The sequence below is a fragment of the Lissotriton helveticus genome, chromosome 6 (genome assembly GCF_964261635.1).
Source record: "Lissotriton helveticus chromosome 6, aLisHel1.1, whole genome shotgun sequence".
Classification (NCBI taxonomy): domain Eukaryota; kingdom Metazoa; phylum Chordata; class Amphibia; order Caudata; family Salamandridae; genus Lissotriton; species Lissotriton helveticus.
This window is the reverse complement of record NC_136067.1, coordinates 1073466724-1073538812: the sequence shown is the minus strand read 5'-3', so window position 1 is coordinate 1073538812 and position 72089 is coordinate 1073466724.

Below are 72089 nucleotides of genomic sequence, written 5' to 3'. Positions count from 1 at the left end.
CGTTCCCCCGCAGACCCCTGCCCCCCGAGATTTTTCCAAATGGCCCTTCCTGGTTTGGAAAGACAGATCATCACCATGCTTAACCACTCCCTGGAGTCCGGGTATATGCCATCTAGCCTAAAGGAAGCTAGAGTCATACCCCTTCTGAAGAAGTCAGGGGCGGACGCGGCCAACCTCAAAAACTATAGGCCTGTTTCCCAGTTACCCTTCCTCGCAAAAGTCCTGGAACAACATGTCCTTAAAACACTTTCATCCTTCCTGGAGGACCACCAACTTCTCCATGGTCGCAGAGCAGGCTTTAGGTCAGACCACAGTACTGAGCTGGTCATGTTGCCAGTACTTGACAAGCTCAGAACCATGGCTGACAGTAAGAGATCCAGTGCCCTGATCTTATTGGATTTATCAGTGGCATTTGATACTGGCAGCCATGCTCAATTACTGGACAGACTCACAACCATGGGCATCCGTGGTCTGGCTCACCAATGGCTCGAATCCTTTCTATCGGGTCGGTCCCAAAGAATTCAGTTGGGTGAGCAGATATCAGATAAGCATTTGCTTAGTTGTGCAGTCCCTCAGGGCTCTGCCCTGTCCCCACTCCTTTTCAATGTCTATTTGCAACCACTGATAGCAGCCCTAGCCAACATGGACTGTAGAATCTTCAACTACGCGGATGACACCCAACTCCTCCTCAGCATCGATAACACCCCCCATGCCCAGGTCCATGCACAAAGTGTCCTCAGATTCACAGTGAGTTGGATGACAGCAAACTCACTGAAAATCAATTCGGACAAGACAGAGGTCCTGGTCAACCCCACAATAAACTTCCCCTAGAATGACCATTTGTGACCCCAAGAGCTAGGCCCCCCCGCCCCATGCCGGTCGTGAAAAGTCTTGGTATGTAAATTGACTCCGAGCTCTCCATGGCCAATCAAGTTTCTTCAGTGGTCGGTACCTGCACCGGCCTGATCAGGCAGTTGCGAAAACTTGCCCCCCTTCTGTCTACCACCGCACTTCAAATGATAGTGTCGGCCACTATCGTCTCAAGGCTAGACTACGGCAACGCCTTATACATTGGCCTCTTACAGAAACTGGCTAACAGACTACAGGTGGTCCTGAATGATGCAGCTAGGCTGGTCTTCAGGCTCCCGAGAAGGTCTCATGCCACCCCCTTGTTGTGTAAACTACATTGTCTCCCTATTAGGCAAAGAGCAAAGTTCAAGGGCCTCTGTATCGCCCATAAATCAATCTACGGCCTAGCCCCAACTTACATAAAAGAACGCCTTGAGGCCTATGTTCCGTACCGCACACTGCGGTCTTCCGAGGCCTGTCGTCTATCCTGCCCTCGGTATAAGACTGCATCAAAAGTAGGTAGAGCTTTCTCTGTCCTAACCCCCCAGCTCTGGAACCAGCTACCTGAGCATCTCCGAAGGGAATCCTCCCTGCTCCGGTTCAGGAAACCGCTCAAAACTATCCTGTTCAGGGACGCACTAAGCACAGTTTAATTCTGTTTCACGCTCGACTCCGGTGGTCGTCTAGCAGCCTCGCCCACTCCCTCCCAAGCGCCAGGAGACCTGACTGTGATTTTGCACTATATACATATCAATTAACATAATATAACATTCTTTAGGGGAGATCTGTTGAGGGGGTCCGGTAAGGGCAAGCATGTTCTATGAAAAAGGTATGAATAGTGTAATCAGGACTATTTGATTAGAATAGAGGGTGTATATCTCCATGCTCTATGGGACATGTTACTAACCATACTTATTTCTTCAATAGGAATCTATGACATAATATCGACAGACAGAATATCTACATACAAAAATATCGACACAAAAATATCGAAATCAAAAATATCGGAGTCCTATCTTCATAAAGGTAAGTACAAAAATATCGAAAAATTAATATCGTAGTACAAAAATATCGAAAATAAAAATATCGTTTTTTTAAATATATTAATAATAATGTAAAAATAATTTTAAAATACATATACATTTACAAATATTAAATAAAAACATTAAAACATAATTTAAAAATTAAAACTAATACATATACATTTAAAATAAATTAAAAACTCTACATATAAATTAACGCAAAAACTATTAAAACGCATGTTTTTACAACGCAGGTACCTTTACAACGCATACCATTACAACGTAAGTATTCGGGTGTGTATATTACTTTTTTTAATTTTAAAAAATTGAAAATAATATAATTTAATTTAATATAATTTAATGTAATTTAATTTTTTTTAATTTCATTTAATTGATTTAATTTAAATGTAATTTAATTTTATTTTTACCCTGTACCGCTGTACCCCAAAAACCCAAAACTGACCCTGAACCCTAAAAATACCCCTGTACCCCAAAAACCCAAAACTGACCCTGAACCCTAAAAATACCCCTTTACCCAAAAACCCAAAACTGACCCTGAACCCTAAAAATACCCTTTTACCCAAAAACCCAAAACTGACCCTGAACCCTAAAAATACCCCTTTACCCAAAAACCCCAAACTGACCCTGAACCCTAAAAATACCCCTTTACCCAAAAACCCAAAACTGACCCTGAACCCTAAAAATTTACCTTTTCCCAAAAACTGAAAACTGACCCTGAACCCTAAAAATACCCATTTACCCAAAAACCCAAAACTGACCCTGAACCCTAAAAATACCCCTTTTCCCAAAAACTGAAAACTGACCCTGAACCCTAAAAATACCAAAAACCCAAAACTGACCCTGAACCCTAAAAATACCCCTTTACCCAAAAACTGAAAACTGACCCTGAACCCTAAAAATACCCCTTTACCCAAAAACTGAAAACTGACCCTGAACCCTAAAAATACCCCTTTACCCAAAAACTGAAAATTGACCCTGAACCCTAAAAATACCCTTTACCCAAAAACTGAAAACTGACCCTGAACACTAAAAATACCCCTTTACCCAAAAACTGAAAACTGACCCTGAACCCTAAAAATACCCCTTTACCCAAAAACTGAAAACTGACCCTGAACACTAAAAATACCCCTTTACCCAAAAACTGAAAACTGACCCTGAACACTAAAAATACCCTTTTACCCAAAAACTGAAAACTGACCCTGAACCCTAACAAAAAATTAAATATATTAGCACATTAACTCTAAATAATTTAATTACATAATTAATATTATTTAATTACCAATTAATTATTAATTAACAATAACAATAAAGTAAATATATTAGCACATTAACTCTAAATAATTTAATTACATAATTAATATTATTTAATTACCAATTAATTATTAATTAACAATAACAATAAAGTAAATATATTAGCACATTAGCTGTAATTAATTTAATTTACTAATTAATATTATTTTTCCCCAATTAATTAATTAACAATAACAAAAAAAAATATATATAAAAAAATTACTCTAATTAATGTAACTAACTAATTCATATTAATTAATTACCAATTAATTATTAATAAAAAATATGTACAAAATTATATTAATTAATTAACTAATTAATATTAATTAATAAAATATTTACAAACATATATTAATTAATTAATAATTATTAAATTACTTCCCACCCTATTCCCCTATAAACCCACAACCCGCTCTGATACTAAAACGCAAAATGTAAACAAATTTACAAATTTTCAAACATACATTACAAAACATGTTTAACAAACATATAAACAACATAATAAAATACATAACACTAAACAAAATTTCGATATTAGTAAAATTCGATATTAGTAAGATACATACCTTAAAAAAACGATATTCTGTCTGTCGATATTTTGGACATCGATATTCTATACTATCGAAATTAAAACATCGATATTATTGTATATCGATATTTTAATTTAGATATTTTGTCTCATTACCCTTCAATAGAATATGAATGTGCTGTTACCTTGTACTTACCCTCAGATCTCGTCCGGCAGAAAGCCATTCTTATTTCTTTACAAGTGAGTTCCCATTGCATAACACCCTTTAGTAACAAACAGTTAAAGCATTGATCTGTATGGTGTTATTGTTTTTTCTCTCTTTATCTGTTCTCAGGTCTCCCTCCCCGCTGTTCCTACCCTTTCCTTCCCTCGCTTGACCATCCCACTAGTCCGAGGGGATTAATTGTATCCAGACTTGGAGCTGTCAAGAGGTGTACCCTTTTAAGCCTTGATCCAATCCAGAGGATAACCTGGTGACCGTGACAATCCCTCAACTAAACCATTGCATTGTGGGTGATAGGGTGTGGTGAATGTGTAATTCACTCTACACTCCTTCCACATAGCAGTCAAGTAACTAGACATGAAGTTGGCATCTCTGTCTGATACTACGTCCTTAGGAAAGCCCACTCTTAAAAATTCTACCAGGAGGGCCTTTGCCACTACAGGAGCTATGGTGGTCCTAAGTGGAATTGTTTCTGGGTACCTAGTGGCATGGTCCACCACCACCAGGATACACCTGTGTCCAGAGGCTGTCTGAGGATCCATGGGACCAACTATATCAATCACTACCCTTTCAAAGGGAACCCTCACCACAGGTAGTGGTATCAGGGGGACCTGTGTGTACCACCTGCCTTACCACTGGCTTGACAGGTGACGCAGGAGCGACAAAACTCCTTGGTGTCTTCAGACATATGGGGCCAATGAAAGTGAGGGACAATCCTGTCCCAAGTTTTGTTTTGGCCCAGGTGACCTGCTAGGGTCTATCATGGGCTAGTGCTAATAGGAAGCCCCTGAACGTCAGAGGTATGACGAACCTCCTGGAGGCACCAGGCTTGGGGTCTCTACTCCCTGAATACAGGAGTCCTTCATACCAATATATCTTATGGGTTCCACTAGCATTCCCAGCAGCCTCAGCAGTAGCCTGCTGCCTGAGGGGTTCAAGAGAGGGGCAGCTCAGCTGCTTCTGGATCAGATCTGCCCTGGAAGAGCCCCCTGTCCCCAGGAACTCAACCTGATTAAGCTCAAGCTCATCTGGGACAGTACCTTCTTCAGGGCTAAAATCATCTCTCTCAAGAGATTGATCTGTACTCTGAGTCAGGGTGGAAGGCACTGCCTTAACCCTACTCCTCCTCCTCCTCTCGGGAGGCACCTGGTCCATTCTTCCAGAATCCAGGGCCTGTTCTGTTTTTGACATTTTGGCCTGTGACCTACTCACAGCAAACACATGTGCAGGAATTCCTAACATTTCTGCATGGGTCCTGAGCTCTACTTCAGCCCAAGCTGAAGTCTTCAAATCATTGCCAAGCAAGCATTCAACAGGGAGGTCTGCACTTACCACAACCCTCTTAAGACCAGTTACCCCTCCCCAGGAGAAATTAAGAACTGTCAGGGCATGGTCAGTCTTGACATTGCTAGAATTGGTCACTTGGTACATTTCTTTAAGTATGATCTGCTCAGGAGCTACAAGGTCTTGTGTCACCATTGTTATACTTGCCCCTGTGTCCCTGAATGCCAAAGCCTCTTTTCCATTAATCAAAGGCTGCTGTCTGTATTTGACCAGATTACTGGGACTCACAAAGGAGGACATATCCATGCCCCTATCACAGATCAGTACAGCCTGAGTTGGAACTCTGACTAGGCCGGAGTCCACCTCAGAACCCAGGGTTAACCCAGCTACACCCTTATTCTGAGTACCACCACCTGGAGCTGAACTAGGAGGGAACAGTTACCTTAGGGGCAATGGTGGCTGGAGTTGAGTCTTTGGTCTTTGTACAATCACTAGTCCAATGGGTTTTCTGTTTACAGATTTTACGTCATGGTTTCTATTGGCCTTTTCCTTTGTTGGATTGGGACTCCCCACCGGATGCAGATTCATGGGGACCTTGAGAAGACTTCTGGTCTTTACCCTTTTCCCCACCCTTGTCAGAGTTCTTAGAATCTTGCTTCTTCCGGTCATCACTTTGGTTCTGAACCTTCTGTTTCACCCTGGTTCTGACCCATTTGTCTGCCTTCTTTCCTAATTCGTGGGAAGAGGTCAGATCAGAGTCCACCAGGTACTTATGCAACAGGTGATTTTGACAATTATTAAGGATCTGCTCCCTCATAATTAAGTTGTACAATCCTTTGAAATCACACACCTTACTGCCACGTAACCAGCCCTCCACAATCAACAAAGTCAACCCAGTCCTGAGTATGTGCCTTTTGGGTATCTCTGAACTTTAACCTGTATTGTTCAGCGGTTAGGCCAAACCCTTTAATCAGAGCACTCTTCAGGACTTTGCAATTATCAGCATCCTCTTCTCTTACAGTGAGGAGCTTGCCTCTACCTTTGTCTGCTAAGGAGAGCCACAAGATTGCTGTCCACTGCTCCCCAGGGACCCTCTGTACTTTACAGGCCCTCTCAAGTACAGTTATCCATTTGTGGATGTCATCCCAACTATGGTAGGGAGGGACAATCTTGTTCAAGTTCCTATGGTCATGAGTATGTTCTCTAACTCTAGAGACACTGATGCTGCCACCAAGGGACTCTAGTCCCATCTTTTTAGAAGCTAACTGGAGCTCCAGGGCTTCCCTGTCTAGGACTAAGAATGCTCCTCTGATCCTGAGTTTCTCATTCTCAAAGGCAAACAGTCTGCCTTCTCTCTCAGAGGAGGACTCTCTCCTGTTGGAGGCTGAGGTCCTATGCGATACAGAGGTCCCTACAGATGAACCAGAATGGTGAGTTCCACTGAGGAAGTTCTTGACCTTCTAGGTACACTGTGAGTTCCACCTGACAGGGGGAATTGGGGACCCCTAGGTGTCCCTTCATTATCCACAGGAAGAACTTGGTTATCCAGGTTAGAATCATCATGAGCCCCATGGTCAGCTTCAGAGTCTAGCTCCTGGAGGTTTTCACCTCCTAGCCTTTCCTCTTCTGCTGCCCCACCCAACCTGCCTGATTAATCAGACCTAGGAATCTTTCTGAGATCATCTAATAGCAATACCTCTATGAGGCATTGTGTGTCTACATGTCTCCGTGTCTTCAATTTCCTAGATGTACATATGGTCCTCAATTCCGTAAATGGGACATTGTCCTACTTAGTTACTCTGAGGCCACTTGCCTCAGCCCGTGAAGAAATAATAGTGAGGTGTGTTGTCTGCACCTACCTACTCTAGTGGGACTACTAAACTCTCTCTTGAGTTGTAGAAAGGGTGTGCTAGACCCTTGACACACAACTCTAAGTTCAGTAGAACTTACTTAATTCTAAACTTGATTTATATGTACCTATGTACTTATAGTGGTTTTCAGTTAGTCACTCAAAGAGATTATCTGGTAAAGCAATAGCAAGCTTGAATCCAACCGCTGCAAACCAATGTGAGAAGTTGGCCTGACAGAAGCTGTCCACTATTCTAGTGGGCACCTTGCAGCAGTCCAAACGACCCTTATTGATGAAAGGTTTAAAGCTATCTAAGTGGTAGCTTTGGAGAGCAGCCTTCAGGCTAAGTCTTGAAGAAGTGTAAGTGGTTTACCAGATTATAACCTCTTGAATGTCTAGATGAAAAGAGGACCACACAAGGTATATATATAAAATAGATGTATTTATTTCTAAACATTCTCTAGTAATTCTTTATGAGACTACAGAGCAAAGTACACAATTTCAATGCAATAGAATTTCAGTAAATAGCACAATATACGTTGAGCTCTAGGGGCATACCAAACCATATGTTATAAAAGTGGTATAAGAACCACAACTTGACTAGACACAAGTCCTAGAGCCTGTAGAAGGGCTGGGGCCACAAGGAACAACCCAACGTAGTGACACAGGGGACCCACGGGGGACGCGTGCAGTGTGAGAACACAGCCTCGAATCACCGTTAACTTCAATGGGGAAAGTCACAGTTGGAAATTAAAAGATTAAGGACACTTAGGAGAGGACTTTGAGCAAACCCCTTTAAACTTAAGGATTTCTAGGGCCAACACCCACAGGAGCACTGGAGTACTCGAGTTACCTCACCCAGGGAAGCCAGGTGCAAAGTGCTGCTGCCATCAAAGTGGAAAGTGTCCAGTGTGATCCAAGCCTGTATTGAAGATGAGAAGAACCTGAAAGCAGATGGGACAGAGTCTGGGTCATTAGCCAGTGACCAGGGGCACAATAGACAAATGCCCACCGATGTTGGGTGATTCAAGTGTGAAGAGGTGAAGCTTGACTCTGCAGCCACGAGGACTAGGAGGCATCAATGACAACCAGGAGCTGGATTCAAGCTGTCCCACAAAGCATGTTGAGTGCTGCGATGTCGGTGCCTGGATGGGACCCAACAAGCCTTGGCAAAAGCAACCCATGCAGGAAGTGAAGAAATGCTTTGGTGCAGACCAGCAAGGTCCGGGGTACTCACCAAGTGGTGGAGAGTCAGGACACATCTGGAGCAACTAGGTAAGCCCTAGGAAAGTCAGAGTTGCCTTCTCCTGGATCCAACAGTCAGCAGACTAGGGATCACAACGGTACGTCAAGAGAAATCACAAGAAGTCGGCTGACGGAAAACTTGTGTAGTGTAGGCCAACAGTCTTCAGAGGAAATGCTGCTCTGCATCTGGGATACAAGTAACCCAAAGCACAGTCTCAAGGATCACCAAGAAGCATATGCACTTGCAGTCGGACTCTCTAGAACCCGAGCTGGAGTGGGGGCAAGATGGCCGCTGCATCGTTGTGCTGAGAGGTCGCACATTTCCTCTCCCCCACAATGAGCTAATATATTGAGAGAAACACCGTGCTACCCGTGAAGGAGGCTTCTTTTAATGGAGATTGGACTCAGTTGGATTAAAGGAGTATCCCCTAAGAAGCAGGCTTTGCGGTTTGGGCAGGCTTGGGTCCGAATAAGGGAAGCAGTATTAAAACTTGTATCCAAGCATCTCCATATGGCTCCTAAACCACCCACCCGCATGGTTAACCTGGAGAAAGGTAGCGAGAGGGGTAAGAAACTACCTGACACCCCTGCGACATTGAAGATAGGAGCGGCTGGGAACTCAAAGGTGGATACCTTTGCAGGAAAGAATACTGGCGCAATAAGAAAGACAATCCCCCCCCGGCGGAGAAAGCGAAGAAGGGAGAAGCGCGGAAGCCGAGTGTGATCGCCAAGCCAAACAATGCAGGTGAAAGCCGATCTGCGAACAAAAGCAGCTCAGCAAAAGGAGACGAGCAAAGGTCTCGTGAAACGGGGCTGCGCCAGCCTACCATGACGGAGATCCTGTCAGTGAAACTCCCCGAAGCAGCAGCAGCAGTGATGTTGGATTCCCCCCGCGAAACAGACGCTGTCACTCTGGTTGCTGGAAACGTCCTCGAGGACGCTGACGGAGAAGACGCTGCGAGGGCGGTTGCCGGGCAACGGACTGAGCCGGCGCGGAGAGCAAGTCAGTGTACTGCAGTAGCGCAGACTGACGGAGCGCACGCTGGAGCAGAGCAGCTGGCCAGAGATGGAGGTAAAGGGGAGAGCGAGTGGGAGCACGGCATTGGTGAGGGGAACACAGGCATAATTGGAGACACTACAGCGGATATGCTTGGCGCTCTAATGCAAGTAGAAAAGGAGATAAATGATTCAAAAAAAAAGACTGGCTCATGGGGCAGCCGAATAAGCTTAGTAGGGCAAAACCTTCTGAGTGAAGCAGAAAGCACCAAACATCCCCAGGGGGGGGGAGACTGCACTTCCATAGAGGGGGAAGGCGAGTTTTATTCAGTGAATGAAGATTCAGACTCAATATCATCGCCAGAATCCAACACAGAGGAGGATGAGGGCACTGAATCAGGTACAAGTACGTCTGGCAAAGAGTCTACAATGAGGAAGAAGCATGCCAAAGTAGAGAAACAACTCTTATGGGACTACTCAGCGACTTCACAAGTATACCCGGAGGAGGACGCACAGGCAAGCATGGCAGAGGGAGCAACGGCGGGCAATACCCCCTCCCAGCGAGACCCTTTCCATACTTTATTTGTGACTCTCAAACAGATGCAAAGCGAAGCGAGAGTAGAGAGTCGCAGAGCGAGGCAGGCGTCAAAGAAAATCCAGAACAGCCTAAGGAAGGTCAATAAATTATATGATGGGCTGGTGGACCGGGTAACAGAGGTTGAGGAGCGCACTGGCAAGCTGGAAGATGATGTTGGGAGATGGCAGTCATTTAAGTCGGAGCAGGAGAAAATGGCGGAGGACATGCGTTGGAAGTTGGAGGACTTCAAAAATAGACAGAGGAGAAACAATGTCCGTTTGTTGGGTGTGGCGGAAGGGTCAGAAGGGCAGGATGTCAGGCAGTTCGTGATAAATCTGCTGAGGGGGGCATTTCCAGATTCCCAGTGGCAGTGGGAAACGGAAATTCAGAGGGCCCATAGGTTCCCATTCACAGTAAGGAAAATGGGGGGTACAGGAGGAGTAGGAAGAGACGGGCAGAAAAATCACCCGAGGGCAATACTAGTGTACATTGGAAATTTCTTGCTCAGAGAGGAGATTTTGAGCAAAGCAAGGCCAGAGAGTAGGAGGACCTATGAGGGCAACACCTTTTTTGCCAGGCCCGACTTCTGTCACTTCACTGTAGAGAGGAGGTGGAAGCTGAGGCAAATGATTGCACCCTTTCAGACTCTCGGTATGGAGGCGTATCTACTCTATCCTGCCAGACTTAAAGTAATTGTGAGAGGGAAAACCTGGATGTTCACCTCTGAGATCAAAGCAGAGCTCTTTCTAGAAGAGATGAGGAAGCAGAAAGGGGGGTAAGAAGTACTGGCATGTATAGCGAATCCGGTTAGGAGACAGAGGGATCTATGGGTGGCACGGCAAGGAAACCGATTGGGAGAGGGAAGCGACTTGCACAACACAAGGCGGGCACACATAGGTCTGCTGACCTATTTGCCTGTAAAGGGGAGGGGTAGAGCAGGGGAGGAGAGGGAGGGAGGAGGGGAGGGTAGGGGGGGCTGGAATGGCAATAGTTTCTTTATGATTATGATTATGCACATTGTTATGTTTTTGAGTGACACTGAAAGTACACAGCTTGGTTTGTTGACGATAAATAAGGTTCATCATGTATGGAACTCACCAATGCTAATACAATGGCATGTAGGATAGCATCAATTAATGTATGTGGGTTAAATGACCCAAATAAGAGGATGAGAGTGGCTGCGTATTTAAAAACTATACGGTTGGACTTGATATGTTTGCAAGAAACCCATATAGAGCTAAGTAGGATACATCTTTTGGAGCAACTGGGGTTCAGGCTAATGGCTAGCTCCAAACAAGAAACTAGGACTAGAGGCGTAGCAATTTTGGGTAGACAGAGGGATGTGGTAGTGGGGAAAAAGAAGGAAGATAAATGGGGAAGGTGGGCTATCGCAGAAATATGCTTCAGGGGTCAGAAATTCACATTAGTTACAATTTATGGATCTACCGAAGATGACCCAGAGGTATTTCAGTTTCTTGATGCGGAGCTGCCCCAGTGGCCTGAACCCATAGTCTGTTGTGGAGATTTTATTATTCATGACCTCGAAAGCTCATTCACACGAACAGATGCAGTTTATAGAGGGAGGAAAAGGAAAGTGTTTAGGGCTCTGGCAGATATGGTTCAGCATAATGCCCTGATTGACCCATGGGTAAAGCAACATCCTCACCTTGATGGAAGCACCTTCTTCTCTGCCCCACATAAAATACTGGTTAGGCTTGACTACTTCCTGATAACTAGTTCCTTATTATCTGTGACACAAGTCGAGAAGCTTCCCAGGGTGATCTCAGATCACAGTCCAGTGATTCTTACCATTAAAAGTAATCAAACACCAAGAACACCTACACAGTGGACTTTTGAGAGAGGCCTTCTAAAGGATCCTATATATAAGGAACACATGACGGAGTGGATTAAATGGTTTTTGGATATTAATAGGGGGACAGCAGCCTCAGGAATAGTATGGGACACATTTAAGGCGGGAATAAGGGGAGAAACAACTAGTTTTGTCCTGGGAAGACAGAAAAGAGAAAAGGAAAGGAGAGAGATGGTAGAGCATAGACTAGTAAGAGAGGAAGGGAATTTAAGTAGGGCTATAAGACATAATCTACCTTTAGAGGAGTGTCTGCTCAGAATTATAGCTCTAAAAGCTGAAGCAGTTGAAGGACTGGCTAGGCAGGCGGCAGATAATTTTCTGACCAAAAAGGAAAAAACATACGAGCTTAGCGAGCAGGTGGGGCGCGTATTGGCAATTAGAACTAGGCAGAGAGCAGCTGAAGCAGGAGTGAAAGAAATACGGGACGCACATGGAGATTTGGTCACAGAGTCTAACTTAATAAGAGATGTCTTTAGGAAATTTTATGCAGACTTATACACTCCAGAAGATCCACCGAACCTAGTGGAGATGGATAAATATTTGAGCGATATATACCCACCGATGTTATCAGTAGAGGATAGGGAAATATTAGATAGACCGATACAGCTAGACGAATTGGAGGAAGCTCTGGGTAGCTTGCCGATAGGTAAAGCGGCAGGGCCAGACCAAATTCCGCTCGAATTTTATCAAATATTTAAAAATGTGCTCCTGGGAGATATGTTTCTATTAATGCAACAAGCACAGATAGGGGAACCCAGTCCAGAGTCATGGGGAGGGGCTGATATAATAGTTATTTTGAAAAAAGGAAAGCCACCAGAAACACCGGGGTCGTATAGACCAATCACATTAATGAACTCGGATGTCAAAATATATTCTAAAATTTTAGCAAAAAGACTGGCTGGGATTATAGAGCAGTTAGTAACCCCTACCCAGCATGGATTCATTCCCGGAAAAGGGACTACGCAGCATGTAAGGACAGTGATTACGATGCTTGATTCTGCAGATGTCTTAGGGGACCCTGTCGCTGCACTCTTCCTTGATGCCGAGAAGGCATTTGACAGGGTCGCCTGGGAGTATCTTTGGCAGGTCATGAGGTGGTCCGGGATGGGAGAACCTTTCATAAAAGCTATACAGGTACTTTATAACAACCCATCAGCAAGAATAAGAGTGAATGGAGGGCTCTCGGACAAAGTAAAAATTGCTAGGGGTACTAGACAGTGGTGTCCCTCCTCTCCCCTGCTGTTTGCGTTATATTTGGAACCATTATTGCGAAGACTGGAAGTTAATGAACAGATACCACCGATGAGGATAAATGGCTGCGTGGTGAAGTCCTTAGCCTACGCAGACGATATAGCAATTTTAACTCCTAACCCTACTTCAGCTATATTAGAGGTGGAGACAGAGGCTCAGAGGTTCGGTAAGATATCAGGGTACAGTTTAAATAGAGCAAAAACTCAGATTATTAAGAACAGATATACTGTATGCGCTGATGACAGGGTGGTTGATTCAGCCATATATCTAGGAGTGTTATTAACGGCGAGCCTGGATAGGATAGTAGAGATGAATTTGGCCCCTCTAATAGATAAAGTCAAAAAAGATCTAGAGAGGATGAACAATTTGCACCTCTCTCTCATGGGATGCACGAATGTTATCAAGATGCTAATCTTGCCTAAATTTTTGTATTTTTTCCGCACTATTCCATTAGTATTTGAGGCTAAATGGTTTAACGTGTTAGAAAGGGTGCTCAATAGATTCATATGGGCACATGGAAAAACTAGAAGAGCTTACAGATACATGACTCTACCAAGAGAGAGAGGGGGGTGGGGGGCCCCCGACTTCAGGCTGTATCAGATGGCCACAGCATTACAGTATATGCAGGGGTTAATTGGGGGTGGAGGAAGCGACATAGGGGTTACGACTATGTCTACAGAACTCTATGCAATCGTACTGGGGGCAGAGGCAGAAAATAACTTTTTAAATAGGGTTGAGTTTGGATACCACAAAAGGACTAGATTCAAGACTGTAGTGGCAGCATGCAGGATATGGAATGTATTCCTTAAAAAAATGGGGCTGGGAAGATATAATAGGTACACTAGACTTTATAAGAACAACTCTTTCCCGGCAGAAGTCTTTGCAGATTCAATAATGCTAGGCTGGACACGGAAGGGGATAGAACAGATTGGGGATGTGATGGATGGGGATGGGATAGCCCAGTTTGCAGACCTTACTGTTAAGTATGGGATCGAGAGGAAGGACTTCTTTAAATACCTTCAAGTAAGGAGTTTCCTTTGTCATAAGCAAGGTGGTAGTTTGGGGTTTAATAGTAATGAAATAATGGAAAAGATTAAATTAGGAGGGGACTGTACAATTAGATCTTTTTATGCAAATTTAGCAAAAGGGAAGATGGATGACTTGGAGAAAGTTAGTAATAAATGGGCTGGAAAATTGGGTGGGGAGCCCGGAAGTTTTCAAGAATCCTTGGATCTGGGATGTAATATTTTGTGTTCGGGTCCCCTGCAATCGCAGCATTATAAGACGTTATTTTCGCTGTATCATACCCCCGCCAGAATAGCTAAATGGGGAGGCACCACTGGCACTACATGTCCACGCTGCAATGCAGGAGATGCAGATATTATTCATATGTTTGCTACCTGCCCTCAGCTCTACACCTTGATTAAAAGCATAGAAGATTTCCTTAGTAATACTCTTGATATAGGAATTAAACTGACACCTAGGATGATATTGTTTGGGATAGATAATCAAGATGGATTTGAACAGAAAGAATTTATGTTTATAGCTTCTGCAGTTTTGAGATTGACAATAGCAAGAGTATGGTTAGACAAGATACTCCCTGGAATGCAAGTTTGGTTGGCAAACTTATTAGCCAGCTATAACCTTGAGAAAGCTATATATGCACGGAGGGGGAAAAAGGGAAGAAGGCTTGGGTTGAAAATTTGGGAACCAATAACCAAATGGAAAGAAAGGATGGCATTATAAGACAATGTGGAAAAAATAATGAATCTTAAATGGTGCTTTATGATACCTTTATAGTGTTTATACTGTTTTGAAAACTTCAAACCAGAGATATGTAAAGATATTTGATGTAATTTTGCAAAATGCATAAAAGTATGATGTGTAATACAATGTGCATGTTAAGAATAATAAAAAAAACTTTAAAAAAAAAAGAAGCATATGCACTTGCAAATGTGAGAGGTTCCGGTCCCATGGTACTCACAAGGGCTGCTGGTCTCAGCTTTGCTGGGGACTCAGGTCGGCCTCGGAGAAGTCTGGAAATCTACCTAATGGGCTGCACTTACTTTGGAGTCCCTTGGGAGCTTCAGAGATGCAGACCGGTCAGATGCGTCGTTGGTGCTTGCCAAGCAGGGGAGAAACTCCTTAACTCCAAGGGAGATTCTTCAGTCATCCAGCATCATGCAGATTGTCGAAGTTCCAGGATACAGTATCAGAGTTTTGTCCAGTTGTAATCTAAAGTCCTGTAGACAGGGAGTCCTTTCTTTTACCCAAGGAAGGGGTTGGACATATTCTGGGGACCCACCTATGGGAGGGTTTGGAAAGAGGGGTGGCTACACCCATTTCCCTTGTCCAGTTTCATGCCGGATCGGGGGCTGGTAGCCCCTGCAACGGTTTGAACTAGGCTATGCACAAGGACACCATATGTGCCCCCAGTGCAGACTTCAAAGCACTCTCAGGGTGCAGCCACCCAGCCCCAATGCTCTAAAGTCTGTCTGGGAGGTGGGGACACCTCCCTGTGACAGGAAACCTATTGTCCAGACCTCCCCTGCTGGAGTTTCGTCCAGCAGTAGGGGGCCAGACTTGTGTCTGTGACTGCAGAATCCATTTTGTGATGCCAGGACTCTTTTAAACTGTTACCGGATATACCGGTGTGGACATGAACTGGCGGGGGGGGGTAGGATTCCAAAGTGTTTGACACCAAACATGACATGTTTCCTTACAACCATTCCAAAGTTAGCCTTTACCGTGAGGTTATAATGCACTTAAGAGCATATGGTCTGGCTTTATCACAGAACAGCCCCAGAGAATAGATTCCGCAGGCTGCAGAGGGGCCCTGCTCATAAATGGGCACCCTCTCACACAAAACTCAGCACCCTGCCTTCAGGATCGATAAGGCCTGCCATAGGGGTGACTGATAGGTTTATGTGTGTAGTGATATACAGTAGATATAGGGAACCTATATCTAAGTAAGGGGTGCATACACCACCTTACACAGGCTGCAGTAGCCGACTTGTGGTGTCATTTTGGAAGGCTTCCCAGGGGTGGCATAATACATGCTTCAGCCCCTGGTAGGCCTTTGGGGTACCTATGCCCTTAGTACCTGGTGTACCATATACTTGGGAATCACAAGGGTACCCCAGTAACCAAACTGTGAATCAATTTAGAGAGGAAACAGCTAGGCTGGGGTCCTGGATAGCAGGGCCCCAGCCAGACTAAATTCGAAAAACTGTGAAACATCAGCAAAAAATGGGGGTAAACATAGAAGCAGATCCTACTCTCCTACATATAGTGTGGATCTGGCCTATGAATACTAAACCCTGTAGTGGTACCCTTGAATCTTTATTGACACCTAATTGTGTCGATAGGCCAAACCACCCATCCCTTCTAATTGGGAGTTGATGAATTGTATGTATCATTCTGTATCCTTGCACCCAGTACCTCCTCACTAAGCAGTGTGTGATTTGATAAACCTGTAATAGGTATGGATAAAGGGATGCGTGGTATTTTCAGGCCTTTAATTTTTGCAAACCTGTAACAGGTCATTTGTTGCTCTGTTCTGTTCAGGAATAGTATCTCTAACGGTATGAGGCAAGCTCTAAATAAAGCCTCTGCTCCCTGAACCTGCCAATCTTTCATCTTCCAGATGAATTTTGTGTCTATCGTGTCCCTCCAATAGTTGAAACCTTGTATAGACAGTTGGGAGATGAAAGGAGCTGAATGAATGAGCTTTGTTTTAGTCAGCATCATTTTCTTCACAGTTGCATTTGTCTGTACTACCTTATAGTAGTATGATATTGGGTCTGATGTATTGAACCCTGAAAAGTATGCACATTTCTATGTGACTGTGGCCAAACTACATTTCGGTGGTGCTGGGCAATGTTTCCATTGATGGTAAGTGTTTACAGTGCGTGGAACACTTGGTCAATGCAAAAATTGATGAAATCTAAAAGCACATTATTTACAGTCTCAATGTCCCATCATCAGAGAGTGTACTTGGGGTAATTAAATCATTCATTGACATTTTAACAAGTGGAATTTTCAAATGTTCAGTAGAACCAAATACATCATATGAAACTTTATCCCACACTATGCCATCGGGTACTGGAACTGCTGAAATGTTCACTAGGGACAGGTCTCTTTCTTCACAGTGTGATAACCTATGTGGTTTCAGGACCAAGTTCACAGGTTGTACTGCAGAGTGTTGTGGGAGGTAATTTTCTTAAAGTAGTAGGAAAAAGACGGTCACTATGCCAATCCATATTAACAGGAACTGGATCCCAAATGCAAATCAAAGATGCAACCAAGGGGACACAAAGTAAGTCTTTTTCAGCCATAGATAGAATTGTTGAAATTGTTTTTTTTAGAGATAGATGGCATTTGCTCAAGTTCACTTGGATCTGAAGAAAAGTCATTGAAGTTGATGAAGTAGTCAGACGCAGTTCGATCTATCGTTGGGAACTCAGCAGTGTTTGTAGAACTGGCAGTTGCTTCTTGTAAAGGCACGTTAATGTAAAGTTCATTATTGGTCCAAATTGCAATTTGCATTTCAGTTTCATTTGGATGTTGTCCAATTTCAACAGGTGTAATTCGTACTCCGTTATTGGCTAATCCGGCATCTTGCACAGAGGAGTCTTGGAACGTTATTAGTCTTTCCATCTGAACTTCCTGTATAGTAGTGAGAGGAGATCTGTGTCTACTCAGGACTCCATGTGGCCTGCTGTTGAGAATCGGCCACATAGTGTGGTTTAATCAGATCAATGGAGACAAATCTATTTTCTTTTCGGCCGGCAAGGGGCGGAAGAAGTACTGTTCTTGTTCCTTGAACCATCAGGACAGGTACACGTGTTCTGTAGGATGGCCCAAACTCTTCTTTTCCACGATCTTTTCTTTGACCAGGTCCCCAACCTTTGGGACACAGACAGGTCTTGGCGTTTACTTCCCCAGTGGCAGTGCGTTTTACTTGGACGTTGCTTTGTAATGCCCGGAATTCATTGAGTTCTTGTAAGACAGCCAAACGATCATTCAATTCAAATGGTTTTACATTTGCCACTGTGCTGGCACAATCGAGGTCAGGTACCCACATCCATGTCCAAACAGGATCTCATAGGGGGTACGTCCTCCCAAAGATTTTCTTGGCATATTATTCAGTACCCTCTGGACACCAAATAGATGATTGACCCATCTACTGACCGCCCCTAATACCCTTGCCATTAAGGATTGCTTAAGGTCCCAGTTTTTCCTCTCCACCACCAAAGTTTCCTCGGGATGGTCGGGGGAGGAGTACCTCAAGGCCACGCCCATACTTTCCATGGCTTCCTTATAAGCCTGTGAGCTAAAAGCAGGGCGGGCCACAGTCGGAATGTAATGTGCCAATTGCGTATGTCCTGATGAAGACTCGCAAATCCTTTATAACAGTTTGAGCATCAGACGAGCGCTGAGGCCAAACCCATAGAAATCTAGAGCATGAATCTACTGCCATCAAGATGTACTTGTAGGCCCCATCTGAATTTAAGGGGCTGCAGTAATCTAAATACACACGTGTGTAGTCTGAAATGAGTAATGGTGCTTGTGGGGGCAGTGCTACGGTGGAACTTTTAATCTGTTGACAGATGACGCACTTAAAGACATAAACCTTTGTTTGTTTAGACAAACTAGGTCACTGGAATTGCTGCTTCAGTATCGAAACTGTAGCAGTGACTCCTGCGTGTGCAGAGTCCAGACCCTCGTGTGGAGTTAGAATTAAACCTAATCTGCGATCAGTGTTTGGTATAACTATATTCCCCACTCTTGGAATCTGAGCATAGTGTGTTTTGTGCATCTAATTTATCGGAAAATTTGAGTGGAAAGCCTTTCAGGATGGCATAGCTGTTCTTTGAGGCATTGACAGCTATCAGTATGTCTCCGTCTATCCTCGTGCTAGAACGAGTGATTGCAGCAATGGCAGCAGTTCCCACTGTCGCCTTGGTGGCTTTATCAGCCAGTGAATTCCCTTCAAAGTGTACGCCAACACGCTAGGACTCAATGTGTGAATAACTTGAGCCTGTGGCAGACATGCTTTCAGCTTTGCCACTTGTTCCCAAAACAAGTTATATTTAATTGTGCATCCCTTGGAATCTCTAAACCCATTCTGGCCCCAGTAATGAAGATATTTATTGTAAGACTGCACACTTGTAAACAAATTGAACACTATCAGTGTGGGAAATTCCCGATCCGTGCACTGAAGTGCCAATATCAGGGATTTCAGCTCTGCTAACAGCGCTGCACAATCTCCTAGAGATTGTGTAGTCGTATTTCTGGGATGGAATTTACCATCCTGCATACGTCCCTTCACTATAGCACATGAAGCGCTATACTGTTGTTTACTTCATATGGCAGGCTGAGCAGATCCATCAGCATAAATGATGTATTCATATTTCTCTAGAGGCAAGGTTTCATTCTGGAGAAGGTATTCTTGTTCGTACTGCAGGAACGCTTATGTTTTTAGTGTAGAATCATATTTGTTATCTATATCTGTTGCAGGGAAATAATTAGCTCATTTTATTCATCGTGAATACAGTGCTTTTGCATTTGGAATGCTCACTTTGGTAACAGCTTCTAAAGTTGGTAACGGGGTTACAACAATGATGCGTTTCCCCTGTGCTAGTGTTCTATCTCTCACTACAGCAGTCTGTTCTGCGGTCAATATTTTTTCAGTTGCTGCAAATCACATTTCAGCATTTGTGTATAAATGTGATTTGTATGCAATTGGAACTGTCTCACCATCATTGAACATGAGGTAAGTATATCATGATAATCCGGGGGCAACCCGGATCACTAAGTTAGTGGTATTCACACTTGTGTGCAAGTGTTTAGATGCTATCATGTCGGCCTGTACTGAACAGAGAGTATCTGTGTGTTGCTGTGGCCACTGATGTGGTATGAAATCAGGTCTGGTTAAGTCGTAGAAAGGTTTTACTGTTTCTGCATAATCTAGAATGTATGTTCTACCAAAATGTAGAAATCCTAAAATGGATTGCAAACCTTTGAGAGTCTTAGGAGGTTGGAGCATCGCACACTTTTCTAAAAAGGTGGCTGCCAGGTTCTTGCCTTCACTTGATAGCTCATATCCCAAAAACAGGACATTGAGATGGGCAATTTTAGATTTCTTAAAATTGAATTTGTAGCCCAAATATGAGAATCCCACAATTATGTTGTTTACCCTGCTCAAGTAGCTCATTGTCCGACAGATAGATGTCCGCTACCTAGGACACAGCCTCCTCGTCATGTTTGTAATATTTCTGACATTCTTGCCGAGAATAGCCCCGGACTGTTCTTATACCCTTGAGGCAAATAACAAAAACTTTGCTGAGTACTGAGCGCAGAAAAGTCTGTCAAATATCTGCTTTCTGGAATTATATTTTGTCAGAAGAATCAATTTGAGATATCTAGTGCAATTTTGTATTTCTTCCTTACAATTTTATTCATTAGTGCGGCACTCTGTGAATTTCGAACTACAAATGTTTGTGTGCATGTGTTTAAATGTCAGTAATCTAAAACTAGACGATATGTGTTGTCAGGTTTAATTACTGGAAACAAAGAATTATTCATCGGGGAGGCGCAAGTCTCTATTACACCTTGGTATTCAAGTTGGTCTAAGATTTCTTTAACCTGTCCTTTTGCATAATTTTTTTATAAGGTACTGTCTCTGTGGATTGTGAGTAGATTTTAATTGGATTTAATGATGGGTAGACTCGACGTCCCACCCTACATGGTTGCAGTATAATGCCAGAACTAGCGCTAGCACCCACTCCTGCATGTATGAATGTTTTAAAAATTTTGGAACGAGGTCAGAGAATGTAGGCAAAATGACGCCTGCCCTTTTTGGGCACTCAAACACAAACTTAGGCGGCCAATCACTTTTTGCTAGCAGTATGTCATATCCATATGTTAAGTTCTCCCGAAAGAGACCTTTACCTTTCTTGAGATGTCCTACTCTATTTGAAGTGTAATTTCATACAGTCTATGTGGGACATTACCTCTGGTATCAGGAGTTTCCACTGTGATGTGTTCATTCAACACTGCTGTCACCAGAAACTCCTTACGGGTCTGGTGAGCTATTGTTACCTCTGCCGCACTGTCTAGCATCGTCAGAGGCCATTCCCATTTCAGAAGCTGAGTCCTCAGTAACCTGGGCATGTCTAATTTTAAAGCCAGCTACTTTCTTCTTTTTGAATTGAGGTTTTGCTTTAAGTTGATCTTCCTGTTTGATAATGTAATCTGAATTACAATGTGTTTCCCTCTTCAATCTTGGTCAATCTTCTGTTTTTGTTCGGATCGCCCGTCCTTCTCAGAGTTTCTTTGATGAACCCTGAAAGGAAAAAAAGGAACGTGTATCAGTGTCCTGATACCTCTCAGGTTTCCTAATGTTATTCCGATTCATAAGGTTGTACCTCTTTTCAGAGGACTCCCATTGGGGAGACCCACCCCTAGATCGGGAATTCTCTTACGAATTGTTATTCTTAGAATTTTTGTTTTCCCATTTCTTTTTAGAAGAAGTGGGTGCTTGCTTCGAGTTGACCTTGTCGGGACTACCAGCCATTTGTGGCTCCCCTGCTTTTTCCCCAAATTATCTCTACCTAATTCATCATAGGTTTCTTCAAAAAATGTTGTTAAGTCGTGCTCTCTAGTTCTAGGTGCTATTTCCGTTAGGCGACCATTTATGGCCACTGCTATTGCATCCCCGTTTATGTTACTCAGCATTATTGCAGAGACATGGGCAAAATCACCCAACAATTTCATTCCCAACTACAGGGCAGGGGTTGCCCATACTCATTCTGTGTTTGTTTCAATACATGTGGAACAACTGCTAAGGAAGGAGTACCGTGTATTCTGACGTAAACAGCAGCAAAGATTGTTACCCAAGTGGTACAATCCTCAATCAAGGGAACCATCCCCATTGGCAAGCAAATTGTTAGCATTCTACGTTTTTCCTGCAGACCCGTATGGGGAAATACTGCTTCCAGCTGTGCAATTTGTTGTGCTATCCTGAATGCAATTTGCTCCCGTTTGGAAGGAATTGTCCCTCTTACTAATTTTAGTGTCTATGGGTTAGTTGTAAATGTGGTCTGATGTGGACCAGCTGGAACATTTCTCACAGATTGGACTGTTAATGTTGGCATGACGAAAAGGACAATGTGTCTGTATAGCTTGATTATGTCTTTGTATTTTTTTTGGACTTCATCAACTGGTAGTGTATCCATCTCAGGATGTGGAGTGTATGTTGCTAAGACCAGCCAGGTCGCTCCTTCTATGCTGAGCGGACCGAGTCTCACAACAAATTTTGTATGTGGGGGGCGCCTTTAAACCAGCTTTTATGCTGCTATTAACTTAATGGGACTTCTATGTCTTCGTATGGAATGTATTCTTCCTGTGGTTCATCTACAATGTATTTGTGGAACAATTTAGTCACTGGATCTGCAGGTGGGAACTGAACCCAAGTATAGAATACTTATGATCCAAACACCTTGTGTGCCTCAATCACAAAGGTAATACAGTCACCCTTTGTTGGTACACTGTGTTCTAACAATGTCATAGTCACTGCATGTCTGCAGTTCTCTGTGATGTTAAGAGCATTAGCCAATTTGTCGTCCCCCCAAGCCTGAACCATGTGTGTTGTCAGGCATTTTTAGAAGTGAATATTAAGTTAAGAGGTAGGGTTCTGCACAATGTGGGGAACTTTTTATCCTTACAAGCTTGCTAAACCTTCAGTCAATGCACAGAGTATATCTGCTCAGCTAAGGCAGATTTCCCCTTCCCATGTCTCCGAAAAGGTATGAGTAGAGCTTTCTGAGAAAGCACAACTGAACTACTCAGATTTTCACTGTTCATATAAGAACCAGACCAGCGTTGGGCACCACGTCGTGTAGTTCCTAGGAGTCCCCCAGGATCTGCACGTTTTGGATGACCTAAACTGAAGGCCTGGTGTCCCCACCGCTTCCAGACACCCCCACAGGATATGTCTACTGTTAGACCAGCAAGCTCTACAGTGCTACTACCACCCCCCTGTATCTGACAGTGGCATGGGTGATCTCGGGCAACAACTGAACATGACAACCCTGATTACTCAGGGATCGAGGAAAATAGTACAGTACGTTTCGCTCCGACACTCATGCTTGATTTTTCTTAGAAAATACACAGGATGCCGATTATGGACATTTCAATAAGAATTTATTGGTCCACCGACAGCCTTGTGAAAAGCATATGTGGTGCAACAATCAGGAGACAGAAGCATATGAAAGAGATTGCTAGTACCAATATAGTGAATAGTAGATACATTTCTACCTTAGTAATAATAAGATGAACATGAGCAGTTCAGATAAAAACAGAGGCACTTGCATATTGCTAAAATGCACATCCTAAGTATTTTGACTAAATGTACCTATCCTAACCTGCATGTGTAGGTGCTATGTGTATAGCTATGTGTATTTGTAGCCAAGAAACCCCAAGGGATCAACCAGCCCCCTCACCTGATGGTTTGGAACGAAGGACCCCATCTCTGCTTTGAGGATGACAACCCGCAAGGGATGTCAGACAGCTGGGTGTCGGAGATTAGGCATGCAGGTCCCCTCTCTCAGCCTGGAAGGAATTCTCCTCTAATGTGTAGGAGGGAGTGAGTGTTTTATATACTAAAGTGGTCACTCCAGGGTTTCTTCTAGAATTGATATGTTTTTAAAACAAGCATGGATGTTTTTAAAACAACCATAAATGTTTTGAAAACAATCACTGATGCTTTTCAAACAAGTGTGATCATGCACAGCTGGCTGTTGGCGAAGGATGAAAAAGTGGTGGCCCTTATACAGAATAAATCTGCCGTGCTTGGGGATATGTTTATGTATGCCAGGTACAGGGATTAAGATAGAATACTTAGAGCCTGGTGTCAAGGAGACAGGCACAAGCTAATAGGTAAAAGGTCACCTGTTTAGAATTGTTACTGTCGTGTGGACGGGACAATGTATGTAAAAATGGGGTATACAACAGTGAGACTATCCTAAAAGACATGACGCCACATTCTAAAATTGATGCTTTCAAGGAAGTGGCAGTTTAATTATTAAAAATCCAGGCAGCCTTCCTTATCTTCTAAAATCTCTCTCACCCACCTGTCTCAGTATCTGTGGTAGATCAGACTGATTAATGAATTGTAGTCCTCTACCACATTTATGTGCTGACATAAAGAAGGAAGTCCTAAGCAGGACAGTGCACGCTTTTTATGTGCGACCCTGATACAAAGTCATTACCACTATTTATAATTTTCTCAGAACTATCTCTGTTAATGTTAGCTACTATGCACGGAAAAATGAATTCCCTGAGGGTATGCTCCCATTTAAAACTAACTTTCCTGCACTCTTACCTCGTCTCTTCCAGACTGCCTCGCATTCTAAGTATCCCCAAATGGGAAATAACTTTGCTTGGTTTATATAAACATCCCTAATTACTGATTGCCAGCATCTGCTACAGTGACGTGATTTTATTTAAAACACAGTTACTTTCCATAGTGTGCTTGATGTGAAATATTAAACCCTTAAATAGAGATATTATATGACCGCATATGTTTCGAAAACATATTTTAGAGTGCTCCAAGTTATAAATAAAATATTACTGTTGACGCTGTAGAAGAGTAAAAAATTGCAGTGGTGGCTGGTGTCATTTTAAAGTTGTAGGGTGTAAAATTTGAAATCACTTTTATGTAGCAGGCGAGCGAGTCTGAATCACATAATGAAATTCAAGGTGGTCTTAACCCTGAGAAAAGTTTGAAAAAACAGCACCAAATGGAGCCTTTTAGAACTAATTTTAATGAAGAACTTTGAGAGAAAAGAACAAAGCATAGAGAGCAATATGGAATGCGGAGACTTCAAATATTTAAAAAGAAAGATCACCCCATATCTTAGTGCATTAAATATGCTCTACAGTTATTGAAGCGTGCAAATTGCAACAAGTAAGGTTCTTAATCATCGTACCTGCACGCACTGCTGTCTCTGCAATGCATCTGCTTGGTGATGTACTCGCATTAACAGGCCATCACATCCAATCCACCTTCACACTAGTCCCATCTCCATTAATCATCTTCTATTCCAGTTCAAACAGGCCTCAACATCCATATCTTAAAGTCTCATCGGACCCTAGCACCCATCACTCATTATTGCACCTTCACTGTGGGGCCTGGCGCTTCATCACAGCCCACCTTCACCTTCAATAGTGTCTGTGCAGTGTGGCCCAGTACATCAGTGGCCACCATGTGAAGAAACAGGTTCTTTGGCTGAAGACACAGCAGGGACTACAGGTAGAGAAATGTGGACTGCACCCATCGCACTCTTTCATCATCCTTCATCCGGGCCCTAGCACTTCTTCTCAACTGAGGCTTGTGAACGTGAATTTGGGAAAGGCGAAGAATATAATCCTATAGTGTGGTAATCCTGTAGACTAGACGTGTTGATCTGATGTAAAACTGTTCTATCCAAAGCCTCACCACTAGGCGTGCCAGATGGGGTACCCTGCCACACACTGATAGAGTGTAGAGTGCCGGTGGTGTGGACTGGGCCTTAGAACTCGCTGCTGACAATATGTAGTATTCTCACATGATGTTTCATTACCTATGTTTCTTCACTTTAGCTGCCCAGCCTGTGTGTGTCTACTCTCTATGGAATGTTGGTGAGTGGACCTTCACTAGAATGCCTGGGTGACTGGATGAGGTGTGACAGTTGGTCAGAGGGGCTGAGCAGCTAGCAGGCTGCTCCTGGTGGGCCTGTGAATTACCTGTGAATTACCATCTACAAGACTTTTACCACCGTTAACTTACTTCTGAATAAACCTTCGTTTACATCATACCAGCGTAGCGTGGTTACTACATTAATTTTGGCGACGAGTTGGAGACCTTCCCACGCAAGAAGCCTGAAAGAAGTGGAAATGTGTCCCTCAACGTGTTGGGAAGAAGTAACCACAGAGAGCAGACGTCTAGCACAGCGAACAGTAAAAAGACAAAAGAAACAAGAGCCACAAGATGAAACTAAGAACCTCAAGATTTCTAAAGGTAAGGAGCCACAAAGGGAACATAAAGAGCACGCCATGAAGCCCCACCAGAGTCCATCAGACCGGACAGCCCCTGCCCAAGCGTGCTGTATGTGGTTCACCTGGGACATATGGACATTAATTGCGCATTCAACAGAAGTAAGCGTGATTTATTTACTTGTTTTTGGCTCTTGTAAATCTAATGAAACCTGTGCAAGGACATTTTTTAGGAGAGATTCTGCTCCAGCTAAAGCGTGTTGTACAATGTTTAGAGAGGCAAATGATGCTGCGCAGAGTGAAGCTACAATGGCTTTGGTCCTCTTCATTTACTTCAGTGATGCTGCACTCATTGAACTTTCAACTGTTGTAAGTTTCAAAGTTTGGCTTTGCAGGGTGATGTGCCTACTTGACGTTTTCTTGGAGCTAATTTCAATATGGAGCTTCATATACGCTCCGCAGAGAGAGCCTTTACACACAGTAAGCCTTTTATTGCTTCTAGATTGCTGCGCGGAGAGTGTCATTTTTAATAAGGAAAAAACGGATTGTCTGACACCTGAAGACACATGTCAGTACCAGTCAGTGAGACTTCTACAGAGTTACGCTTGGAAATGTAAAAAAAAAAAAACGATTTTATGCAGACTCTCATTGGTGTCAGGTGAGAGCTTGTCGCAGAGCAGTGTTGGTGGGTACAGACAAACTCACTTATTTTCACTAACATGATTACTATCTACTTTTAATTGGAACGGTTATTTACAACCTGCCTTTTCACTTTAATGGGAAAATATTTGTTTAAAAATTACTATTCACATGGCTTCTCGCTACTCTAACTTTGGCAAAAATCAGTTGGGCTGGAATTTGTATTTCAAAATATGGCTCGCGCATTTTACCTGGCTCGTGGTGTACCGCGGAGCAGCTACGGATCTTCACATGACGTCTTCCTTCTGGCCCAGCACACAACGCTGCCTATGGACGTTTGAGCTGCAGGAACGTGCCGTGAGCCTCTCTGCGTGCGTCTCCTGTACGTGTAGCCATCTTTTGTATGGAAGCACCAACGATGTCTCAATACGAAGCTGTCTTGTTTTGCGCAATGTGAAAAACCCGAATAATAAAGTTATTGAAGATGTCAAACTGAAGCTCAACGTCTCTTCTACCCGAGCAATGCTGTGTTGCTTTACACAGCGTGACTGACTGATAACCTCAGGTACATTCTTTCTCAAAGTAAAATTATTCGGTGGCACGTTCTTTCTTTTTATTAACGTCTTAGGACACCAACACATGGACATTTGGAAATGCTTATCCATAATCCGGGTGAGAGATCAGTCTTCATGGAGCACTCTGTTCTTGGCAGAGCTTTCAACGAACGTTTAAGAATCAGTTTTTACGGGTACTGAATGAGTTTAGTCTGAGTTGACTAATACCACTGTGTTGTGGAGTGCTGCCATCTAGTGGTTTTTATCACATTTCAGTTTTGTATTCAAGAAGCATTATTGAGTATATGTCAAATTTAGCTCTACAGTAATGTCTCATCTCTACTACACTTTACAGCTTTATAGTATTACAGTTACGATTATTTCTAGTACAGTGTTACAGTTTTCTTTATTCCCTTAAGTTAGGGATATGTCGTTTTCTTTACAAGAGTTTACTGCATGTTTCATGGCCCCTACACAGGGGTTAACTCTTACACGGGTGTTCCCTTACAAGAGGGTTGGCCGTACATCAGGGTAAGCTTTGTGGATTTCAAAAACAGTTTTACAGTATTACAGTTTTACATGTTAGTTTTGTCCTTTACATTAGGGACATGTAGTTTTTCTTTGCAGGATTTAACTACACTTTACATGACCTCTACATAGGGGTAACCCGTAAACAGGGTGAAAGTACATCTGGGTAAGCTTTTGGACTTTTTCTTATCCAATTTTTACAGTTTACATTACGGTATACATTACGTTTTTACCCTTACATGAGGGTGGTCATTTGGACAGGTTGCAGGGGTGGTTCCCTGCGTGTGTAAGACACCTTGTGCCACACGATAGATTGATGCAGGGTTATATTCCCTATGTGCCTCCCCACATGGAGAGCATTTTACATTTCACGATAGATTGATGCAGGGTTATATTCCCTATCTGCCTCCCCACATGGAGAGCACTTTACATTTTTGTTGTCCCTTAGTGAATAGTTTGGGGCAGGACTTAGGGTTTTAGCCCCTTTGTTCACATTACTTGTCTTCCTACACGGGAGTACACATCATTTTGCATTGGTGTTCCTTATTTTAGTTTGGGGCAGGACATTAGGTTTTTAGTCCCTTTTGTTCACATGATTTGATTCTCCTTACAAAAAACACAAACGGTCGTTCCTTGTTAATGCTGGGGGCAGGATTTTGGGTTTCAGTCCCATTATTCAACATTACATTTTCATCTATATTTTTTATGCATTTGAGAAGGGGGATGGTTATATTGTATTCAGTAGCCATCTTTCCTTCCTGTCTTGGTTTTCTTTCCCTCTCGAGGTGCGGTGTTCCCGTCATCCCTGGGTCTGAGCTTTTGACTCTGTTTTAAATTGTTCATAACCTCTTCATGATGTTCTCTTCATTTTGGGTGTGGACTATTTATGTATAATGTACATTTATGCTTATAGTTAATTGCATGTTCATAGTTATGCATTCACTCATTCTTCTGTTCATTAGGGAAGAGGTATGTAGTATTCTCACATGATGTTTCATTACCTATGTTTCTTCACTTTAGCTGCTCAGCCTGTGTGTGTCTACTCTGTATGGAATGTTGGTGAGTGGACCTTCACTAGAATGCCTGGGTGACTGGTTGAGGTGTGACAGTTGGTCAGAGGGGTTGAGCAGCTAGCAGGCTGCTCCTGGTGGGGCTGTGAGTTACCTGTGAATTACCATCTACAAGACTTTTACCACCTGTTAACTTACTTCTGAATAAACCTACTTGGTTTACATCATACCAGCGTAGCGTGGTTACTACACAATAACCGAAGCCCATATAGTAAGAAACACAGAATGCTTTGTCAGCAATAATGCCAAACCAGCAGCTCATCTTTACTCTCCCCGCACTAGGCAGTTTATGCGAGGGAGCAGTGCTTTCAACTAACAGAGAAAGAAGTGGGCGGTGCTGATGGTATTCCTAGAGTTCGAGAGAATAAACAGCATTGTAAACTCTATGAACCTCACAGTTAACCTCACCGTTTGAGGCCATCCACAAAACCATGCAGCAACCCCACAGTACTCCTAGGCACAGGCCTGGATGGTCACAAAAGAAAGGCAGGTCTGTTACCAGATAAGCAGAGCAGAGTTCTGGTTAAAGCTGAAATTGCCCAAAGAGGAGCTCGTGGGCTGAACTGAAGGCTAGAGCAGTGCAGGTGCAGAGGATTTCTAAATGGATGGAAACCATGCAGCTGGTGAAATCAGGTCTGACAGGGTCCAGTTTTTGAGAAAGGACAAATTACTAAACAACAGGCTTCCATCAAGAATAAACCAGGGCTACTTAATTTATGACTGCAACATAAAAGTGGTAACAGGAACTTACACACACGTGCTCACAGACACCCACCCACAAAGGTTTAAACGTGCAGATTGCGCTGCTTCGCACTGTCAAGCACACTGCCACAAACTGTTCTGTTAGACAAAATATCTTGGCAACACACTATCATGTATGGGAAAAAGTGCATGACATAGTCATTGATTCTGTGTGTAACAGTGTACATCACAGTACATGTGATAAGCAATTTTGTGAAGTAGATTTGGGGTGTGCACTGACGTGACAGATGAACCCTCTCTAAAGGCTTGCTTTGCCCACCGGTAACAATAGGAAGGTATGCACAACGAGCTTTAAATTTCTGGAACAATTGATTGAAAATCGTCTGTTCAGCGGGCATTTCGAGGAGAATGTCTTACCGTAATAACTCTTCTTTGTCTGCTGGACTGGTCTCTCAGCAATATAAAACCATTCTTTAGTTGAAATTTGTGGATGTATCTGGTGAAAATTATTCTTTATTAAAAACAAAATTACCAATCTTTGACTGGGCCTGACCTGGAGGAGGTGAACTGCTCCCGAGTTCACAGAGTCCTCCGCTCCGGCTCCTACTCCTACTCTCCCGAGTCCCGACATAACACAACAGCAACCAGTCAATGCTAGTTGCTACCGGCAGGCACTGCACTGCAGAAGACGAATGGACTGCCTCCAGCGATAAACACGCAGTCAGAATTTCTTAAAATGGTGGCATCACCTTCAATGTTGGATTACCACTGCAGAGACTCGCGCGGGAAGCAGTCTCAGGTCAAGCCTGCACCGACTCGATTTCTGCTTTCTGTCTGCCACACCCTTTCGTAACTCATCACAGGGTGGGGTCCCACCCAGGGTGGGGTCCCACCCAGGGTGGAGTCCCACCCACGCCCTATAATGAGTTGGGAAAGCGTGGGGTGCCAAGGCTCTCCACGAGCTGATTGATGTTTGGAGGTTTAGCGATACCGGGCTTGCATTTCAAAGTCTGTGGCTTACTTCGCCTCCACGCTATCAAGGGGAGGAGACCGGCCACTGAAGCTAGGTCCTTACTGAGTTGATGACCTTCGAGGTTGTCAGCTCGGCAAAACAATTAGGCTTCTTTGGGTCTACCTGGGGGAGCAGCAAGCATTGGAGAGTCGTGTCAAGTGACACTGGTGACAATGTCCAGAAGTCAACGTCAGTTTCACACTGTCCAGTCGGTTTTGGTGAGTGGGGCAAACAGTCCCTGTCTAAAATTAAAAAAATACAAAGGGAGGATTTTTTTAAAGCTTTTTAAAATTGTTTAGAACATTATGAGCAGCAGCAGCATTGTGAATGTAACGGGGCGGTGCCCCGACGCCCTCCAACAGAAACTGCCACTGGAAAATTGTAAAATACCGAAACAGAAATGCCTGTTTTTTTTTCTTTTCATCTTTACTATAGTCTTGAATCCCTGGACGTGTCGCATTATCTAAACAAAGCCTCTGACTGTGCTTTTTGAGCTACCGGTTAGTTAACAAACATTTTGCTTTATACTGTTTTAGATACCGTATTGTTCAAACAATGCCCCATAGGTTGCCCTTCAGCTGCCGCTCAACTATCAAACATTTGTTGGGTAGAGTGGTATTATTATATTGTAAAACTATCAGTGTTCCCAGACATAATACATAAAAAAGTGAAGGCTTTTATGTAACATAAAACACAACATATTGTAATAATTGGTAATCACAACGCAACATTCACTCTCCGCCTGGAGTCTAGAACTCAAGAGTGTCCTGAGTTTTCTGTACACTCTTTCAAATGATGCCACTGCGCTACTTCTTTAACGAGCTAGAGTCCCTCAAAGTTAAATCTAAATATCTTGTAATATCACATAGGCCCCAGAAGGGTGTAAAGTATTAGTTTATATACAAAAGCACGCTTTTTACTGGCTTGTGTGTGATCCATGGTCAAGTTGCACTAAATATGATCCCCCAAGCTAGATTATTCATCCTAGGTCTTATCCCCTAACCATAGCCACATAGAAGCCCTTCTTTAATTGTTAGATCTGCATCTTAAGCACAATATACCTTCAGAAAACTACTATTCTATTTGCACAACTTCAAATTCATTTGATACTGTATCTTGTTCATAACCGCTGGCTCTTTTTCATTCTCTTACAAGAGGCAGACTCAAAAAGACACAATTGTAAATACAATTGGAACATACATTTTTTTTTCATATTTTTTTATTGAATAGAGCAATAGGTAAACCAAAGGTACAAAACATATTACACACTAAATTTCAAGACAACACATTTCCAATAAATTTCTTAGATGACAGACAAGAGATAAAAAGATAAAACAGTGTACAAGAATAAAAAGGGAGGTTCATCGAAAACAGTCTACTACTTCATTAAGGTTTCCAAGACATGTGCAAAATATGCAATTTTATAAAGTGCATCTGCAAGAGTGTGCAAACCTGCAATAAAGTGCTAGTGCAAAAGTGCAAAGAATAAAGTGCGAAGAGTACAAAAAGTACCATCTTAAAAAGTGCATAATGCAAGCTTATATTAATTAGAAAGTGCGAATAAGTGCTGATGTCCTGGAATAAAAAAAACATCTAGTCTCGATTTTATTCACAAATCAACCTCCCTTGATTTCTTCTAGATTCCCAAAATATTTCTAGTTCCTCTCAAATCTTGCAATGGCTCCCACTCTGCCAGCGTAAGCTTTTTCAAAAAAACAGGTTCTCCTCATTTTATTAAACCCGTTTATATGTGAAGGGATCTCGCTGGACTTCCAATTTTGAAGTATTAAGGAGCGAGCAACCGCACAAGATATAAATATAAATACTTCTTCTGCTTTATTAAGCCCGCTCCTATCTTTGCATATACCGAACAGGGCTAATCTGCTGCTGGTAGAAAAGATTTCCCAATAGCCTGTGCGATATCGGCAAATATTCCCTTCCAGAACGTTTCTAACTGCCGGCAAGTAAAAAAGATATGATTTCATCCGCCCTGGCTACTAGCCATGCATCTGAAGCATTTATTCTCAACTTCGGGATACATTTTTTCCAAAGCCTCTGGTGTATAATACGCTAACCAGCGAGATAGGAAAGACATCCTTTAAAGTTGGCGGCACGTAAGGATCCATTCCCCAACTGACAAATGACTTCCCAGTCCTTTGTGGAAAAATTACACTGTGTAGAGATATTTATTCTCTGAAGATGTCTATCTACTAATCTGTTTTGGTTAGAGCAATAAAGCATCTTATACCAGTATCCGATACCTTTGCTCTTTCCAGCATAAAGGGCTGTTAGTATAGCATTGGGAACATTTAGCAGGCCACTTGTCACATTTCTAATAAAATGCAAAATCTGCATATATTCAAAAAAGGTCGGGCGCAATGGACCATTAATTCTAACAATTACCTCCTGCCAGCTAATTAACCTATTTTGAACTATCATATGCCTCAACTCATGAAACCCACAAAGTTCCCAGGTTTTAATATGAATCAATCTTAGTGGGAGGCCTATTTGAGTACATTCAGATACATTTAAATAATGAGAACCATCAGTGCCATTTTTTTTTAAAAAGGAGTGACATTCTTGAGGCATATTCTCTTAATGTCTTGTATCTTGACCTCTTAGGGAGCTTTGCAATTTTTAAAAAAACTGGAATTTGGGAACCTGCTTCTTGTAACATTCTTGTAAGAAAAAAATTATCTCTTGTTTGATTACTCCTCAATAATCCTGCCAATATATCAAAAAATGCAGTTTCATAATAGGTCCTTAAATGGGGTAGGGCTAAACCTCCTTGTTCAACTGGAAGTTGTAATACTGGGAGTTTGACTCTTGAAGCTTTATTACCCCATATAAAACCTCTCAGCATTGTTTCAAGCTCTTTAAAAAAACTAAATCAATTTTAATGGGAACAATACTGAACAAAAATATGAGCAATGGTAGCACCGACATCTTAATCAATGATATCCTGCCTATAACTGATAATGGGAGAAGGAGCCATTGATCTAAAAGAATCCGGATTTTGTTCTTCATTCTGATGTAATTCAAAGAATAAAGCATGTCATATTCGGTAGTCAAAAATATGCCCAGATATCTAATTGGGACGCTCCTTGCAGCTTGGGCCTGCAGATCAATAAGGAGAAATTGAAGATCAGTGTTTAATACGAGGACCTCCGTTTTTTTAGTATTTACTTTATAGCCCCCTATTTTTTCATAGTTATTAAACTCTCTCATTAAGATTTCAATATTTTCTTTCTGAGGTATTAAATATAAAATAATATCATCGGCAAACAACTTTAATTTAGACATGCCGATGATAGGGGGCAGGATAGCCACGTTGTCCCTGATCTTTATTACTAGGGGCTCTATAAAAAAAGTAAAGAGCAACAGGGACAACGGGCAGCCCTGCCTTGTGCCCCTATTTACCTTGATTTTACCAGCTTGTTTGCCGTTGATTATTACTTGGGCCGATGCTCCCTCATAGATGTTATGAAACATGTTAATAATTGAGGCCAGAAAACCAAATTGACCGAGAGAGTAAAATAGAGCTGCCCAATTCACCAGGTCAAACGCTTTTTCTGCGTCCATCATTAATATGCAGGCTGGGGTCGAATTTGTATTAAAATAGTCCAACGCCTGAATCAAGAATTCCGTATTGGCTGCCATATAACGACCTGCGATAAAACCAGACTGGTCTTGGTGGATGACCTCTTGGGCAGCATGATTCAGAAAAGGGGGGTGATTCAGAAAAGGGGGGTGGTGATGAACAGAGTGTCTGAATTAAGCAGACCACTCTTACCCAGTCCAAAGATCAGGGCTTGATCCATCACCGTTATTTAGCTCACTGCCCCATCCCAGCTCAGAACCTGGCTATATGCAAATTAGTCTGTCCCTGGCCCAGTGCATCATGGGAACAGGGCAGACCAAACTACCAAGCCAATTCTTCACCAGAAAGGAGACAAGCTTCCGGGGACCGGTTTCTGCCATTTCAGGCGTCGTCGGCCCGGCTTGCTTGAATCCTGATGGAGCAGTGAGCAAGGGACTCATGTCTGAGTATACCCTTCCACGCTTATGGTGGACAAAATGATTCAGAAAAGGGGGTGGTGATGAACAGAGTGTCTGAATTAAGCAGACCACTCTTACCCAGTCCAAAGATCAGGGCTTGATCCATCACCGTTATTTAGCTCACTGCCCCATCCCAGCTCAGAACCTGGCTATATGCAAATTAGTCTGTCCCTGGCCCAGTGCATCATGGGAACAGGGCAGACCAAACTACCAAGCCAATTCTTCACCAGAGAGGAGACAAGCTTCCGGGGACCGGTTTCTGCCATTTCAGGCGTCGTCGGCCCGGCTTGCTTGAATCCTGATGGAGCAGTGAGCAAGGGACTCATGTCTGAGTATACCCTTCCACGCTTATGGTGGACAAAATGATTCAGAAAAGGGGGTGGTGATTAACAGAGTGTCTGAATTAAGCAGACCACTCTTACCCAGTCCAAAGATAAGGGCTTGATCCATCACCGTTATTTAGCTCACTGCCCCATCCCAGCTCAGAACCTGGCTATATGCAAATTAGTCTGTCCCTGGCCCAGTGCATCATGGGAACAGGGCAGACCAAACTACCAAGCCAATTCTTCACCAGAAAGGAGACAAGCTTCCGGGGACCGGTTTCTGCCATTTCAGGCGTCGTCGGCCCGGCTTGCTTGAATCCTGATGGAGCAGTGAGCAAGGGACTCATGTCTGAGTATACCCTTCCACGCTTATGGTGGACAAAATGATTCAGAAAAGGGGGTGGTGATGAACAGAGTGTCTGAATTAAGCAGACCACTCTTACCCAGTCCAAAGATCAGGGCTTGATCCATCACCGTTATTTAGCTCACTGCCCCATCCCAGCTCAGAACCTGGCTATATGCAAATTAGTCTGTCCCTGGCCCAGTGCATCATGGGAACAGGGCAGACCAAACTACCAAGCCAATTCTTCACCAGAAAGGAGACAAGCTCTTGGGCAGCAAGCACAAATCTTTCAGCCCATATTTTCATGAAGATTTTATAATCCGAATTTAAAAGGCTAATTGGCCTGTATGAATTAACATCATATTGATTTTTATCTTTTTTAATAAAACATATCATTGTAGATTCCTTAAACTCTTCAGGGACGTGCCCACCTAATCTAACATAATTATATACATTTTTCAAAGGATTAGCTAATTCTTTAAAAAAAAACTTGTAAAACTCAATTGGGAATCCGTCCTGGCCGATAGCCTTTCCTCCTGAGGTTGCCTTTATGCAGTCTTGTATTTCTGAGGTATTTATTTCAAGAGTGATTTGGTTGAGCCGGTTTACGGAAATTTTGGGGATTTCTATATTTACAAAATAGTCCTGGATCATTACTTCCTCTACCTGATATTCCGTAGAGTAAATTTTTTCAAAATGATTCAGGAAAATCCTAGAGATCTTGTCGCTATCCTCCTCCTCCAACCCGCTCTGAGGATCACAAACTTTCACTATCAGTGATGACTCCTGCTTTTTCCTTGTAGAGTTAGCTAATAATTTTCCCACCAACTGGCTGTCTTCGTAGACCTTTTGTTGGAAGGCTTTTGAGCTATTAATCTCTTCCGCAAGAAGAGTTTTAGCCTGCTCTAATTTGCTCGAATGGCGTTGGAGCTGCAAGGTATATTCCCTCTCTACGTCTGACTGAAGCTCGGCCATTTTTGCCTTTCTTTCTGTTGCCTTAGCACTAGTGTATGCAATGGGAGCCCTTGTGAGGAGACCTTCGTGAGACGCCATTGACTACCTTGAACTACTGCCCTGAACTGCGCTGCAACTTGCCGCCCCCGCTTCGCGGGTGCCGCTGCGAGGACTGGTTTGCCGCCTGGAGTTACTGCCCTGGGTTTTGGTGAGCGTGGAGGCGGAGAGGCTTGACTACCAGCACAGGTGTGTAGCGCTGCAGGGACTCGCTCTCCCAGGAGTCCCTGCCTGACCTTTGCCAGCTGGTCTGCGCGCACCCTGTTAGCCCCGCCCACAGGCCGCCTTAAGACGTCAATATAAGTGCGACAGATACTCGCTGCGCAAGAGCGCGCGGGAGCGCCGGGCGAAGCCCGGGCAAAGGGCGGGCCGTCTGAGGCCGTCCGAGGTTGGCCAAGGTTGGGTTGGGCCTGGTCTCTTGGCTCGCTGCCCTGGAGCTGCCGTTGCTGAGCTGTGAAATTGTCGACCAATTTGTTGCGTAAGTTACATTGACTTTGGTTGCTCATATAGTTCATTATGCCCCCTAAAAAGTTAACCACGTCTACTAACACTATGGAAAATTATTTGGTGCAGGTAGTGGAAAAAATCAACCTTGATAGAAGAGCCTCTTTGGGAATCGACTCATCTGCTCAATCTCCATTTATTGATATCGAGGCTGATGACCCTTTTGGCCTTTTTATAAATAACAGCACTAATAGTGCCACTCCTGATTTGTTCCCAGATACTATTACTATACAGCCAAGTGGTACTGTTGCTGGTGATGAAGATCTGAGTGTTAACGAGGTACTGGCTGATATTACCATTAGTCGGGATCAATCTATTTCTCCTCCAGCACCGGTTCTGGGTAAACGGGAATGCCTTAGGTCAGCCAAGAACAGAGTAGCAAACCCCCCGAGGAAACACTCTGAGGAAGAGGAGCATGATCTGACTAGTGAAGCGTATATTACACTTTCGAACGCCCAATTCAATAAATTGTTAACTTTAATGGACTCAAAAATCAAAGGTGCGATGAAGCCCCTGGTTAGCAAAATAGACAAGCTAACTTCTGAGGTCAACCGTTTGGAAGGTCTACTACAAAAATCAATAGAAGAGACTGGGAAACTTCCGGAAAGTGTCTCTGCAAAGATAGAGGAATCTGTCAACAAATCAGTAATTGCAGCCGTTGGTGGTCTCATCCCAGTCACTGTCCCGGTATCGAATACCCTAACGGCAAGGAATAGCACTCTCCCAGGTGATTCTCATACTGCCTCGATCCCTGCTCCTGCTGTTGAAGACCCGTTTATTGAGACCGGGACTTTTGAACTTGTGGTTGAAGCTTCCCCACTGGTACTTGTCCTTGCCAATGTTCCAGCTCTGGCTCAAGGTGAGAGGGAAACAGCATCTTCTCTACGAAACAAATCTTTATCATGGTTAACCACTAACATGGTAATTACTCCTTGGGGAAAGCAGCAACTTTCTGAAGAGCTTGTCAAAGCACGAAGGGTTCAGTGGATCGGGGATAGGGTAAAAAAGTTTAAAGGGGAGTGTGTTGTTCTCCACTTCTCTGACCCTGGGGTCTTGCCCAACATCCTACCAAATATTTTACCACCTCAAAGGCGAACAACTTCAATTGTTCCTTTGACTTTGGACTTCTTCTACCCAAGAAAGGGAAGCGGACCAAATTCAAGCATCTTAAGAACTAAATGGAACATTGTGACTAAGAGGGGGAGGAAGGATGTTGCCTCAGTTGACTGGGGTCTGGGGCTAGAAAATCGATTCTCTTCATTATCCAATTTAAGTGATTGTGATTGACAACCACCTATTTGTAATGCTGTGTCTGCATCTGCTTATGCCATAAGTCTATCAGGTTTAGCTTGTTACCCCATAACAACTAGCCCGTCGGGGCTTTTGATTGCTGATTTACCTGGGGCACCGAATGTTACGATTGTAGACCAGGGCACAGGGGGTAAGGTGCTAAACATGCATTCTACAACCAGTGGTATTCCTACGACACCAATTTCAGGGAATATCCTATCATGGAATGTAGCTGGTATATCTTCTAAAATGGAAAGCGCAGACTGGTTAGAATTTATAAATAGGTACGACCTCTGTATTTTCCAAGAGACTTGGGCGTGTGAGCCTACCTTTGCTTTGGGGTATCTAAACTTTCATGTTCCTGCCATCAAGGGTCCCAAAGGACGGCCTATGGGGGGCCTTACCATATGGATCAGGCAGTCTTTAAAGATTGCTGTAAAAAGTGTGGAACTTGACCAAAAAGATATTCAGCTGATACGATTGACCAGTGACCTACCCCTCTCCATGGATGTATATAATATCTATGCCAGAGGTGGTAGGAAAGGTAGATCCGAGGTTCTTACGAGCCTTTCTACTATTCTTGAGATCGAATCTGCAGGAAAAAACATCTTAATTGCAGGTGATTTGAATCGGACATTTTAACCTCTAATCACTGGTGATTCTCCTCTGGGATCAGAGGAAGACAAACTTTGGGACATTCCCACACTTGAGTCCCCCCCGATAACCAGATGGACAGCTGACATCTTAGGTCTAAATGCCATGTGCTTGGAGCATGGGTTACGCGCCCTGAACGGCCGAACCCAATCAGATCGTGTTCCCGCCATGACATTTAATAATGGGCGAAGCAAAAGTCGTATTGACTACGTTATTTGTAGTACATCGCTATGGCCATCCCTTATTGACATGGTAGTTACTGCCAGAATAGAAAGTGACCATGACCCGTTATGCGTCTCGCATAACTGGTGGACATCTAATGTAAACCCCTCAACTAATTGTCATTTATTCGTGCCGCCAACGATTACGCAATCCAATAATATGCGTAGGCTAAGATGGTCTGGTGTTAAGACGGACCAGCAGGCCCTGGAAAAGATAGGTGCAGCTGCAGACAAGGCCATTCTGGCACTGGAAAATATCACTGATCTAGCAAATGGACAAGATGAGGTTAAAAATGTTCATACGTCTCTTTTTGACGAAGTTAAAAAAATCTTTTTAAAACCCGCACGAAACATCAAGGCTTGTTCATTTAAAACAGCAAAGTGGTATAACCAAGATTGCAGGAAAGCAAGATCGAAACTAGGAGCTGCAATTAAAAATAACAATCTGACTGAGACTCGGTCTGCTAGAAAGCACTATAAAAACTGTATCGCCAGGGCAAAAAAAGAATGGGACGAAGATCATTGGCAGAAACTGAGATGTGCTAGCGAAAGTAAAAATTCTAGACAATTCTGGCACATCGTCAAATGGGGTCATGATAGACCTCCAGAGCCTGCTAATAATAATGTCCCTCACGATGCCTGGGTTACGTTTTTTAAAGAGCAGTACTCTTCTAGGGGTCAGCCTGTGAGCAATAATAACCCTACTTATCTGTTCGCAGACGAAGATGTTTTTATGTTAGGCGAAATCCTGTCTGCTTTGAAATCCGTCCATAGGGGCAGAGCCCCAGGTAATGATGGTGTTCCGGCGGATGTCTTCTTAGATGACACCGACAGGTGGAGTAAGTACATCTGCCTTTTATTAAACCATTTAGCCAGAGGTGCTGAAATTCCGGTCTCTTGGAGGGGTGCCATCATTATACCAGTTTACAAAAAGGGGGATCGTGCGCAACCCTGTAACTATCGCCCAATCAGCCTAATAGACACGGTCCAAAAGGTGGTAGGACGTGTTATCATCAACAATTTGCTTGACTGGGCTGAGGAGCAGAACATTTTATCCCCTTTTCAGGCGGGCTTTCGCAAAGCAACAAGCACTGTAGACCAGGTCTTTCGCTTTTAACTTATACAATGGCGGACAGTGGTACTGGGTGGATGCAGCCTGTACGCAGCCTTTGTTGACTTGCGGGCTGCATTCGACCTGGTGCCGAGGGCAAAATTGTGGGAGGTGCTGGCCGCCCTAGGGGTCCCGATGATTATCCTAACTTTGATTATGAGACTCCATGAGGGCACTTATGCAAAGATTCAATGGGGTGGCTATGGTAATGACACCATTGACTTCCCTGTCGAGCGGGGGGTTCGGCAGGGCTGTTCAATGGCTCCAACACTGTTTACTCTTTTTATAAACGGAATTGTTCCCCTTATGCAAACTGAGCCTGTAGATGCTCCCTCTCTTGCTGGTGCAAAAGTTCCAATTTTAATGTTCGCAGATGACACCCTAATTTTATCAAAATCCCCAAGTGGTCTGCAAAAGGCATTGATAATCTTTGACAAATTTTGTTGTGATCATGGTTTGGAGGTAAATGCAGCGAAAACAAAACTCATGGTTTTTAATCCCAGTAGGAAATTCAAACCCAAAATTACCATGAGCGGGCGCTGCCTTGAAGTCGTGAACTCCTTTACTTATTTGGGGATACATATCTCAAATAATAATAGATGGAACCACCACCTAGATTTAGCTATATTAAGGCATAAACAGCTTGCTGGTACCATCATTAAGGAGCACGCGAAATCCTTAACTAAGCCAATTAATCCGCCACTGATCATATATGAGGCTAAAGCAATAGGGTCTGCACTATACGGGGCAGAACTGTGGGGGCAAGAAAACCTCCAGGAGTTACAGAGGTCAGAGAATAGTTTCCTCCGTAAACTAACTGGTACCCCACAGAGTACCCCCCTCTTGCCACTCAGATATGATCTTGGTAGAAAGGAAATTTCGGCAATGTGTAAACTTCGACCGATATTATATTGGCGCAGAATCTGGACCACCCCTGAGTTGTCTCAATATGCAGAAGGATTTGCTGATGTAATCAAGGCAGATCGATTTCATGAAATTAAATGGTTTAGATCTCTGAGAACTGCATTAAGTGAACTAGGGTTGAGTGAATTGTGGTCGGATCCAACCGGGTCACCCTTTCCATCAAAGTTGTTTATAAAAAACCTTTACTGGGAACATGTTGCAAACAAGAGCCTTCTTAGCAATAGTAATGGGTCTATGACGACTGCCTTCCTCGAAGCTAAACTGTTTCCAATGTTTGAGATATACTGGGATATTATATCTAAATCCCTGGATAGGAAACTGTTTTTCCAACTGAGGGCTGGCTCTCTACCTCTTGGTAACTTAACATCTAAATGGAGAAACAGAGGTCCAGCAACTTGTTTAGCTTGTGGGGAAGGGAAAGAGACTCTGGGGCATTTTTTGTTTGTTTGTCAAGCATATTCTGTTCCGAGACGTGTCTGGTTGGCCCCCATGTGCAGAAATTTGGGTACTAAAAGCTCCATGGTAGCCTTACGCATTATTAAAACTACCTCCTTAAACTGGATTATCATAGCAACTGCAAAGTATTTGGGGTGGGCGTGGGTAATTAGGCAGAGATTGCTAGTAGGGTGACTACTCTCTGCCTAGTTGTTCAGAGACTGCTAGTTTATCTATTCTCTGTTCCCATGCCTGGAGTCTATCTGACGAAAACTTATTTAAATTAATTTTTAATCATGTATGTTTTTATAATATGAACTTTGCACCTTGATGGTTATAACTTGATGAAATCTGTTTTTAAAAATAAGGAAAAATCTCCTTTTTAACGTGTCTGTGCTTAAAGTCATGCTGACTCTGTAATTTAATTGTATTTTATTATGTGTTTGTTTGTCTGCTTTTATGAGTAATTACTCGAATAAAGCACTTTTGAATTGAATTGAATTGCAATGATCTGGGCGCGTGCTGTTGCTTTAAATGCGCCCCAGACAGAGAAGGGTTCAGCTGTTTTATCGTTTATTTCAAAGAATGGTATAATCCATTCCTTGAATTCTGAAACCCATTCCAGATTTTGTAGCAGGGTGCGGTCCAGCTGCCACCTGGGACGTACCTCCTCCCCTCCTCCCAGTACTAGTTCTAATTCAATTCTGGCGTGATCTGAAAACGGATTGCATCCAATCGCATTTCTTGAGATCTGAGAGGATCTAGATATTTAAAAAAAATCTATTCTGGAGGCAGTCCGAAACCGGTAGGAATAACATGTAAAGGATTCAACCTCAGGATTTCCATAACGCCATGGATCCCTTAATTGATATTCATTTAAGAGTGCTTCAAGGAAACGTTTTGTTTTAGGCTTTAGCTGTTTCTTTTTCTTATTAGAAGTATCTCTTGACAAATCTTGAATATAATTAAAATCGCCTCCTAGAATTATTTGTCCGGGGACTCCCCTTAAAGATTCATAAATTTCTGATAACCCGGAGATATCATCTAAGATGGGGCCATAGTAATTCACAAAATGTATAATTTTGTCTTGTAATTTTGCCACCACCCGTATCCACCTACCCTTGGCATCTCTATGAACCTGTAGGAACTCCCAGGCTAGATCCCTTGAAAAATAAATGGCAACCCTCTCTGGGCCACCCCTGCTGATGAAAAAAATACATTGGAGAAGTATCTAGGAATAAACAACTTCGGACTATTAGACTTCAAATGAGTCTCCTGAAAAAAGACCACCTGGGGTATCTAATAGATATTAACCATTTCACCAGCGCCCCATATTTCTGTTTGTTTAACATTACATTTGCATTAATTGACAGGATATTACAGGTATTACATTTCATCAAGAAAAAAAAACAATCTTATCCTGTTGAGTACCTATTAATAAACCTAAAAAAAGTGAAATCCCGATTGCTCATATTCCTTTTTGCTGCATTTACCCCTCCCACCCCTCCCTTCCCAGGAATGTGGAGACTCCCCTCCCTGCCACGCTTGCCACATTCCTCCCACTTCTTCTGGACTGGGTGTCCTTTTGTTACCCCCTAGGTGACCCGTAGATCTGATTCCGCCCCATAATACTGTTGTGCCTTATGCATACTAGGAATAGGAAAAAGGAAACACAAAGTAAAAGTACCAAGAGAAAAAAAAAAAAACTTCAGGAAACAGGAGAATATTGCCAGGCCTAGATTAAATTTTCAGGCCCTAGCTCCTGAAGAAATCTCCTTGAGAAGAGATTGCGCCTCGTCTACATCCGTAAACAAGTAGAATTTTCCTTTAACCAGGACCTTCAATTTTGACTGCTGCGCAATCGAGGCTTGAGCGCCATTTGCCTTAAATAAGTGTAGAATTTTCACAAATTCTTTTCTTCTTTTTGTAGCCACTGCAGTCATATCTGAGAAGATCCTGCATTTTACAGTTTCTGATACTGAAAATTGGCGTTGTTGAAAAGCTCTGGAAAGAATCTTCTCCTTGATCCTGTAGTCAGCAAAGTTCATAAGAATAGTTCTTGGAAATGGTGAATTTGGGAAGCGCTTGGCCGGGACCCGATAAGCTCTTGTTAATGTCAGGTCTCCCTCAAATTCAGGTAGAACTGTGCGGTGAATAAAAGAATCGGCCCACTGGATTGTATCGGAGCCCTCTAATCCTTCCGGAACCCCCACAATCCTTAGGTTTGACCTTCTTGAGTGATTTTCGAGCTCCTCTAGTTTGTTTTCAAGGAAGTTTTTCTTCTTAGCTGCCTCCTTTGCTTCCCCTGAAACCAGGTTCATTTGGTCTTCTAGCCTCTGCCTCCTGAAGTTTCTTTGGGATCACCAACATTGATTCCTCGAATTTATCCATTCTTGAATGAAGGGCGGCTATTTCTACTTGCTGATTATGCTTAATTTCTCGGATCTCATCAAGAATTAAATTCAGCATTTTACGGATGTCTAGCTGGTATTTCACCTCTGATCTCTCCTCTGGCCCCGAAAAATTATCTTTCCCTACCAAAAGTTTTGTAGTAGAATCCGAGTTGCTCTTATCGGAGCACCGCAGTTCCTCATCACCCTCTGCATTTGGGATTCCCAATACCTCGCCTTGTATATCTGGAAATAAGGAGCAGTCTTGCGCACCCAGCTCCTCTTCTATGGAGTTGGAATTTCCGAGAGATTGTAAAGCACGTAGAGGAAAAGGTTCAGATGTCCCATCACGACAAGGTGACTTAGACGGATTTGTTAGGCCAGGGTCGTCGGGGCGGCAATATTAACTGGTGAGGGGGGTAAGGCAGGTAAGGCAGGTGAGGCGGCGAGAGCTGAGGCGAGAGCTAAGGTTGTGGGGTATTGTACAGAGAGAGTCTTAGGAGTATTTTTTTGGCAAAAAGCGGATATTCTTTTATTTCTTTTCCTCCTTTACCAGCTTTATTTTTTATCTCTTCTGCGTGAGATAGTGTTTCTTGTACTGATACCAAGGTACCCGCTGGTAACTCTGCTTCTAGCTCTGGTTCAGACTCTAGTTCTGGTTCTGGCTCTGGTTCGGTCTGTATTGCCAAGTTGTAATTATCTTGGCAGTCTATTGCGGTCTTCTTTGTCTCCTTGATTTGCAATGAGATAGGAGGAATAGGCAGTTCATCATCTGAGGACTCCGGGAGCGTATCTCCCGCTGAGCTCTCTCCCCCAGCCTTCCCCTTATTTTTGTCATTTTCCCTGGCTGCTCAACGAAAGGTCTTTTTAGCTAGGGCTAGACGAGTTCTTGCTTTCTGGCGGGCAGCCAACTCGACTTTGCTGGATTTTATAACCTCCTCTTCCTCTCTTTGAGGTTTGCCCATTGTAGCATGCAAAATTGGTAAAGTTCAGCCCCCTTAAGAGTTTCTTAATGATGCTCTTGCAAAAAAAAAAAAAGAAAAAAGAAAGTTTTTCCTTTCTCCTTATAAAATTTTTTTCTCCTTTCCTTTCCCCCCTTTTTTAGGTCAGGCGTTACTCACGGTGATAGGCGTGATAGAAGTCCAAAATTTCTTATCTTGCCACCGGAGCAAGGGTTTTCAGGGGGTTACTGAGTCCAAATCCATCCATCACCCTCCACCTGTACGCAGGTTACAGCCTCCAGCCTACAACCTCTGGTTGCATCTAATTCAAGAATCAGGGGGAGTGCGGAGTCCCAGAAATAAACACACCACAATCCCGAGAAAAACTTCTGAAGTCTTTAGAAGTTATATCAGTCAGTCTTAGTCAGCAGCTCCAATATCGAGAGACTTCCCCCGAGTCCAAACTGGAGCATGGAATTCACAGTGACTGCGGGGCACATGGGCTCAGGGTGCCGAAATGCCGAACGTGGCAAAGCAAGCAAGCAGGCTGAGATCCCTCAGCAGCTTACAGAGGCCACAAACACCCCTCGACCTCACACAACAACTGTGGGCGCCAGCCGCATCACCCCCGTTGAAGTTCGTGAGGATAAAAACGGTTTCGGGACAGGAACACAAGGAGATCTCTGCTGCAGCGTTTCAGACGGAGTTCGCCATTCCAAGAGGCGGGGTCACAGACCTCGGGTCACGGGAGGCTACACGGAGGCTTGAAACTCCGCAGCCATCCCTGGAGCTCAGCCTGCTCTGTTCCCAATTGGAACATACATGATGCTCATTACCCAAAGTAGGATTGAACCAGTCTTTCTATATGGTCATTTCATTACTAAAATAATGTGCGTAGTTCCCTCTCTATATATCAAGCCCATATAGGGCAGTCTGTAACTTATTACTCAAAACGTTTCCTTGCTCTTATTTTCCGCTTTAAGTCTCCAACCCTCCTGTCCAGGGAGCTTTGGATCCTATGTACATTTTGCTGCATATGCACATCATTAAATATACACAACTACATGTCCTGTAGTTGATAAAGGAAGAAATGTCATATTTTGTATGTCCTTTGCCATCAGCAAATGTCATGGTTTGATCTAGTACATATTCACAACAGACAAATTACTGCATCTTTTCGAACCTTTCGGAAGCACATTAAGCCATGTGTGTTCCACTCCCTTTCCTGCATTGCTCTTGTCATAAAGTGCTGTATCACTCGGACTCAGAAGAGTTCTAAAAGTGGGTGCTTTCCTGTATAGCACTATTGATTTAGATGGTAACATCTTAATAATGTCTGGATCTAAACTGAGAACATCCCAGTGTTTCTGTAGTATTTTAAGCTCTCTTATTGTCCTCATTATACATTGTGATAAATCTGGAGTAAAGCTTCCCTTCACACCTCTAGTTATACAAATGTGTTTTTCCTTTAATTTCTCAAACACTCAGAACAGATTTACACCACATAACACCAGAGGCTATTTCTAAAACAAGAGCTACCTCTCTGCCAAATTTGGTGTAATTCGGTCCAACAGTTCAGGTTGCAGTTGTGTTCAAAAACACCTATTGAAAATTGCTTGGGAAATGCACTCCCCCCCCCCCCCCCTATTTCTCAGCCCCTGCTTGACCAATAACCCAAAACTTGCCATGCACAACTAGTTATAAGTAAGTCAAGAAAATAGTTTCCTATGGAAGCTAGGTCCAAACTATAACTACCTACTGGCTTCCCACTAGTAGGTGTATGTGTGTGTGTTTTTGTGTGTACGTGTGCGCGCGTGTGTGTATATATATATATATATATATATATATATCACTGAAAAAACCATAGGTTATAGACCATATATAGTTAGGAATTAGCATTTACAAAACCTTGAAAATTCACTGAAAAAACCATAGGTTATAGACCATATATAGTTAGGAATTAGCATTTACAAAACCGTATTTTACTCACACAAAACCATTGAAATTCGCATATATAGTTAGTTGTACTAACTATATATCGCGCACCCGCAATCCACTGCTGATCATGTCACATATTACATCATTTATGACATGGTCAGTGACATCACTGATGACATCACTGATGACATCTCAAATGACATCACTGATGACATCACTGATGACATCTCAAATGACATCACTGATGACAACATCCAGTGACTGTGTATTTCTGTAAAGTTAAAATATGTCTTACATATTGAAGAATGAGTGGATGTATAAGTGTCTGGATGAAGGATTTAGTAGGTGCATGACTGACTGTATGAGTGAGTGATTAAATGTGTCTCACTGAGTGCATGGGTTAGTGACTAAACTGTCTTAATTTGTGCATCATTATGTCTGTTGTTTTGTAAACTGCTGCATGTGTTGATCAGTAGCTATATGAGTCACTATATGGGTTATTGATTGGTTGCCCAAGTATTTGTATGGGAGACTGAGTGTGTGTGTGGGTGGCTGGGAGGTGTATGACTCTGTGCATAGATGTGTGAGCAGTTGATTCACTAGATGTATGGGTTAAAAAGTGCATGTGGAAACAGCTGTATGGGCGGTTGACTGTGTGCATGAGTGTATTGGTGAGTGAATGGATATCTCAGTGCTAATTGTCAAAGTAAGTACATATGTAAAACACAGTACATGTGAGAGTTGACATATATAAATAACTGTGCATAAGAGCCAGTGAATGTGTGAGTGGCTGTATGGATCATTCTGAAATTGTATCAGGGATTGTATAAGAGAGTAAATATGTGTTAGTATCTGTTTGAATAAGTAAGGTGTGTATAACTGTATAGTTGAGAAAATGGAGGTGTGATTGATTCTTTGCATGACTGAGTAGGTGTGTGAGTAACTCCATGGATGAGTGACAGTCTGTGAGTGTCTGTTTACACTGAGTGTATCTAAGGTTATATTAGCGTCTGAAGAGGTTCATCGTATTATCACATGAATAATGTCATCAGTGATGTGCTCAGTAATGTCATCAGTGATGTCACCAGTGATGTCATTTGAGATGTCATCAGTGATGTCATCAGCGATGTCATTTGAGATGTCATCAGTGATGTCATCAGTGATGTCACTGACCATGTCATGAATGATGTAATATGTGACATGATCAGCAGTGGATTGCGGGTGCGCGATATATAGTTAGTACAACTAACTATATATGCGAATTTCAATGGTTTTGTGTGAGTAAAATACGGTTTTGTAAATGCTAATTCCTAACTATATATGGTCTATAACCTATGGTTTTTTCAGTGAATTTTCAAGGTTTTGTAAATGCTAATTCCTAACTATATATGGTCTATAACCTATGGTTTTTTCAGTGAATTTCAATGGTTTTTTAATAGCAAATATCAAAAGCTTTAAAATGTATTCTTCTTTAAATCGAAAAATATATTTTATATGTTTTTAATACAATTTTTTTATGTATTTTTTTTTATTATTTTTTTTTGTTTTGCTCCCGGTCCGCGAACTGGGTAGCTTCCCGTTAGCTCAATTTGGTGCCGCGACCCGGTCCGCGAAGCGGTAAATGTTCCGTTTGCGCAACTGCCGCGTTAGAAAACAACATCGTGGCGCGTCGCGTAAGCGTGACGTATGGCGTTCTCGCGTAATGCGTCTTATGACGCGTCGCGTTAGCGCACCCGGAAGTGCTCCAGAGCGCGAACCGAGGCGCGAAGCGCAGCTCCCCGGAAGCGATACGGGGCGCGGCGCGCAGCGCGTAACGTAAGCGTAACAGGTCATGTGACTTGTTAATAAAACTTTTGATTGGTTCATTTCACTTTTGGTTTCCTAATGATGTAAGGCTAGGTCATGTGACCTAAAAATAACACTTTTCATTGGTTTAGAACATTTTTTTTTCCCAAATGATGAAAGCCCCCACCTTTTTTCTCACTCTGACTTTCAACTTTGTGAGAGGCCATGTAACTCAAAGAAACAAAATCTTAATTTGCCAAGCACACATGGGGGAGTATTTACAAGGACCTTGCACCACGGGGAAATGACTTAAATTAAAATGGGGAAAATAACGTCAAAGTGACTCGAAGGCCTTGTAAATATGCCCCAAGCAGCCTATGAAACTCTAGCAGTACATATCAAGAAACCTAATTTACTTCAAGAAACGTTTTTAAACACATCAAGTAAACCAATTATTCACCCACATTCATGGGGAAGTGACTTCAAATGCCCTAACACACATGAAAGCGTATTTTTAAGGGCCTTGCACCAATTTTGCGTCACTTTTAACATGGCTATGTAACTCAAAGAAACAAAATCTAAATTTGCCAAGCACACATGGGGGCGTATTTACAAGGACCTTGCACCACGGGGAAATGACTTAAATTAAAATGGGGAAAATAACGTCAAAGTGACTTAAAGGCCTTGTAAATATGCCCCAAGCAGCCTATGAAACTCTAGCAGTACATACCAAGAAACCTAATTTACTTCAAGAAACGTTTTTAAACACATCAAGTAAACCAATTATTCACCCACATTCATGGGGAAGTGACTTAAAATGCCCTAACACACATGAAAGCATATTTTTAAGGCCCTTGCACCATTTTTGCGTCACTTTTAACATGGCTATGTAACTCAAAGAAACAAAATCTATTTGTAAAACACTTGACACAAAGCAACATTTTAAATACACAACTTTCTTCATAATTTTCTCCCTAAAGCATACTATTCTCTATCTAAATTAAATGAATCTTTTCTCACCTTAGCAAATACTTTTTGAGTTTCAAAACAGTCTCAGACACACACCAATTTTTCTTTAGCAGAGCAAAGGGTATGCACTCCAGAGGCTGCAACCAACAATGGCACAGAAATGCTGTAATTCATCACACATATCTCTCATGTCACCCAATCAAAACTCTTCTCTCTCTGTTTTCAAATCAACACCCTTCCCTCTTCTGCCCTTTCTGCCTTTTTTCCATAGCAACCACCTCCTGAAAGACCTCCCATGTTTACAAGTTCACACAACAATGTTTCAATTGAACTCTGAACTCTCAGTACACCTGCATATCCAGTGCAATCTTTCATAAAATTATTTTTTCTTGACCATTCAAATTACATCTTTCAAAGAACTCATCCATGCACCCTAACTTTTTGTTTTCAGCAATCAAAATCCACCAATCACTGCTACTGAATCATTAGCACAGAAACTCCACAGTTTTTTTCATTATAAACTCCTACTGTTTCAACTGCCATTTCATACCCACACTTCATCTGACTGCAGCATAACCTCCTCTCACCATGTTTTCTGTCTGGATTGTTGGACATAGTTACATCCACTGGGCTCAAAGGTATGCTGATAACAGAAATTTACACAACCTCAATTTACAAAATGTGGAAATCAACTGGATTGGCCACAGAGGATTAAGATGTCACCAATTGATACCATTGGTGAAAACCTTTTTGCATTTGCCAAAACCTGACCTGTTAATTGTGCACTGTGGAGGAAATTACTTGGGCACTTTGACTGGGGTAGGTCTGGAAATGCTTTTAAAGGACACCTTTGAGCAATTGATGGCACTTTTTCCTCAAACTGCCTTGGTATATTCAAATATATGCCAAAGACAGAAATGGAGGTGGTCCAACCAATTTTGTCCACAAATTGAGAAATCGAGGAAGCATGTAAATAAGTCTGTTTCAGCTTACATGAGAGACCATGGAATGGGCTCCATCTACAACAATAACTTGCGTTACTACATGCAAGATATCTACAGAGCAGATGGAGTTCACTTCTCAGATGAGGGGAACAGAATTTTTATCCTGAATTTAAGACTATGTATTGGTACCTACTTATAAGTACCTAGAACTTACACAGAACCCAAAAGCTCTTTTCAGAGCTACCTTAACTATGATTACTCTTTAAAAATTTCAAATGTACCTTTTTTCACTAATTTTCACTTTTGTTCGCTACCCGGTTCGCGTACCGGCAGCTAACCTCGCGAAAAATTCAAAAAATGTTTTTCTTTTTCGACATATATGAGCCTCCTCAGCCACCCTTAGAAAACCTAGGGGGTCAGGATACGTCTCCTGTGCCCCCTTATACCCTTTCCCAACATTCTTTATCCTCCATTTTGTGTCTAAATTCATCCGAAACACAAGATGGCGGACTCCCGTTACGCTATCGGTTAGCTTCCCGGTCCGCGAACCGGGGCGCGCCTCTACCGCGAAAAAACAGAAATTTTTATTTTTTTTATTTTTTGCCCCGCGGGAACTTTTATTGCCCCCTCATCAATCCTAGGGGGTCAGGAATGGTCTACCTTGCCCCCTTTCATTAATTTCCCCCTTCGTTTTTCTTCACCTCTTGTCTCTCGATCCTACCGAGAGACAAGATGGCGGCCGCTCCGGACTGTTTAGAATGTTGACAGACACCGGAGAGCCAATCAGCTTCGCTTCGCGAAGTTCCGTTACGCGTCGGGTACGCGAACCGGGGCGCTAACCGGAGCGCTGTTACAGATATATATTTTTTTTAACGCTAATTTATCAAAATCCACTGGAGCACATATATTGAGACATAGCAAAGGCACATCAGCCAAACAATATCTACAATTTTGCCAAGTTTCGTGTAAATCCATTCAGCCGTTCGAGCTAAAAGTGAGTCCAACCGCCCTATGGAAAATTGCATGGGAAAAACGCGTTTTGGGACCCCCCTTTTTTCTCGGCCCCCCCCTTGACAAAACACCCCCAAATTTTCAGGGGCTGCTCAGAAACAAAATGTTCCATTTTCCTGAAAATTTCAGCCAATTCCGTCCTCAAACGCCAAAGTTATTCGACATAGAATTTTCAAAAATCCCATAGGAAAAAAATCCTAACTATATATACCTACTGGCGACCGCCAGTAGGTAATATAAATATATATATATATATATATATATATATATATATATATATATATATATATATATATATATATATATATATTCACTGAAAAAACCATAGGTTATAGACCATATATAGTTAGGAATTAGCATTTACAAAACCTTGAAAATTCACTGAAAAAACCATAGGTTATAGACCATATATAGTTAGGAATTAGCATTTAAAAAACCTTATTTTACTCACACAAAACCATTGAAATTCCATATATAGTTAGTTGCACTAACTATATATCGCGCACCTGCAATCCACTGCTGATGATGTCACATATTACATCATTCATGACATGGTCAGTGACATCACTGATGACATCACTGATGACATCTCAAATGACATCACTGATGACATCACTGATGACATCTCATTTGACATCATTCTTGTGCTAATACGATAAACCTCTTCAGACTCTAATATAACCTTAGATGCACTCAGTGTATACAGACACTCACACACTGTCACTCATCCATGGAGTTACTCACACACCTAGTCAGTCATGCAAAGAAACAATCTCACCTCCATTTCTTCAACTATACAGTTATACACACCTTACTTATTCAAACATATACTAACACATATTTACTCTCTTATACAATCCCTGATACAAGTTCACAATGATCCATACAACCACTCACACATTCAGTGGCTCTCATGCACAGTTATTTATATATGCCAACTCTCACATGTACTGTGTTTTACATATGTACTTACTATGACATGTAGCATTGAGATATCCATTCACTCATCAATACACTCATGCACACAGTCAACTGCCCATGTAGCTGTTTCCACATGCACTCTTGAACTCATACACCTAGTGAATCAACTGCTCACACATCTATGCACAGAGTCACACACCTCCCAGCCACCCCCACACAAACTCAATCTCCCATACAAATACTTGGGCAACCAATCAATAACACATATAGCCTCTCGTATAGCTAATGATCAACACATGCAGCAGTTTACATCACAACAGACATAATGATGCACAAATTAAGACAGTTTAGTCACTAACCCATGCATTCAGTGAGACACATTTAATCACTCACTCATACAGTCAGTCACGCACCTACTAAATCCTTCATCCAGACACTTATACATCCACTCATTCTTCAATATGTAAGACATATTTTAACTTTACAGAAACATACAGTCACTGGATGTTGTCATCAGTGATGTCATCAGTGATGTCATTTGAGATGTCATCAGTGATGTCATCAGTGATGTCACTGACCATGTCATGAATGATGTAATATGTGACATCATCAGCAGTGGATTGCAGGTGCGCGATATATAGTTAGTGCAACTAACTATATATGGAATTTCAATGGTTTTGTGTGAGTAAAATAAGGTTTTTTAAATGCTAATTCCTAACTATATATGGTCTATAACCTATGGTTTTTTCAGTGAATTTTCAAGGTTTTGTAAATGCTAATTCCTAACTATATATGGTCTATAACCTATGGTTTTTTCAGTGAATTTCAATGGTTTTTTAATAGCAAATATCATAAGCTGTCGAATGTCAAGTACGTGGTAAGTGAAAACATTTTCGTGTTTATGCACACTGATCTGCTTTGAATGGTGCCCCCCCCCCTCATTTCTATTAGGAGTACTCTCTCTTTGCAGATAGTGAAAGGTAGTTAACGCAGGTCTTTGCCCCCATTGTAATCCGTCGTGCCTGCTTCTCTCTCCATTTGATTCATTGTTATCCAAGTATTTACTGTTTTAGAATTAGTTCTCTTTGGTTCATTCTCTATTTACAAACAAACACAGAGTCGCAATACTCTGTTTAGTCTTTGCAGATAACGAAAAATCGTGTAAAAAAAAAGAAAAAGAATCGAGCAAAATCAGTAGGCCACTAATGGGATCTCTTTTTGACCTCGCAAAAATAGAAACATTAGGAACAACCCCTCATGACAAATACAAAACTAGTGAGATGAACTGAACTCCACACAATGATGGCTGCAAAACAGCTCGGCTCCGCCACCCACCCCGCCCAAAATAACGATAAAGAACGGCTGCCATGATTGGTTGCGGAATGACCACGACGGAGCTACGAAATGGTGCTGCTCTCATGCTAACCCCAGCTTCAGTCTGAAACATCCAGAAACACTGTAGACTACCAATTCGATCAGTTCCGGTAGCGCCCCAATGTAACCCGGTAGAGAAGAACTAGCCCTCCCCTCTTTGACTGATGGTTCTTGTTGCCTGTCCCTTCTGTTGTCATTTAACAGAACTATTTAGCCTGCTGAAAGGGGTTGTGTTCCGACCGCTGGTTGGTGGAGACATTTTGACTATATTCTGTACCTGCGTTGTCGCGTAATGCGTCATATGACGCGCCGCGTTAGCGCATCCGGAAGTCATCCGGGGCGCGCAGCGCGTAACGTAAGCATAACAAGTCATGTGACTTGTTAATAAAACTTTTCATTGGTTCATTTTACTTTTCTTATTGTAATGATGAAAGGCTTGATCATATGACCTAAAAATTACGCTTTTCATTACTTCCGAACATTATTTTTTCTTAAATATATGTTATAATGTTCCAGGCTAATGTACTTTCCCGGAAATTTTACAACTGTCCTGCAAGTAAAATATATTCTTTTTTCGAGAAAAAGAGCGTTTCTTCGTCCCATGACGGAGCCGTTGAGCAAAAGAGGGTCGACCTGCTGTCTTAGTCGCCGATACGCCTAAATATGAGATTCTTATCGATCACTTTATATTGCAGGAATAGAAAACACAACAGCCCTTGACCATTTATCTTTACTGCGTTCCTTCGTATTATACCTTTTACCCTTCATGTAATTGGTCTGCTTTATTTCACTTGCCTTTTAATGATTCTAAAACAGTGACTATTATTAAAAACTTTACCAATGTATATACTACTACCATGTTTTCTTTTAAAAACCTTTATTGTGAAAATTTCATTATACAAATACGAGCCTATAACCACGTGGGCCGGCCACGGAGCAAACTGTAATCGTATATGATGAATAGACATTTACACTGTAGAGGAACGTAACGGGCGGGCCATTAGGTTGCAAGAACTAAGGTGTCTAACAGTTACGGAATCGGTGGACGTACATTTTATAATTAAAATACGACAGGGCCAGTTACAATAAAATTATCTAGATATACATTTGCGGGCAAGTACCATGGGTGACGTTAATTCGAACTTTCAACAGTACAGTAATCAATAACACATCAGAACTTAATATCAATAGGGATGTCGAAATATTCAATCAATTCTCGTCCCCGCCCGCCATGTGCTTCAAAACTGCATACGTATCTCGTGATTTCAAGGTTCTGCAACCAGTACACAACAAGGAGTTACGAGTCCCATTTATTCTGGCGCCATTTTGGGCGAGGACGGGCAGGTCCAGGATATAGTCAAAATGTCTCTACCAACCATCGACTATGATGATGTTCATATGCTGTATTTATTAGAGTAACACTCAGATGTCCACATGAAATAAATTTGCCACAATCTAAACATGTCATTTTAATCTTTCCAAAGTTCTTCTAAATATTTGGGACCGTTTCCCTTGCCTCTGAAGCTCTCAGTGCCACTTCTTTGATGAATGTACTAGCAGGTCAGGGGTTCTCCTCCAAATCTCTCTTTTATGCAGCACTATAATTAATTGTTGCCACCTCTCCATATGACGATGCATGGTATAGTTACCACAACTATATTTTTTTTCGGTTCCTCTAGAGAGTTCATCGTGGCAGATGAAGCGTGTAACGTACCGGGCATTTACCTTTTTTTGCATGTACAGGAAAGGAAAAAAAAATCGAACGTCCGAGTTCTAAGGTGTCCCAGGGCCATTTTAGTGGACCAGGCCCAAATCCAAAGAACAGGCCGCCATTTTGAGAGTCCTGTTGCAGCCGCCTGTCGCTGTAGCATCAAGAGCAGCCGAAACTCAGCTGAATGGCAACTGAAACGGTAAAGGGGCGCCCCACTACAGCAGACGAGCCAGGCCCAAATCCAAAGAACTGCTATCTCACAGGCTAATGGGGCGACCCACGCCGAGTTTCAGCATTGTAGGATGACCACACAAGTACAGCAACTTGCTAGACATCACCTCGGTGCCATCCGGATCTCGGCGCCCCACTGCAGATGAAGTGCCTCTCAACTATGAAACCACCACGGTGACATCCGGATCTTGGCGCGTTGTGCTGCCTTCGGCCTATTCGCACATCGGTCCGCTACTGACGCCATCTCACAGGCTAATGGGGTGACCCACGCCGAGTTTCAGCATTGTAGGATGACCACAGCAACTTGCTAGACATCACCTCAGTACCATCCGAATCTTGGCATCTCAACGCCTAGTGGTATCTTCCATACAAAAAATATTGTTACGCTGCCTTTGGCCCCATTCGCACACCAGTCCGCAACTTAGACATCACCTCGGTGCCATCCGGATCTTGGCATCTCAGCGCCTTGTGGTGTCAGTCAGAAAATATTGTTGTGCTGCCTTCGGCCTATTCGCAAATCCAAAGAACTGCTATCTCACAGGCTAATGGGGCGACCCACGCCGAGTTTCAGCATTGTAGGATGACCACACAAGTACAGCAACTTGCTAGACATCACCTCGGTGCCATCCGGATCTCGGCGCCCCACTGCAGATGAAGTGCCTCTCAACTATGAAACCACCACGGTGACATCCGGATCTTGGCGCGTTGTGCTGCCTTCGGCCTATTCGCACATCGGTCCGCTACTGACGCCATCTCACAGGCTAATGGGGTGACCCACGCCGAGTTTCAGCATTGTAGGATGACCACACCAACTTGCTAGACATCACCTCAGTGCCATCCGAATCTTGGCATCTCAACGCCTAGTGGTATCTTCCATACAAAAAATATTGTTACGCTGCCTTTGGCCCCATTCGCACACCAGTCCGCAACTTAGACATCACCTCGGTGCCATCCGGATCTTGGCATCTCAGCGCCTTGTGGTGTCAGTCAGAAAATATTGTTGTGCTGCCTTCGGCCTATTCGCAAATCCAAAGAACTGCTATCTCACAGGCTAATGGGGCGACCCACGCCGAGTTTCAGCATTGTAGGATGACCACACAAGTACAGCAACTTGCTAGACATCACCTCGGTGCCATCCGGATCTCGGCGCCCCACTGCAGATGAAGTGCCTCTCAACTATGAAACCACCACGGTGACATCCGGATCTTGGCGCGTTGTGCTGCCTTCGGCCTATTCGCACATCGGTCCGCTACTGACGCCATCTCACAGGCTAATGGGGTGACCCACGCCGAGTTTCAGCATTGTAGGATGACCACACCAACTTGCTAGACATCACCTCAGTGCCATCCGAATCTTGGCATCTCAACGCCTAGTGGTATCTTCCATACAAAAAATATTGTTACGCTGCCTTTGGCCCCATTCGCACACCAGTCCGCAACTTAGACATCACCTCGGTGCCATCCGGATCTTGGCATCTCAGCGCCTTGTGGTGTCAGTCAGAAAATATTGTTGTGCTGCCTTCGGCCTATTCGCACATCGGTCCGCTACTGACGCCATCTCACAGGCCAACGGGGCGCCCCACGCCGACTTTCAGCATTGTAGGATGGCCACACCAGTACCACAACTTGCAAGACACCACCTCGGTGCCATCCGGATCTTGGCATCTCAGCGCCTTGTGGTCTCTTCTACACCGGAAATATAGTAGAAAATATTGTTGCGCTGCCTTTAGCCCCATTCACACATCAGTCCGCTACTGACACCATCTCACAGGCCAACGGGGCGCCCCACGCCGACTTTCAACATTGTAGGATGGCCACAGAAGTGCGACAACTTACTAGACACCACCTCGGTGCCATCCGGATCTTGGCGCGTTGTGCTGCCTTCGGCCTATTCGCACATCGGTCCGCTACTGACGCAAACTCACAGGCCAACGGGGCGCCCCACGCCGACTTTCAGCATTGTAGGATGGCCACACCAGTGCGGCAACTTCCTACACACCACCTCGGTGCCATCCGGATCTTCGCGCGTAGTGAAGCTGCAGCAGCTGCAAATAAGCTTCAGACAGTGTTACAACCGCTGCTCAGAACTCTCAACTATGACACCACCTCGATGCCATCCGGATCTTGGCGCGTTGTGTTGCCTTCGGCCTATTCGCACATCGGTCCGCTACTGACACCGCCTCACGTGCCAACGTATTTTCTCCACATTTTATACCCTATGCCGCATAACAGGTCATGTGACTTCTTTATAAAACTTTTCATTGGTTCATTTTACTTTTGGTTTCCTAATGATGGAAGGCTTGATCATATGACCTAAAAACAACACTTTTCATTGGATGAAAACTTTTTTTTCCCCCCAAACGATGAAAGCCCCACCTTGTTTCTGGATGTTTCAGACTGAAGCTGGCGTCACCATGAGAGCACCACCATCTCGTAGCTCCGTCGTGGTCATTCCGCGAGCAATCATGGCAGCCGCTCCCCACCAGAAGCCTGCAGGAGTCGGGGCCCCCAAAACTTTTGATGAATTCTCAAGGCGGAGGGGACGCTTTCGAGAATGGGGTCCAAGACCTAGCAGACAAGCGTCCGATTTCCAAGGTGTCCCAGGGCCATTTCAGTGGACCAGGCCCAAAAAGGAAACAGCCTGCCGCCATTTTGAGAGTCCTGTGGCAGCCGCCTATCGCTGCACCGCAAGAGTGGGCGCAACTCAGCTGAATGGCGGATTTTGACACAGTGGACCAAAAGCGGACGGAATGGCAACTGAAACGGTAAAGGGGCGCCCCACTACAACAGATGACACTCCACCTGGAGAGGCCCGTTCACGCCGCCTCCCCCGGGGCGCCCCACGCCGTTATTCGGAGCAGCATTGTAGGATACCAAAACCAGTGCGGCAACTTACTGGACATCACCTTGGTGCCATCGTTCTGCTGCCTTGGAACTATTCGCACAACAGTTTGCTACTGATGACCCACCCCCCGCGACGCCCCACGCCGTTATTTGCTGGGTGGCAACTTACTAGACATCACTTTTGTGTCATCTAGATTTCGGCGCGTTCTGCTGCCTTGGAACTATTCGCACAACAGTTTGCTACTGATCACCCACCCCCCGCGACGCCCCACGCCGGAAATCTGGACGTTGTGCTGCGTTGGGACTATTCGCACAGCCGACCGCTACTTCGTTGTTTTTCTCTAAAAATGTTTATATGTTATTACTATTTTTGTTTTCTTGTATATATTTATAAATTATTAAAGTTTTATAATCTTACTACTTTGTCGGAGTGCTATATATTTTTAATGTGACACATAATTGTAAAAACTTTGATGTACAAAGAGTCATCCCTGGAATCTTCCGCTTCACGCTCGGTCCCCTCCCCAATCACAATACAGGATGGTTTTCAGATAATAGCAACGCTTCTGCTGTGACGGATCTCATCGAGTGTGGGCCTTGATCTACTATAACTCCTTTGAAGACGGGTGATTCTTTACAGCTGTGGCCATAAACTACATCTGCAGGGCTAGCTGATAGCCTAGGACCGGCCTGGACAATCGGACACAGAGGAAAAGGAGTGTCAGAGGGTGCGGTAGTGAATAGGGCGAAAGGGAGGTGTCGGGCGGGCACAGGGTGTGATTCTCAGGGAAGAACAGCGCAGATGGGGGGAGGTTTATTACCCATGCATAAAACAGAGAGCGGGGGTGACCACTGCCTGGGGGAGATGCTTGCGAGGGTGGGGAGCCATGGTAAGGATCGACAGCGTTCACAGAGTGGATCTGGTCAAGGCATCTAAAATGGCTGCCGTGCACGACAAAAGTGTGGCATTTGAAAAAAGACAAGATGGCGCACACAATGTTTTTCAACAATTCCTGATTTCCTTCGAATCGAACGTTAACAGACGTTGGGGCATATTACCAAAGTTAAGCGATATTTATCCCTAACGATGCATTGCAAAGATTTTTTTACCGTCAGAAATTATCGCAGATAAACCTTGCTATTATCAAGGTTTATCGCAAATACGATAAAAAACGAGCGCAATGCATTAATGTCGCTGAAAACTCCGCGATATTCATGCATTACCGAGCTAATGCTCTTAGCCATGTTATCCACCTCCCATTGGATAACATGGCTAAGAACTGCTCAGGGCAGCTGTTACTTTTTGGAGATATTCGCGCTTATCTCGAATATTTCCAAAAGTTGATAATAGGAGATAGCGATGTTAGCGACTGTTTCCAGTCGCTAACATCTTGGCATGCCCACTTTGCATGTCATTAGTGATAAATATCACTCACATGCAAAGTGGGACCCAAGATGGTCGCTATCTCCTACTAGCCGTCGCTAACTGGTGTTAGCAACAGCTAGGTAATACACATATAATTTTATCTCCGCGAAGCGGAGCGCTGTTACAGATATATATCTTGTTTTTGAACGTTAATTTCTCAAAATGCACTGAAGCACATATATTGAGACATAGCAAAGGCACATCGGGCTACCAGTCCCTAATATTTTACCAAGTTTCGTGCAAATCCATTCAGCCGTTCGATTATTATTATTATTATTTTTTTTTGCCCCGCGGGGCCCTTTTAAAACCTCCACATCAAACCTAGGGGGTCAGCGAGGATCTACTATGCCCCCTTATGGTCATCAGCCGTTCGATTATTATTATTATTTTTTTTTTTGCCCCGCGGGGCCCTTTTAAAACCTCCACATCAAACCTAGGGGGTCAGCGAGGATCTACTATGCCCCCTTATGGTCATTTGCCCCTTCGCTTTGGCCTCCTCTTGTCTCTCGATCCTACCGAGAGACAAGATGGCGGCCGCTACGTACTGTTTGGAATGTTTACAGACACCGGAGAGCCAATCAGCTTCGCTTCGCAAAGCTCCGTAACGCGAAAAGTACGCGAAGCGGTGCGCTGTTACAGATATAAATCTTTTTTTGAACGTTAATTTCTCAAAATCCACTGAAGCACATATATTGAGACCTAGCAAAGGCACATCGGGCTACCAGTCCCTACAATTTTGCCAAGTTTCGTGCAAATCCATTCAGCCGTTCGATTATTATTATTATTATTTTTTTTTGCCCCGCGGGGCCCTTTTAAAACCTCCACATCAAACCTAGGGGGTCAGCGAGGATCTACTATGCCCCCTTATAGTTATTTCCCCCTTTGTTTTGACCTCCTCTTGTCTCTCGATCCTACCGAGAGACAAGATGGCGGCCGCTACGGACTGTTTGGAATGTTGACAGACGCCGGAGAACCAATCAGCTTCGCTTCACAAAGCTCCGTTGCGCGAAAAGTACGCGTCCTGGGCCGCTGCCCAGTCCGCTGTTACAGATATATATCTTTTTTTAAACGTTAATTTCTCAAAATCCACTGGAGCACATATATTGAGACCTACAAAAGGCACATCGGGCTACCAGTCCCTACAATTTTGCCAAGTTTCGTGCAAATCCATTCAGCCGTTCGGGCTAAAAGTGAGGCCAACCGCCCTATGGAAAACTCAATGTTAAAAACACGTTTTGGGACCCCCCTTTTTTCTCGACCCCCCCTGGACGAAACCCCCCCCAATTTTCAGGGGCTGCTCAGAAACAAAATGTGCCATTTTCCTGAAAATTTCAGCCAATTCCGTCCACAAACGCCAAAGTTATTAGACATAGAATTTTCAAAAAACCCATAGAGAAAAAATCCTAACTATATATACCTACTGGCGACCGCCAGTAGGTAATATATATATATATCGTTGCAGAATCTGTTGCTTTTCGGCGATTTCCACACCACACAGAAAGAAGGACCTCCAAAAGCAGGCAAATTAGTGATGAGAAGTTTTAATAGCTCGCATGGAATAGTTTTATCGGCATGACGCGTTTCGGTTATCAAGTAACCTTGATCACATAGCGACACAGAAGTTTGGTATGATTTTAAATACAAATTTTTTCAAACATTGCGATCATGTGATTGAAAACAGTGAAGAAATACTTCTGTCCATATTATGTCCTCAAACAACAATAATAATCAGTTAAAAGAAACATTGGATCAGTTGTTACACACAATATTCGAGCACAAATTTCCTGCATTAATGCATTTGCTCAAAATTTGCATAATAAATAATTTGTTTAAACATCTGTAGATGCCAATTAAGAGATTCAGTTTTCATTCTCATTAATTTTAGACCATTGTTATTTGATGAAAATAATATATATATATATATATATATATATATATATATATATATATATATATATATATATTCACTGAAAAAACCATAGGTTATAGACCATATATAGTTAGGAATTAGCATTTAAAAAACCTTATTTTACTCACACAAAACCATTGAAATTCCATATATAGTTAGTTGCACTAACTATATATCGCGCACCCGCAATCCACTGCTGATGATGTCACATATTACATCATTCATGACATGGTCAGTGACATCACTGATGACATCACTGATGACATCTCAAATGACATCACTGATGACATCACTGATAACAACATCCAGTGATTTTATGTTTCTGTAAAGTTTAAATATGTCTTACATATTGAAGAATGAGTGGATGTATAAGTGTCTGGACGAAGGATTTAGTAGGTGCATGACTGACTGTATGAGTGAGTGATTAAATGTGTCTCACTGAGTGCATGGGTTAGTGACTAAACTGTCTTAATTTGTGCATCATTATGTCTGTTGTTCTGTAAACTGCTGCATGTGTTGATCAGTAGCTATATGAGTAACTATATGGGTTATTGATTGATTGTCCAAGTATTTGTATGGGAGACTGAGTGTGTGTGTGGCTGGCTGGGAGGTGTGTGACTCTGTGCAGATCAATGTGTACTTATATCAATGATTGTATAACAAGGTAAGTATGTGTTAGTATATGTTTGAAAATGTAAGGTGCTCTATGTTTAACTGTATAGACAAGAAAATGGAAGTGTGATTGATTCTTTACAGGACTGACTAGGTGTGTGAGTAACTCCATGGATGAGTGGCAGAGTGTGAGTGTCTGTATAGGTGTATGAGTGCATATGATAGTGTTGTAAAGATGAGTGATTGTATGTATGAATGATTGTATGGGTAAATGAGTGAATGTGTGTGTAGACGTAGGAATCAGTGAGTACATATGTAGTAACTAGTATTGGTGTGTCAATGGTTTCAAAAATTATACTCTGTATTTAACACTGGGTGAAACAGAGGTTATATTAAAATATGAGGAGATGCATTGTATTGTCACATGAATGATATCATCAGTGATGTGGTCATTGATGTCAAATGAGATGTCATCAGTGATGTCATCAGTGATGTCATTTGAGATGTCATCAGTGATGTCATCAGTGATGTCACTGACCATGTCATGAATGATGTAATATGTGACATCATCAGCAGTGGATTGCGGTTGCGCGATATATAGTTAGTGCAACTAACTATATATGGAATTTCAATGGTTTTGTGTGAGTAAAATAAGGTTTTTTAAATGCTAATTCCTAACTATATATGGTCTATAACCTATGGTTTTTTCAGTGAATTTTCAAGGTTTTGTAAATGCTAATTCCTAACTATATATGGTCTATAACCTATGGTTTTTTCAGTGAATTTCAATGGTTTTTTAATAGCAAATATCATAAGCTGTCGAATGTCAAGTACGTGGTAAGTGAAAACATTTTCGTGTTTATGCACACTGATCTGCTTTGAATGGTGCCCCCCCCCTCATTTCTATTAGGAGTACTCTCTCTTTGCACATACTGAAGGGTAGTTAACGCAGGCCTTTGCCCCCGTTGTAATACGTCGTGCCTGCTTCTCTCTCCATTTGATTGATTGTTATCCAAGTATTTACTGTTTTAGAATTGGTTCTCTTTGGTTCATTCTCTATTTACAAACAAACACAGAGTCGCAATACTCTGTTTAGTCTTTGCAGATAACGAAAAATCGTGTAAAAAAAAAAGAAAAGGAATCGAGCAAAATCAGTAGGCCACTAATGGGATCTCTTTTTGGCCTCCCTAAAATAGAAACATTAGGAACAACCCCTCATGACAAATACAAAACTAGTGAAATGAACTGAACTCCACACAATGATGGCTGCAAAACAGCTCGGCTCCGCCACCCACCCCACCCAAAATAACGATAAAGAGCGGCTGCCATGATTGGTTGCGGAATGGCCACGACGGAGCTACGAAATGGTACTGCTCTCATGCTAACCCCAGCTTCAGTCTGAAACATCCAGAAACACTGTAGACTACCAATTCGATCAGTTCCGGTAGCGCCCCAATGTAACCCGGTAGAGAAGAACTAGCCCTCCCCTCTTTGACTGATGGTTCTTGTTGCCTGTCCCTTCTGTTGTCATTTAACAGAACTATTTAGCCTGCTGAAAGGGGTTGTGTTCCGGCCGCTGGTTGGTGGAGACATTTTGACTATATTCTGGACCTGCGTTGTCGCGTAATGCGTCATATGACGCGCCGCGTTAGCGCATCCGGAAGTCATCCGGGGCGCGCAGCGCGTAACGTAAGCATAACAAGTCATGTGACTTGTTAATAAAACTTTTCATTGGTTCATTTTACTTTTCTTATTCTAATGATGAAAGGCTTGGTCATATGACCTAAAAATTACGCTTTTTATTACTTCCGAACATTATTTTTTCTTAAATATATGTTATAATGTTCCAGGCTAATGTACTTTCCCGGAAAATTTACAACTGTCCTGCAAGTAAAATATATTCTTTTTTCGAGAAAAAGAGCGTTTCTTCGTCCCATGACGGAGCCGTTGAGCAAAAGAGGGTCGACCTGCTGTCTTAGTCGCCGATACGCCTGAATATGAGATTCTTATCGATCACTTTATGTTGCAGGAATAGAAAACACAACAGCCCTTGACCATTTATCTTTACTGCGTTCCTTCGTATTATACCTTTTACCCTTCATGTAATTGGTCTGCTTTATTTCACTTGCCTTTTAATGATTCTAAAACAGTGACTATTATTAAAAACTTTACCAATGTATATACTACTACCATGTTTTCTTTTAAAAACCTTTATTGTGAAAATTTCATTATACAAATACGAGCCTATAACCACGTGGGCCGGCCACGGAGCAAACTGTAATCGTATATGATGAGTAGACATTTACACTGTAGAGGAAGGTAACGGGCGGGCCATTAGGTTGCAAGAACTAAGGTGTCTAACAGTTACGGAATCGGTGGACGTACATTTTATAATTAAAATACGACAGGGCCAGTTACAATAAAATTATCTAGATATACATTTGCGGGCAAGTACCATGGGTGACGTTAATTCGAACTTTCAATAGTACAGTAATCAATAACACATCAGAACTTAATATCAATAGGGATGTCGAAATATTCAATCAATTCTCGTCCCCGCCCGCCATGTGCTTCAAAACTGCATATGTATCTCGTGATTTCAAGGTTCTGCAACCAGTACACAACAAGGAGTTACGAGTCCCATTTATTCCGGCGCCATTTTGGGCGAGGACGGGCAGGTCCAGGATATAGTCAAAATGTCTCTACCAACCATCGACTATGATGATGTTCATATGCTGTATTTATTAGAGTAACACTCATCTGTCCACATGAAATTAATTTGCCACAATCTAAACATGTCATTTTAATCTTTCCAAAGTTCTTCTAAATATTTGGGACCGTTTCCCTTGCCTCTGATGCTGTCAGTGCCACTTCTTTGATGAATGTACTAGCAGGTCAGGGGTTCTCCTCCAAATCTCTCTTTTATGCAGCACTATAATTAATTGGTGCCACCTCTCCATATGACGATGCATGGTATAGTTACCATAACTATATTTTTTTTCGGTTCCTCTGGAGAGTTCATCGTGGCAAATGAAGCGTGTAACATACCGGGCATTTACCTTTTTTTGCATGTACAGGAAAGGAAAAAATAATCGAGCGTCCGAGTTCTAAGGTGTCCCAGGGCCATTTTAGTGGACCAGGCCCAAATCCAAAGAACAGGCCGCCATTTTGAGAGTCCTGTTGCAGCCGCCTGTCGCTGTAGCATCAAGAGCAGCCGAAACTCAGCTGAATGGCAACTGAAACGGTAAAGGGGCGCCCCACTACAGCAGACGAGCCTCCACCTAGGAAGGCCCGTTCACGCCGCCTCCCCCCCCCCCTTCGGGCACCCCACGCCGTTATTCGGAGCAGTATTGTAGGATGGCCACACCAGTGCGGCAACTTGCTAGACATCACCTTGGTGGTAACCGAATCTCAACGCCTTGTGGTGTCTTCTATTCAGAAAACATTGTTATGCTGCCTTCGACCTATTCGCCGAAAGTGCGCACACAACTCAACTGCATAGCTTGCTAGACACCACCTCGGTGCCATCTGGATCTTGGAATCTCAGCGCCTTTTGGTGTCTTCTCTTCAGAAAATATTGTTGCGCTGCCTTTGGCCCCATTCGCACATCGGTCCGCTACTGACGCCATCTCACAGGCTAATGGGGCGCCCCACGCCGACTTTCAGCATTGTAGGATGACCACACCAGTACAGCAACTTGCTAGACATCACCTCGGTGCCATCCGGATCTCGGCGCCCCACTGCAGATGAAGTGCCTCTCAACTATGAAACCACCACGGTGACATCCGGATCTTGGCGCGTTGTGCTGCCTTCGGCCTATTTGCACATCGGTCCGCTACTGACGCCATCTCACAGGCTAATGGGGCGCCCCACGCCGAGTTTCAGCATTGTAGGATGACCACACCAGTACAGCAACTTGCTAGACATCACCTCGGTGCCATCCGGATCTCGGCGCCCCACTGCAGATGAAGTGCCTCTCAACTATGAAACCACCACGGTGACATCCGGATCTTGGCTCGTTGTGCTGCCTTCGGCCTATTCGCACATCGGTCCGCTACTGACGCCATCTCACAGACTAATGGGGCGCCCCACGCCGAGTTTCAGCATTGTAGGATGACCACACCAGTGCACCTTACTAGACACCACCTCGGTGCCATCCGGATCTTGGCATCTCAGCGCCTTGTGGTGTCTTCTATTCAGAAAATATTCTTGCGCTACCTTTGCCCCATTCACACATCGGTCCGCTACTGACGCCATCTCACAGGCTAATAGGGCGCCCCACGCCGAGTTTCAGCATTGTAGGATGACCACACCAGTACAGCAACTTGCTAGACATCACCTCGGTGCCATCCGGATCTCGGCGCCCCACTGCAGATGAAGTGCCTCTCAACTATGAAACCACCACGGTGACATCCGGATCTTGGCGCCTTGTGCTGGTTCCGGCCTATTCACACATCGGTCCGCTACTGACGCCATCTCACAGGCTAATGGGGCGCCCCACGCCGAGTTTCAGCATTGTAGGATGACCACACCAGTACAGCAACTTGCTAGACATCACCTCGGTGCCATCCGGATCTTGGCATCTCAACGCCTAGTGGTATCTTCCATACAGAAAATATTGTTGCGCTGCCTTTGGCCCCATTCGCACATCGGTCCGCAACTGACACCATCTCACAGGCCAACAGGGCGCCCCACGCCGACTTTTACCATTGTAGGATGGCCACACCAGTACAGCAACTTGCTAGACATCACCTCGGTGCCATCCGGATCTTGGCATCTCAGCGCCTTGTGGTGTCAGTCAGAAAATATTGTTGCGCTGCCTTTGGCCCCATTCGCACATCAGTCCGCTACTGACACCATCTCACAGGCCAACAGGGCGCCCCACGCCAACTTTTACCATTGTAGGATGGCCACACCAGTGCCACAACTTGCTAGACACCACCTCGGTGCCATCCGGATCTTGGCATCTCAGCGCCTTGTGGTGTCTTCTATTCCGAAAATATTGTTGCGCTGCCTTTGGCCCCATTCGCACATCGGTCCGCTACTGCTGCCATCTCACAGGCCAACGGGGCGCCCCACGCCGACTTTCAACATTGTAGGATGGCCACACCAGTGCGGCAACTTACTAGACACCACCTCGGTGCCATCCGGATCTTGGCGCGTTGTGCTGCCTTCGGCCTATTCGCACATCGGTCCGCTACTGACGCAAACTCACAGGTCAACGGGGCGCCCCACGCCGACTTTCAGCATTGTAGGATGGCCACACCAGTGCTGCAACTCGCACATCGGTCCGCTACTGACGCCGCCTCACGTGCCAACGTATTTTCTCCGCATTTTATACCCTATGCCGCATAACAGGTCATGTGACTTGTTTATAAAACTTTTCATTGGTTCATTTTACTTTTGGTTTCCTAATGATGGAAGGCTTGATCATATGACCTAAAAACAACACTTTTCATTGGATGAAAACTTTTTTTTTTTCCCAAACGATGAAAGCCCCACCTTGTTTCTGGATGTTTCAGACTGAAGCTGGCGTCAGCATGAGAGCACCGCCATCTCGTAGCTCCGTCGTGGTCATTCCGCGAGCAATCATGGCAACCGCTCCCCACCAGAAGCCTACAGGAGTCGGGGGCCCCCAAAACTTTTGATGAATCCTCAAGGCGGAGGGGAGGCTTTCGAGAATGGGGTCCAAGACCTAGCAGACAAGCGTCCGATTTCCAAGGTGTCCCAGGGCCATTTCAGTGGACCAGGCCCAAAAAGGAAACAGCCTGCCGCCATTTTGAGAGTCCTGTGACAGCCGCCTATCGCTGCACCGCAAGAGTGGGCGCAACTCAGCTGAATTGCGGCTTTTGACACAGTGGACCAAAAACGGACGGAATGGCAACTGAAACGGTAAAGGGGCGCCCCACTACAACAGATGACACTCCACCTGGAGAGGCCCGTTCACGCCGCTTCCCCCGGGGCGCCCCACGCCGTTATTCGGAGCAGCATTGTAGGATACCAAAACCAGTGCGGCAACTTACTGGACATCACCTTGGTGCCATCGTTCTGCTGCCTTGGAACTATTCGCACAACAGTTTGCTACTGATGACCCACCCCCCGCGACGCCCCACGCTGGAAATCTGGACGTTGTGCTGCGTTGGGACTATTCGCACAGCCGACCGCTACTTCGTTGTTTTTCCCTAAAAATGTTTATATGTTATGACTGTTTTTGTTTTCTTGTATATATTTATAAGTTATTAAAGTTTTATAATCTTACTACTTTGTCGGAGTGCTATATATTTTTAATGTGACACATAATTGTAAAAACTTTGATGTACAAAGAGTCATCCCTGGAATCTTCCGCTTCAGGCTCGGTCCCCTCCCCAATCACAATACAGGATGGTTTTCAGATAATAGGAACGCGTCTGCTGTGACGGATCTCATCGAGTGTGGGCCTTGATCTACTATAACTCCTTTGAAGAGGGGTGATTCTTTACAGCTGGGGCCATAAACTACATCTGCAGGGCTAGCTGATACCCTAGGACCGGCCTGGACAATCGGACACAGAGGAAAAGGAGTGTCAGAGGGTGCGGTAGTGAATAGGGCGAAAGGGAGGTGTCGGGCGGGCACAGGGTGTGATTCTCAGGGAATAGCAGCGCAGATGGGGGAGGTTTATTACCCATGCATAAGACAGAGAGCGGGGGTGACCACTGCCTGGGGGAGATGCTTGCGAGGGTGGGGAGCCACGCTAAGGATCGACAGCGTGCACAGAGTGGGTCTGGTCAAGGCATCTAAAATGGCTGCCGTGCACGACAAAAGTTTGGCATTTGAAAAAAGACAAGATGGCGCAGACAATGTTTTTCAACACTTCCTGATTTCCTTCGAATCGAACGTTAACAGACGTTGGGGCATATTACCAAAGTTAAGCGATATTTATCCCTAACGATGCTTAGCAACGATTTTTTTACCGCTAAGCATCGTCAGAAATTATCGCAGATAAACCTTGCTATTATCAAGGTTTATCACAAATACGATAAAAAACGACCGCAATGCATTAATATCGCTGAAAACTCAGCGATATTCATGCATTACCGAGCTAATGCTCTTAGCCATGTTATCCACCTCCCATTGGATAACATGGCTAAGAACTGCTCAGGGCAGGTGCTAGCTTTTGGAGATATTCGCGCTTATCGCGAATATTTCCAAAAGTTGATAATAGGAGATAGCGATGTTAGCGACTGTTTCCAGTCGCTAACATCTTGGCATGCCCACTTTGCATGTCATTAGTGATAAATATCACTCACATGCAAAGTGGGGCCCAAGATGGTCGCTATCTCCTACTAGCCGTCGCTAACTGGTGTTAGCAACAGCTAGGTAATACAGATATAATTTTATCTCCGCGAAGCGGAGCGCTGTTACAGATATATATCTTGTTTTTGAACGTTAATTTCTCAAAATCCACTGAAGCACATATATTGAGACCTAGCAAAGGCACATCGAGCTACCAGTCCCTACAATTTTGCCAAGTTTCGTGCAAATCCATTCAGCCGTTCGATTATTATTATTATTAATTTTTTTTGCCCCGCGGGGCCCTTTTAAAACCTCCACATCAAACCTAAGAGGTCAAGGAGGATCTACTATGCCCCCTTATGGTCATTTGCCCCTTCGCTTTGGCCTCCTCTTGTCTCTCGATCCTACCGAGAGACAAGATGGCAGCCGCTACGGACTGTTTGCAATGTTTACAGACGCCGGAGAACCAATCAGCTTCGCAAACCTCCGTTACGCGAAGCGGAGCGCTGTTACAGATATATATCTTTTTTTGAACGTTAATTTCTCAAAATCCACTGGAGCACATATATTGAGACCTAGCAAAGGCACATCGGGCTACCAGTCCCTAATATTTTACCAAGTTTCGTGCAAATCCATTCAGCCGTTCGATTATTATTATTATTATTTTTTTTTGCCCCGCGGGACCCTTTTAAAACCTCCACATCAAACCTAGGGGGTCAGCGAGGATCTACTATGCCCCCTTATGGTCATTTGCCCCTTCGCTTTGGCCTCCTCTTGTCTCTCTATCCTACCGAGAGACAAGATGGCGGCCGCTACGGACTGTTTGGAATGTTCACAGACGCCGGAGAACCAATCAGCTTCGCTTCACAAAGCTCCGTACCGCGAAAAGTCCGCGAACCGGAGCGCTGCCCGGTCTGCTGTTACAGATATATATCTTTTTTTGAACGTTAATTTCTCAAAATCCACTGGAGCACATATATTGAGACCTAGCAAAGGCACATCGGGCTATCAGTCCCTACAATTTTGCCAAGTTTCGTGCAAATCCATTCAGCCGTTCGGGCTAAAAGTGAGGCCAACCGCCCTATGGAAAACTCAATGTTAAAAACACGTTTTGGGACCCCCCTTTTTTCTCGGCCCCCCCTTTACGAACCCCCCCAAATTTTCAAGGGCTGCTCAGAAACAAAATGTGCCATTTTCCTGAAAATTTCAGCCAATTCCGTCCACAAACGCCAAAGTTATTAGACATAGAATTTTCAAAAATCCCATAGAGAAAAAATCCTAACGATATATACCTACTGGCGACCGCCAGTAGGTAATATATATATATATATATATATATATATATATATATATATATATATATATATATATATATATAAAAACTCGGCTCCTCTTCGGCTCTCACAGCGTTTCAAGCCGCAGCAGCGCACGCTTGCAGACGAGAGAGACGGACCACAAAAGTCAGCAAAGATGGAATTTTATTTGCAACCTCTACAGAGACCAGCAACTACGCGGGTTGCCTTTGATCACACTGCATATATATATATATATATATATATATCTATATATCCACCACACCTTTTCTTCATGATTCCCTGCCGTCGGAATCAGTAAGGAACGAACACCACTTTCTGTGTGCAAAATTATTTATTTTCGTGCTCCTGCCACCATTACGTGTTTCAGCACCTTGAGGCCTTGGTCATATGACATACCCATGATTCCCCGACAATTTAAAGTGCACCAGTGCTTTGCTAGGAACTGAAAACAGACTGTAAACATGACCCTGATTGGTCAGGCCATATGTGCAACTTTATGCAACATAATACTTACAAATAAAAACATAACAGTTTAATACTGTACAAATCTCGCAATTAGATTAAAAAAGTTGATGACATCTGACCTGATTTTTTGTCAGAGATACATAAACAAGTTAGTTGGAGGATTTTAGTCCATCTGTTTCAATTGTGCAAATTATGCCAAAGTTTCACAATAAACATATGTGACGATCACATTTCAAATGTGCAAATTCCGCATAAATTTCACATTAAATATATATGGAAAACGTCCTTTTGATTGTTATCTCTCCGGCTAAATCCTATATATAATTTAAAAGTATGCAGTATATATATATATATATATATATATATATATGAGCACAAAAGTTCCTCCTCTGTCTGCTCTGCGCTCGTGGTCACAGCCTCCGCGCCAACAACAAAAAGGATACGGACCACCAAATCAGCAAATGATGTTATTTATTTTAGTTACACAGAACCAAAACCAAAAAATATATATATATATATATATATATATTACCTACTGGCGGTCGCCAGTAGGTAGTTATAGTTAGGATTGATTTCCATAGGGAAATTGCAACATTCTATTTAA